The 72,089-nt window shown below is 42.3% G+C and overlaps 1 protein-coding gene across 4 annotated transcripts; it reads right to left on the bottom strand.

The window, feature by feature from the left end:
* Positions 1-15,980: 15,980 nt before the first annotated feature.
* TLE5 (TLE family member 5, transcriptional modulator) lies at positions 15,981-47,458 on the bottom strand. Of its 4 annotated transcripts, none has more exons than XM_075825444.1 (7): positions 47,158-47,458; positions 43,538-43,635; positions 41,284-41,347; positions 27,933-27,977; positions 24,115-24,177; positions 19,722-19,796; positions 15,981-17,988 (listed from the first exon to the last, which is right to left on the bottom strand). In XM_075825444.1, the coding sequence occupies exons 1-7, from the start codon at positions 47,188-47,190 to the stop codon at positions 17,770-17,772; spliced, it is 597 nt and encodes a 198-aa protein (XP_075681559.1). In that variant the 5' UTR covers positions 47,191-47,458; the 3' UTR covers positions 15,981-17,769. The 4 variants fall into 4 exon arrangements, with proteins under 4 accessions (XP_075681559.1, XP_075681560.1, XP_075681557.1 ...); XM_075825445.1 differs by having other exon boundaries at positions 15,981-17,985; positions 47,158-47,456; XM_075825442.1 differs by lacking the exons at positions 43,538-43,635; positions 47,158-47,458 and adding an exon at positions 43,200-43,491.
* Positions 47,459-72,089: the final 24,631 nt, after the last annotated feature.

Genomic DNA, 72,089 nt, shown 5'->3' with positions numbered 1-72,089 from the left:
CAAGTGGGCGTACTTTTACTTTCGACCAAGTGGGCGTTGTACAGAGGAGTGCATGACGCTGACCAATCGGCATCATGCACTCCTCTCCATTCATTTACACTGCACTAGCGATATAGTTATAGCACTATGTGCAGCCTCATACACAAGCCCTAACATTACTACAGTGTCCTGATAATGAATACACATGCCCATCCAGCCTGGACGTCATGTGTACTCAGAATCCTGACACTTCTGACTCTTTTTTGTGAGATTCCGGCAAGTGAAACCAAATCTCGTTTAGCTCCGTAATCTCGCGAGATTTGGTTTCACTTGCCGGAATCTCACAAAAAAGAGTCAGAAGTGTCAGGATTCTGAGTACACATGACGTCCAGGCTGGATGGTCATGTGTATTCATTATCAGGACACTGTAGTAATGTTAGGGCTTGTGTATGTAGCTGCACATAGTGCTATAACTATATCGCTAGTGCAGTGTAAATGAATGGAGAGAAGTGCATGATGCCGATTGGTCAGCGTCATGCACTCCTCTGTACAACGCCCACTTGGTCGAAAGTAAAAGTACGCCCACTTGGGCATTAAGAAAGCTCATTAGCATAAACCAAAATCGCTCCTAACGTTGTGAAAAAAGATCGTTTTTTAACCGGTTAAGGACTAGGCTGTTTTACAGCTAAATGACCAGAGCACATTTCACAATTTTGCTATGCGCTTCTTTAGATGACTATAACTCAGCAGGTGAATAAAGTTCATCTTTGAATTTTACACTCTTTTTAAAGGACAGATAGGGCTTTGTTTTAGTGGCATTTGTCAGTATATATCATTTTTTTTTTTTCACTAAAGTGGGCAAAATTGGAAAAAAATGCAAGAATTTAACAATTGCGTCGGTTTATGCTAGCATTTTTCACACACGGTATGAACCACGGCCAAAATTAATCTCCTTTCACATTCTTCCACTTCTCCCGTGCATGGGGATACCAAATATGTGTGCCTTATTCACTGTGCGGGCATGTGCCAGGGCTTGGCATAAAAGGAGGCTTTTTGGCCTTTTCGGTCCAGGAATTTTGCATTTGATTTTAGAGCCGCATACTGTTTTCTGGGGGGCCTAATGCTGCTGAAACATTAGAAACACCCCATAAATGACTTCATTCACACAAGTAGACCCCACAAGGTTTCCTTCAAGGGGTTTATCATATTTTTAGCAAGTCCAGTTTTCTTCTGAAAGTTTCTTGAATAAGATGGAACAAAATAAAATCAGCACTTTTTTAGCAAATGCGTCAGTTTAGGCTAGTATTTTTCACATACGGCATAGACCACGGACAAAATTCATCTCCTTTCACGTTCTTCCACTTCTCCCGTGCATGGGGATACCAAATATGTGTGCCTTATTCGCTGTGCGGGCATGTGCCAGGGCTTGGCATAAAAGGAGGCTTTTTGGCCTTTTCGGTCCAGGAATTTTGCATTTGATTTTAGAGCCGCATACTGTTTTCTGGGGGGCCTAATGCTGCTGAAACATTAGAAACACCCTATAAATGACTTCATTCACACAAGTAGACCCCACAAGGTTTCCTTCAAGGGGTTTATCATATTTTTAGCAAGTCCAGTTTTCTTCTGAAAGTTTCTTGAATAAGATGGAACAAAATAAAATCAGCACTTTTTTAGCAAATGCGTCAGTTTAGGCTAGTATTTTTCACACACGGTATAGACCACGGCCAAAATTCATCTCCTTTCACGTTCTTCCACTTCTCCCGTGCATGGGGATACCAAATATGTGTGCCTTATTCGCTGTGCGGGCATGTGCCAGGGCTTGGCATAAAAGGAGGCTTTTTGGTCCAGGAATTCTGCATTTGATTTTAGAGCCGCATACTGTTTTCTGGGGAGCCTAATGCTGCTGAAACATTAGAATCACCCCATAAATGACTTAATTCACACAAGTAGACCCCACAAGGTTTCCTTCAAGGGGTTTATCATATTTTTAGACAGTCCAGTTTTCTTCTGAAAGTTTCTTGAATAAGATGGAACAAAATAAAATTACCTTTTTTTTTTAACAAATGCGTCAGTTTATGCTAGCTTTTTCACACACAAAATGGACCACGGACAAAATTCATCGCATTTCACATTCTTCCACTTCTCCCGTGCATGGGGATACCAAATATGTGTGCTTTATTCACGGGCATGTGCCAGGGCTTGGCATAAAGGGAGGCTTTTTGGCCTTTTCGGTCCAGGAATTCTGCACTTGATTTTATAGCAGCATACTGTTTTCTGGGGGGCCTAATGCTGCTGAAACATTAGAAACACCCCATAAATGACTTCATTCACACAAGTAGACCCCACAAGGTTTCCTTCAAGGGGTTTATCATATTTTTAGACAGTCCAGTTTTCTTCTGAAAGTTTCTTGAATAAGATGGATCAAAATAAAATTAGCAATTTTTTAGCAAATGCGTCAGTTTATACCAGCATTTTTCACACACGGCTTAGACCACGGTCAAAATTAATCTCCGTTCACATTCTGCCACTTCTCCCGTGCACGGGGATACCAAATATGTGGCCTTATTTATCACATAGAGATGTAGGAGGGCGGAGGATAGAAGAAGATTATTTCACAAATCGCTTTTTTTCAAAGCTGGTTTTACAAAACTCTAGTTTCTATAACACTTCCAAAATATCTGCTCTTGAAGCAGAAATCCCAAAATATTCATCTAGGGGTATAATGGGAATTTATTTTTTGGGGTTTTCTAAAATAAGAAATTTCAGGTTAATGCAAATGGAGCTCTCCAGCAGATGAACTTTAGAAAACATCAAACATGACATCCACCCCCCCCCCCATTCCCTCCCTCACCCTTGGAGTAAAATCAGGGGAAAAATAAAAACGTAATGCAGGGCAAATATATTTTCAACAAATTAACTAAAATCTAATAATTCAGAACAGTGTGGTATTTTTTAAAACATGGCTCAATGCACAGGCCTGGTTGCGAGGGACATGAGGGACAGAAATATCGGGAATCTTTGCGGTGCCCGTCTTTTCTGCAGACGCGGCACTTTTTCTGGGGGTTGCTTCTGGTTGCTGTTGGGGGAATCCGACTGATGAAGTGTCTTTCAGTCAGTCGCGTGACATCCTCAGACTGGGGGCATTCTCGGGTGTCCTGAACATCAAAAATGAGGCCTTCAATAATTTTTTCCTGGAAATCCAGGTATGTGTCTCTGCCTCTGTTTTTTTTATAGAGCACAAATGAATTGTGGATGGCCACCTGTAACAAATAAATGGCCACCTTTTTGTACCAGGTTTTAGTTTTGCGTTTTACTAAATAGGGCTGTAAAACCTGGTCGCTTAAATCCACCCCCCCCATGTACTTGTTATATTCGGACACGCTCACTGGTTTGTGCTTGTCCGACGTTGCCCCTCTTTCCCTCACTGCCACTGTTCCTGCGGTATGAATCGTGCTTAGCACATACACATCTTTGCGATCCCTGAACTTGACCGCCAGCAATTCTTCAGATGCATAAGCACAGGAGTCCCCCTTTACCATGCGCTTCCCCACTAATTGCTGTGGAAAACCAATTCTGTTTTTGCGCATGGTACCACATGCCCCAGTCCTTGCAGCATGCAAATGCCTAAACAGGGGCACACTGGAATAAAAATTATCACAGTACAGGTGGTACCCTTTGTGAAGCAGAGGCTGCATTATCTCCCACACAATCTTACTGCTGGTGGAAAGATCAGGGGGGCATCCAGGAACATTTATTGTGCGGTCCCGCCCTTCATAAATCCTGGAGGCGGTGGTATATCCTGACCCGCTTTCACACAATTTGTAGAGCTTAACGCCATATCTTGCCCTTTTGGAAGGTAGATATTGGCGAAAGCTAAGTCTGCCATGAAAGTTGAGGAGGGATTCGTCCACACTTACATTCTGCTCAGGGGTGTAGAGTTGCAGAAATAAATTATTCAGGGAATTTATTAGCGGTCTTATTTTGAACAACCGATCCCGGTTTGCATCGGAACTTGGGGGGGCCTGTGCGTTGTCATTGAAGTGGAGGAACCTCATTATTGTCTCATAACGAGACCTGGGCATTACTGCAGAATATACTGGGGTGGCTTGGGCGGGTCTTGTTGACCAGTAAGACCTAATGGAGGGCTTTTTGACAATACCCATATTTAGGGTGAGCCCCAAAAATTTTTTTAATTCCTGCAAATTGGTGGGCGTCCAATCTCTGGCATGGGTGGATGAAGGTTTCTGCCTTATATATTGCGTGGCATATAAATTTGTTTCGTGGACAATCTGATTTAGGATGTCGTCCGTTATAAATAAATGGAAGTAATCCATTTGGACAAAATTTGTATTGTCCACGGTTATGCCAGGAGTGGCCGTAAATCCGTGGATTCTAGGCCCAAAAGATGGGGCAGGTGCCCATACAAGAGCCTGGACTGGAGGGACCAAACTGTCCCGTGCTACAGCGCTACTTGGCCCTGCGCTTTCATGTTCTGCAGTTTCGACTGCATCAGGGACAACGTCCCCTGAAGATGAACCTGAAGTGACGCTGTCATCGTCACTACCTAAAACAGGTTCCATCTCGGACGCCATCTCTGATGCGGTCTCCGACTCAGACCACAGCATGGCGTATGCCTCCTCGGCGCTAAACAACTTCCTCGCCATAACGTAACTAACACTAACACTAACTAAACAAATTTTTTTTTTTTTTTTTTTTTATAAAACACACAAACTAACTGCTATATATATCTACACTACCGCTAACAAAAAAATAAACCGCTATTGCTATATATATTATATATATGTGGATATATATATAATTATATACTCCCTACCTGCCTATTCTAATAGAATAAAAGAAAGAAAGGTAGATAGATAGAAAAAAAGATAGATGGATAGATAGATTGTATAGATAGATAGAAATCTATCTATACAGAGAATGTTTTAGTGTAACTGTATTTTTTTTCACTGTATTCTTCTGGCAGCAATTCTCTCGAGTCTCTTCTTCTCCTCAAACTGAAACAATGTTTGAGGAGAAGAAAAGAGGCAGGAGATTTACTGCCAGAAAAGTCAAAATAAAACAAATGTGGTCGCTGTGATAGGTTTTCACAGCGACCACATGATCAGGGACCATCAGATTGGTCCCTGATACTCTGCCCAGTGCCCAGAGCTGTTGGTAACAGCGAGGGCACAGGGCTGTGTGCACGCGATCGCGTGCACACTGTTTTCTATGCAGAAATGCATGTGATCGCTGTGATTGGTTGTCACAGCGATCACATGTTCAGGGGCCAAAAGATTGACCCCTGACATTCTGCCCAGTGCCCATGGCTGTTAGTAACAGCCAGGGCACAGAGCTGTGTGCACGCGATCGCGCGTGCACAGTCTCTGAAGTGCGGCCGTATATATACTATACGCCGGACTTTAGAGACCCTGACTGCTGGCCGTATATTTACGGCCAGCGGTCGGGAACCTGTTAAAATAAAAAGCATTACTGTCACCTACATTACAGCGCCGATCTCCTTATGTAGGAGATAGGGCACTTATAATGTGGTGACAGAGCCTCTTTAAATTCCCATCAGTTATTTTATGACATGTTCTGTTGACATGTCATAAAATGCTATCATGATAAAATCCCTTAAGGAGGGAGTAAGGCCACTAGCTCAAATAAACACGTGGCAGCGGCACTAGGAATCTGAGGACACAATACCAAAACCATGTGGGTTGTGCAGTGTATTAGAATTGCAATCAGGGCCTCCTGCCCTCAAGTCCCCTAGTGGGACAAAATAAAAAAGTTAAAAAAAAAAGTTGTGTAAAAGTTTAAAAGTAATAAAAGTAAAAATCCCCCTTTTTCCCTTATCAGTCCTTTATTATTAAAAAAAATAAACAAATAAACTATACATAATTGGTATCGCCGTGTCCGTAACGGCCTGAACGCCAATTTTTTTTCGTTATTTATCCCGCGCGGTGAAAGCCATAAAAGAAAATAATAATAAACCATACCAGAATCACAATTTTTTGGTCACTTCACCTCCCAAAAAATGTAATAAAAAGAGATCAAAATGTCGCATGTACCTAAAAGTCCTCACACGGCTTTCTTGATGGAAAAATAAAAAAAGTTATGGCTCTTAAAATAAGGCAACACAAAAAGTAAAAGATTTTTTATAAAAAGTATTTTATTGTGCAAAAACCATAAGACATAAAAAAACTATAAACACATGGTATTGCCGTAATTGTATCGCCCGGCAGAATAAAGTGAATGTCATTTATAGCGCACGGTGTAAAAAAAATAAATAAAAAAATAGAATAAAAAAACAATAGTAGAATTGCTGTTTTTTAGTCACCGCGCCTTTAAAAAAAAATAGAATAAAAACTGATCAAAAAGTCGCATGCACCCCATGAAAACTACAATGAATTCCTCAAGGGGTCTAGTTTCCATAATGGGGTCACTTTTAAGGGGTTCCCCTCTACTGGTACCTCAGAAGCTCTGCAAATGCGACATGGCGTCCAGAAACCAATCCAGCAAAATCTACATGCCAAATCGCGCTCCTGCCGTTCTGATCCTTGCCGTTTGTCCAACCAGCAGTTTATGACCACATATGGGGTATTTACGTAATCAGGAGAAATTGCTTTTCAAATGTTGGGGCACTTTTTCTCCTTTATTCCTTGTCAAAATTTAAACTGTGTACCTTTTATCGGAAAAAAATGATTTTCAATTGCACAGCCTAATTCCACAAAATGCAGCAAAAAAACCTGTGGGGTCTAAATGCCCACTATACCCCTCGATAAGTTCCTTGAGGGGTGTAGTTTGCCAAATAGGGTCACTTTTGGGGGATTTCCATTGTTTTGGCACCACAAGGCCTCTTCAAACCAGACATGGAGCCTAATAAAAAGGAGGCCTCAAAATTCTCTAGGTGCTCCTTTGCTTCTGAGGCCTGTGCTTCAGTCCATTACCCCACTAGGGCCACATGTGGGATATTTCTAAAAACTGCAGAATCTGGGCAATAAATATTGACAAAGCGCTTGTAGCGTGAAGCGGTCGTTGGCATCCTCCACATCATTACAGACCGAGATAAAAGTCAATAAATCCTTCTATTGCCACTGGTGAGTGCCTCGTTTTTTCTACCTTTTATACTCAAGCTATACATGTGCTGTTTTCTACCAATGAGCACCCCGCGGGCAACAAATTGACAGCTGTATTTCCACGGGTTCAAGACACTTATTTTTCACACGCAGAGACTGTGTTTTTCCTGCATTGGGGCAGTGGCAGCCGTCTTTCTCTCAATCCCATTAAATATTGAGTTGCGTTGCGCTGGTAAAACCTTCTGTTTTACATAAAAAAAATGGAATAAAAGGGATTTTCTGACAAAAAAAAGAAATTTGTGAATTTCACCTCTACTTTGCTTTAGATTCCTGTGAAACACCTTAAGGGGTAATAAACTTTCTAAATGCTGTTTTGAATACTTTGAGGGGTCTAGTTTCTAAAATGGGGCGTTTTATGGGGATTTCTAATATATAGGCCCCTCAAAGCCACTTCAGAACTGAACTGGTACCTTAAAAAAAAAAAAAAGAGGCTTTTGAAATTTTATTCAAAAAATGAGAAATTGTTGCTTATAAGCCTTGTAACGTCCTAGAAAAATAAAAGAATGTTCAAAAAATGATGCTAACATAAAGTAGAGATTTTGGAAATGTGAACTAGTAACTATTTTGGGTGGTATAACCCTCTGTCTTACAAGCAGAAACATTTACATTCAGAAAAATGCAATTTTTCTAAATGTTCTCAAAATTTTGCTATTTTTCACAAATAAACACTGAGTATAATCAACAAAATTTACCACTAACATAAAGCCTAACGTTTCACAAGAAAATAATCTCAGAATCGCTTGGATAGGTATAAGCATTCCGAAGTTATTACCACATAAAGTGAAATATGTCAGATTTGAAAAATGGGCGCTGAGCCTTAAAGAGGCTCTGTCACCAGATTATAAGTGCCCTATCTCCTACATAATCTGATCGGCGCAGTACAGTGTGATTGTGCAGTGAAAGAAGCTGGGCTGGAACAATGAGAAGTGTATGACACTGATTGGTCAGCGTCATACACTTCTTTACAACACCCACTTGGTCAAAAGTAAAAACACGCCCAGTTGGTCTTTAAGAAACTAATTCGCATAAATCTAAAATTGCTCATAACTTGCTCAAAAATGATCGTTTTTCAAAATAAAAACCACTGCTGTTATCTACATTATAAGTGCCCTATCTCCTACATAATCTGATCGGCGCTGTAATCTGGTGACAGAGCCTCTTTAAAGGGAACCTGTCACCAGCATTTCCCCTATTGAACTTTACTTATCCCTCACTGACCGCTGCTATAAAAAGTTAATTGCCGTTATCCCCTCTCGTAAACTCCTCCTCCGACTGTAAATAACGGTCTGCAAACATTTCACGCCTTTTATCGTAAGGGCGGGTTCACACATGGTGGAATTTCACTTAAATTCCGCTGCGGACACTCCGCAGCGTTAATCCGCAGCGGAGCCGTTTCTCCATTGACTTTCACTTTAATTTAGCAGTGTTCGTTTACACGATGCGTACAATTCCGCTGCGGAGCATAGGCTGCGGAGCGGAATTTGGTGTCCGCAGCATGCTCTGTCTGTTGCGGAGCAGTGGCGGACTGGTTGCGGACTCATGGCGGAATTTCTCCATTGACTTCAATGGAGAGTCAAAATTCCGCAATGAAGTCCGCAGATCTTATGTGTGCTGCGGAGCGTATTGTTTTTACTACCATGACATTTCTTCATTCTGGCTGGACCTATGTATTTCTAGGTCTACAGCCAGACTGAGGAAGTCAATGGGGCTCCCGTAATGACGGGAGCGTTGCTAGGAGACGTCTGTAAATAGTCACTGTCCAGGGTGCTGAAAGAGTTACGCGATCAGCAGTAACTGTTTCTGCACCCGGGACAGTGACTACCGATCTCAATATACATGTATCTGTAAAAAAAAATATAAGTTCATACTTACCGAGAACTCCCTGCGTCTGTCTCCAGTCCGGCCTCCCAGGATGACGTTTCAGTGTAAGTGACGGCTGCAGCCAATCACAGGCCAAGCACAGGCTGCAGCGGTCACATGGACTGGAGCGTCATCCAGGGAGGTCGGGCCGGATGCCGAAAGAGGGACGCGTCACCAAGACAACGGGCGGTAAGTATGAATTTCTTTGACTTTCACTAGGGAAAGTGCTGTCCCTTCTCTCTATCCTGCACTGAATAGGGAGAAGAGAAGCACTTTTCCTGCAGTCCGCAGCGGCCAGTCCGCATCAATTTTCTGCACATTTTGTGCAGATCCGCTGCAGAATCTGCAACGCAGATTCTGTGCGGCATTGATGCGGACAGTTGCGGAGGAATTCCGCCATGTGTGGTCATGCCCTAATAATCCGGTGTCCCTTTGTGCGCACACCAGAATAGGACATCAATGCACAAGCGCGGGATTTTGTGTGCTGGGGGAAGGCGAGGAGCTGTCAATCAAAAGTAAGGAGGCGGGGTCAACTCGGAAAGACTTGAGGAATGTAGATATGACTCTTTTCAAACAAAGATATGACTCTTTTATGCTCATTAGCAAATGGTGTGGGAACACTAAAAAACTGAATACTAAAGCTACAAAGCCGACTAAGAAGACAATTATAGGTTATATAGAAATGATTTTTCACCCACTTTCACCAGGTATTGCTGGTTTGATAGGTGAAATGCTGGTGACAGGTTCCCTTTAAGGCCAAAACTAGGCTGCATCCCTAAGGGGTTAAGCAATGCTTTAAGGGAAGAATAGCTCCGTAATACTACATTCGTTGGAACATGCCCCAATTGTTTTTATTTTTTGTCTGTATGTATGAATCTGTGTCCCATAGCAGTCTATGATCGCTGTACTGTGCTTGAGGCTTAAGAGACATATACACAATATAGCCAAAAGTATGTGGACACCTGACTATTATACCTATATGAGTTTGTTGGACATCCCATTACAAAACCATGGGCGTTAATATGAAGTTGGGCTCCTTTTTGTGGCTATAACAGCCCCCACTCTTCTGGAAATGCTTTCCACAAGATTTTGAAGCGTGTTTGTGTGAATTTGTGAGGTTAGGCATAGTCACACCAACGGTGTTAGATTCTGTGCAGGCCCCTCGAGTTCCTTCATACCAAACTACCCCAGCATTGCTTTGTGCACAGTTAGGGTATGTGCACACACACCAATTACGTCCGTAATTTACGGACGTATTTCGGCCGCAAGTACCGGACCGAACACAATGCAGGGAGCCGGGCTCCTAGCATCATACTTATGTACGATGCTAGGAGTCCCTGCCTCGCTGCAGGACAACTGTCCCGTACTGAAAACATGATTACAGTACGGGACAGTTGTCCTGCAGCGAGGCAGGGACTCCTAGCATCGTACATAAGTATGATGCTAGGAGCCCGGCTCCCTGCATTGTGTTCGGTCCGGTACTTGCGGCCGAAATACGTCAGTCAATTACGGACGTAATTAGTGTGTGTGCACATACCCTCATTGTGGAACAGAAAAGGAGCACCATCACTCCACCCATTTGGCCCAGGTATTTTTAAATAGCAGGAGACTCCATAAGGGTTTCTACGTATTTCTTCTCAGTTGACCCCTGAGACTACAAGGAAAGGTGAGCTTTTTCCATCTGTTCACTTTTTTGGGGTTTTGTGTGGTGATTTTTGTTGCTGTGGTGCTGTATCTGTGGGGGGACATGGCCCAGAGCGAAGGTGGCTTAGACTGGCAGCATGGATGCTGTTGGTCTCCTGGGTTGTCCCCTCTGCAGGCGCTGCGTTGCAGCGGCACTGGTTGCAATGAGATACTGCACTTGCAGTCCAGGTTTTCTTCTCTCCCTTCTGGAACAGTAAAGGATCTTCCTGAAATTGTTCCCACAAAGTTGGAAGCACACAATTGTCTAAAATGTCTTGGAATGCGTAAGCATTAACATAACTCAAGCAATGAAAAAGGAGGCCTGGCTCAAACCCAGAAAACCAGCCCCAGACTATGGTCACTCCTCAACCAAACTTTACAGTAGGCACTATTCATTCCGGTAGGTAGCATTCTCCTGGTATCTGCCAAACACAGATTCCTCAATCAGATCGTGAAACCTCATTCGTCACTCAAGTTTCCACTCCTCTAGCGTCCTAGCGATTTTATGCATGTGTCCAGCTGCTCGACCATGGAAACCCATTTCATGAAGCTCCAGCCGCACAGTTCTTGCACTGATGTCACTTCCAGAGGCAGTCTGCAACTTTATAGCAAGTAATACAACAGAGGATAGACGATTTTTAACGCACCACACGCTTCAACACTCAACGACCTCACTGAGTTTGCACGGTCTACCATTTCATGGCTGAGCCGACATTACTCCTAGAAGCTTCCACTACACAATAATAGCACTTACAGTTGACCAGGGCAGATCTAACAGACATACTTATGGTAAAGATGGCATCCCATGACTACAACCCATGCTTCTAGCAACATTTGTCTATGGCCATTACATGGCCGTGCGCTTGCTTTTATGTACCGGTTTGCAGTGGGTGTGGCTGAAACACAATAAGAAGGGTTATCCACATACTTTTGCCCATATAGTGTAGTGTATTGGGTGCCAAAAAAGGGGGATCAGGTCCATCATAGGAAAACCAGTTTTGTTTTAAACATTAGTATCCCTTTCCATTTATTTTTTTTCATGTTTCCCATGGTTTTTCTTTATAAATTTAAATTAGGGCAAAGCCTCTGATACAAAACCGTAGTTTGCCACAGAACTGCTTGTTTAATGCAAGACTGCTGAGTGTTTAGTTTGAGCGTATTCTTTATTCATATTACAACCGTACTTGTATTAGGTCGTCAATGGTGCTTTTCAGTCATATTAAACACACAAGGTTTTATCCATTTTGCAGCAGCAAAACACTACATGGCTAGGACTGTAATCAGATGCAGATTTTCTACACGTAAATTCCGCAGCACTTTCATCCCATGTGAATCCAGCCATAATATAAACACCTAATTTATTTAGAGGCACATGCCACTTAATAAATTAGGCGCATCTCTGGCTGTCTGAACTAAAGTTGTCACGATACCAGAATTTGGACTTCGATACCGATACTTTGTGTAGTATTGGAATTTCGATACCAAAGCGATACTTTGCCAACAGTAATATATATATATATATATATATATATATATATATATATATATATATATATATATATATAAAAAAATAGTTTATTTTCTGATACGAGGGGTGATGAATTTTGAATGTGCCTCCCATTAATAGTAATTAACCCCATCATGTGTCTCAGTCATAATAGATTAATGTGTAAGGTACATGATGGGGTTAATTACTATTAATGTGAGGCGCATGGAGGTTAAATTCCTCACGCCTCGTGCCCCACATTAATAAGTGAAAGAAAGCAGTTTTAATTTTATTTTTTTACAGCGTGCACATGACGCAAAAAAATTGTTGTACACGTTATTACGGCCGTGCAAATACCGAATGTGTATATTTTATGCATTGAGAATTTAAAAAAAATACACATGCAGTTTTTTTTACAACAAACATTAAAATATGACTTTCTTTTTAAACTTTAATGTACTGGCATATATCCATATGCCAGTACATTAGCCTGTGTACAGATCGGTATGTCCTAACAACTGTCTGTATACCAAGTATGCCCTAACAGGAAATATGGTAGACAGCCCTGGGGTTCTTCAATGGACCCTGGGCTGTCTGCCCATATATGGAATGTCCCACAATCGCATCACAGGGATTCCTGTCATGCGATCCAAGTGGCATTTCCCCTTCCCATTTTCCCCTGAATGCTGCAGTCAGCTTTGACCGCAACATTCAGGGGAATAACGGCAGAGATTAGGTTCCTCTGATCTCCACCGTTATAGAGCGGGGCTGCGGCTGTGTAATGCAACCATTGCTTCTGACAATAAGTTCACGTGCGGTCAGCATCTGGTGATGCGGCCGGCGTTGCACTAATGAGCACAGTCACTGAAGACAGAACATGGGTGTTTTGTAGTTCGCCCGCCATGTTCTGTCTCCAGCGCCGCCGCTCATTAGTGCAGCGCTGGACGCATCACATCATTCTGACAGCGCGCACTTGTCAGGACTCAAGAGCTCTCCAACATTCATGTGTTACTCTACTTAGCTGTGCAGCTGCACAGCTTAGTATCGAAATACATGAAATAACGGTATTGAACAGTTTAGGGATGCACGGTATCGACACAGTATCGAAGTTTCAATGCATCCCTATTCTGAACCAAAGGGTATCTACACTAGCTATGAATTTCTCAGGGCATGGGTGGATAACTCCTCTAAGACCCCAGGAGGGCAGACTGGGTAAGGAAGATCTTTTTTTTTTTTTTTGCTTTCCGTAGTGGCGATTTCTGCAGCGTAATCGCTGCAAAAGTCACAACACTTTGCTTCCTGTTGCAGGATTTGTATCCCCATTGAATTCAATGTGGAAAAAACACGCAACAGATAAATCAACCAAAACGCAGCATAAATTGACATGCTGCAGGTCAATTTAACGTTTAAGCTGCATTTTTCTTCTACAGCATGGGCATGAGATTTTCTAAATCTCATCCACTTTGCTGCTACTGTAAAACGCTGCAGAATTTTCGCGCAGAATTCAGTTGCGGAAATTCCGCAGCTTTTACGCTACGTGGGAACCCGCCCTTCAGCTACATGGACATGTTGCTTAATTTGGTGCAGAAAAGCCGCATTAAAAAAACAAAGGCAATTTTGCCAGTAAAATTCGGCATTTTGATGCATTACCTTACATTTTGATGCAGAAACAAGAGACTATTTTATGTTGTGGATTTTGGTGCGTTTTTATAAAATACGTCAGCTACGATTCAGAGACAGACGCAAGATCAATAGACATGCTGGGGATTTTTAAATACGCACCGCCGGTCAATGTAAGTGTGGACAAATTGTGCAAAGTGTAGATGATTACTTGGAATCTCATTTACTTTGCTGGTACTTTATTACACTGCAGATTTGCCAAAGGAAAATCCACGTGCGCGTCCTCTTCGGGTATTCACACTGAGTTTCCTTACGCCAATTGACACGTTTTTCTGTCGGAATCAGCGGTAACAAATATAGAAAATCAATGAGGCACATTTGGGTTAATTTTTTTAAGGATCACTGGCTTTAGTTTCCACAGGACAAATTTTCTATGCTCCCCTTCCTTGGCACTCACGTAGCAGCACATCCTGGTCCCAAAGCTGGTCTCTGTACAGTCTCTTGCGACGTTTCTGCAGAGGTCACATGGCAAAACATTATCACAAGAGGCCAGCTGTACAGAGCCTAGTCAGGAGACTAGGAACAAATTGCGATAGGAGTGCAAGGGGAGGCAATTAGCCTTTTTTTCCCCCCCCTGTTGGCCGTTCTCAACAGTGGAAAATCTGCCCCCAAAATAAGCACAATTGGGTGTGGATTTCCCTGCAGATTCTGGGTTAGACTTGCTGCAATTTTTTTTTTTTTTTAGCAATTCTGATCCGTGTGGCCTTCCCCTTACGGCACATCGGCCGGAATAGATAAAGACATAAGATCCATCAACAGCAGACAGCTTTGTATTGAAACTATTTCTACCTGGAAACTCTCAAGAAACATGTTGTCAATCACACTGCCTGAACCACAATAGTGAGCAGATTGACAGTGTAAACAAAAAGGGGCAACAAAGCAACAGAATGTTTTCTTACTGCTAATGCAAAAGTTGTCCTTTTATTATAGTATGCCAGAATAATTATTTTTTTTTCTTTCACAACAAATTACTGTAATTTCACATAGTTAATACAGCTGATTGGGAAAAAATAAATAAATTGAGTGGCGGTTCCCGTAGGTTGAGTAACATCTCTCTATAGGAGATATATATATATATACACACACACACACACACACACACACACAATCTTCCATAGCAGTGATGGTAAAGTTAGCTTTTGCAGACTTCATTTAGTAATTACAGGGTTAAAGGTGTATTTCTCTCTTCCTGCCAAAGCTTAATCAGGCAGCCTGGGAAGGCACTGCCAGCCCTCTGAGGATTCCTTGGCACAATCTTACAGTTTAATGGTTCTACTCTGCCAGCCAAGGCTGCGAGTTGGGCAGGATCTAAAGCCCTTGCTCCAAGAAAATCGTGAACCTGATGAGAAGAGGAAAAGAGGTAGGGATTGATGTGGGAAGACCTACGACAATAAGCTGGAATCAAATACATACCCCTACCTACAAAGGAAAGTCCATGTACCCATAGTTTGTCAGTGGACAGGCTTACAAATACATTTAATATACATTTTACTTTTTGAGAAGATTTACTTAACAGAATAGGACATGTTATACTAGCTAACGTCTATTCAGTCCGTTTTACACCTGGATACCTGACCAAACAGCAAAGGATTCTCTCAGAAGGAAGGAAGTAGGATACTGGGCTGTGTTAATGTGCTTTTTGACAGCATGTAACCCCCTCCAAAAAAACAAAAATAAATTGTAGGTAGGAAAGAACCCTCACTCCAGCCTGCTGAAGTACCACCTGTTAGCTGAACAGCTACAGTGATTCAGGTTCTGCACATGCATTTTCTTGCACCTTTAAAATTCTTTCAGGAAAAAAAATAAAATAAATATATGTGGAATTGACATTGCAGCAAATCGCATAGTGTTTTCAGGTTTGTCGGTCATCTAGATCGGACATAGATGGATGCTGGGTGACAATCACTGATAGCAGTCAGAAGACTGGCCATAGGTGTGGTCACCCGGCTTTCCAAAAACCCTTAATGGCATATATATCGGTTTTCTGCCATTCAGGAAAGGTGAAAAGCTCGATGACAGTCGCTACATACCACATGAGTAAATATGTATGTAAACGGCAGCTCCTATTTTACCAATAGTAAAATTTCTAAACCATGTTTTACTGCTCTGACTACTCCCTATACATCAACACAGACAATGAGAGGCATACAATCTGAGCAGGCATTGAAACAATTTATTGAAAAAGGCACAGTCACACCCTCCACACAGAATATCAACATGGTCAGTGATCAGACACAAAGAATATATGTATATATAGAAAATAAAAGGGGTAGGGGATACAGAAGATACAAAGAGGCAGTTGAGCATTTCTACAGGACTGTGTACGGAGTACACACCTAGTCTGAATACATGCTGGCTTACAAATATATGGAAGGGTGTCATATCGATCCTTATTTTAATTACTTTTGACCTTCTACAATGCCATGCAATTTCTTGGCAAACCAGGGTTTTTTTTTTTTAAATCGAACTCCTCCTCTCTACGTTGGGATTAAAGATGCAGCGCTGTTTCGCAGAGAGTGCGTTTGTAATCCTCTCCACAGTAAAGAATTGACATAATTCATTCACTAATGGGGGTTACGTGAAAGTTAAAGGGTCTCTCCAGCATTGCTGAATGGCACAAGGGTAGGCCTGCTCAATCTGTGTAATTTACATTACAGTCAATGTTTGGTTGCCCAAGCTGAGATCTTGGCAAACACGGCTGTATGGATATGCGGTTCGTTTCCTCATGCTCCTCAATACTGTATCTGCTATGGATGCTCTGAATATATACTTCAATGTTTGTTGAGGTTTCCATAGCAGCTGCTGTATAGGCATGAGTGGGTATAGAGAATCAATACGTCCATACACCGGTGGTCTTGGGGATCAAATTGTCACACGACCCTAAAGAGGTCTAGTATTCTATTTTAAAATGGACACAGCCTTTATTAAATGTTAAATAGGTGTACAAGTCATGGTCATATCATTGTTTACCTACATAGAACAAGGTCACTGAAAACAAAAATTTCCCATAAAAAATAGATAATCCTTCCTGTCAATTAGAAAAATATCTTCCAAGTAACAGCAGAAGAAGTACTTAGTGAAAGGTGGAGGACTACCTAAAAAGCTCCCTTCACCCAAATGTTAGAAAAAACACAGACAACCAATAGAACTAAACCTACGGATGATCAGCGAGAAGGCATCCGTTGTCAAATATCTTAAGCAAAAACAGCCTTAACCCCAAACACTGGCTGACTTCTTGTATTAAAATGAAATTCGCTTCTTTTATGTAATAATCTAATTTTACAAATTAGTAAAAAGAATTGTGTGTCTGTCCCTAAACCTTGAAAAACATCTAAAAAAAAAAAAAACAAGTGACCACTCCAAGGTGCCAGGGACTGGTGATCGTATTTTCTTCTCATAAATTTAAGCTCAATGCATTTCCAAAAATACAGCACAAAGAACGGCTTCCTCTATAGTTTAAGTGGCCTCCATACTTTTTATATTGGATTACATTCTACTGCCATGCGACAAGGGTGAGGTGGAAAGAAAGCCAATTACACAGTAGTAAATAAAGGGCCAGCTAAACTCTTGTTCACACAATGTATATCGGAACCTCTGTGAGGGAGCCTCACAATAGCCTCCAAATAATCGTGCTCCATAGCTGTATTTAAAATAAGCACTACACCAATATATCAACATGGAAAGGTAAACTCTGTAGAAAAGATGGGGGTTGTGCTTTTAGTAGAAGTAAAATCAGCCGCAGTACATTCCATATATGTACACATACAGTGTCAAGAAATGCATTAACCCCCTTGGCTGCCAGTGTCCTGCTTTCATAAAGCCTTGGACACGAGAAGCTGTTCCAGTGCATGATGGGATAAGGCTCTACAATGTAACTCCACCTGGCAGTGCTAGAGTTACTACTGCACTGCACCTTTATCCATCTCTTTTTCATCCATGTAATTAATCGGATTTGTCACCGTCATCATCAGGCCGAGGATCCCCATCGTGACCATTCTTGTCTTCCTTGGGCAGATGTCCTTGGGAGCCCAGAGCAGACAGAGAGAGAAGCCCACTGCTGGCGCTGACAGGCAGAGAGGGTGCCTGTAGTCCCACAGGCAGTGGCGTGAGCGGGAGGGCAAGCGCCTGTAGTTGAGACAGCTGATGAACTTGAAGCTGCTGCTGTACGAAAGGAAAATGAATTAAAAAAACCATGTCAGCCTGGACAGTCATCACTGCCAGAAAGAGCAACAACATGAATATGGTTAAAATGGACATAAGGAAACTAAACTTTTATTCCACGTTTGGCTGATCTCCTGTGGGAACAAAGGATCAGGCATGTTGAAATCCACATCCGCATACACATTAGATAGTCGGCTGATCCTGCAGAAGTCAGCGAGTAAGCTTGACTCATCGGATGTGTATGGACATCTTTAATATGGATTTGATGCACACCTCACAAGACCTACAGAAATAAGTTCCATCACATGTGACTGAGCTATAGAAGGAAAGAGCCATATTGGGATTGGAAATTAAGCTTTTCATGATCTGTGTGTTACGATGGCTGTACACAAACATTTCAACTTTTGAGAAGATCACGGTTCAGATCGATTTGTACATAGACAGGAAGACATATCAGGTTTCCTCTGAATCCTGTGCTAGGTACAGGCACAAATCATTTCATAGTGTCATATAGACAATGAAGGCCCAGATTGCGATGGCAAGCTGCTTCCATTTAGTTCCTGGTCACTTAGCTAAAATGGGTTGTCAATGTGAGAGCACGATCCAGATGACGGCAGTGCACACAGGAGAGCAATCTGCCCTTAAACTGCGGACATTAATTAACACCCTTAAAGCAGAGAAAGCTCGCCAAGAGATCAATTAACATTTGCCAGTTTAACAGAATCCTATAATATGTCCAATTACGTAAGAAATGTTTGCTTTTAAAGGAATTGCTTCCGATTTTCCAGCGGGCCATTTCTTTTGCGCGGCCGTTTTCAAAAACGTACTTGTAAAAAAAGGGCCGCGAAAAATTGCATGTCACTTCTTCAGCTGTTTTTCAGACTCTATAGAAAAACCGCTCCAAAAATGGCCGTAAAAACGCCACGAAAATAGTGAGTAGCTTAAGAGACTTCTGAAAATCAGGAGCTGTTTTCCCTTGAAAACAGCTCCTGATTTTCAGAAGTTTTTGAGTTTGTGTGTGCACATACCCTTACAGCGCTCCCCCGGCGGTAAAAATGATGTTAACTTTATTCTACAGGTTGATTTAAATTGTGTCTATGCCAAGTGTATATATGTTTTTTTTCATGTTTTACCCCTTTTACAAAAAAAAAAAAAAAAAAAAAAGTAAAAAATTGTTACCACATTCTGAGACCAAGGACTTATATTATTCGGTCGATTAAGTGGTATGAGGGAATATTTTTTGCAGGGCAAGCCATCAGCAGCCCCTCTTTCCAACCGCTTAGATGCCACGGTTGCTAATGATCGTGGCATCTAAGGGGTTAAACAGGCGTAATCAAAAGTGATCTTTGATTCCGGCGGTTGCAGTGAGTTGTTGGCTGTATGCATTAAGCAGACACCTGCTCAGTATGGAGCCAGGCTCAGCCCATAAGCCCGCTCCATACAACCCCCTAACACCTGTCACGTACAGTTCCGATAATGCATTAAGGGGTTAAATATTAAGGGAGCTGAGGGGGCTGCAGGATACCTTTGGTGATGTGTACTTTGAGTGAAACAGTAGAACTAGACAGGCAAAAACTCAACCTGGCAGATCCATCCTGTCCCAGCTTACCGACTTAGTCAAAAGCACCTTAAAATGGATCAAGAACAGTTCCTGATCGGTCAATACTTAAACTCTTCAAATCAAGGGAACATTTAGAAAAACTCATGTCAACCCCAGCATATTTTTCACGTACACGGATGATGGAGTTCAACTCTGGCGCAGTCACTTGCTTTGCCCGCTCAATAGCTCCAAGGACCTGTTGCTGGTGCTACAAGATGAGATTTCAAGATTAGTATATGTGGACCATGGCTGTATTTATCAAGTAGGTAAACCAGGCATGTGAAATACAGCTGATAGAATTCATAATCTCCAATTTCTGTGCTCTTATTACAGTTTTCTGCTACTAATCAATTTCACCCATAGAGAAAAATAAGGCGAGAGAACTGAGGCATGTGCGAAGAAACTGATATTTTAGGAGGTATTCCAGCTGTATCAAATGTATATAGTCCGGATGTGGACTAAATACTTCAAAGAGGTTAACAGCATCATGACTGTGGGGAGAGGACTATGCCACTGAAAATTTCCATCTAGATTACTTCATTGCAAGACAGATTTTCAATGGTAAACTTTAAGGCCATGTTCACTCGTACCATAAACAAATCCGGTCGGAAATTCTGCAACATTTACGCTACGTGTGAACATGGCCTAACCGTAGTAATGGTAACGCACTATGTCTTTAGGGGGGAACTTGCAGGTGTAGGAGCACAGTCCTGGGGGGTACTTTAATGTAATTTCAGTATTCGGTACTTGGTTTAAAAACACGGTAAAAACCCCGTTTTTTTCAATGGTCATATCACATCTGTGCAGTCTGACAGATTATCTGCAGTGGATGTATTCCAGGAAGACCAAGCTTAAAAAGGTTATCCCAGCATAACGCCTCACCTAGCTGCCACTCCATTCATTCTCTACAGGACTGCCTGAGGGAGCCAAGCGCTGTACTCTGATACCTCTGGCAGTCCCATAGAGAATGAATGGAGCGACGATGTGCATGCAGGATCGCCACACAGTTCAGATAGGGGACTCAGGACACTGTTCTCTTGATAGTTGGGACCCCCAGCAATCAGGCACTGATCACCTGTCCCATGGATAGGTGATAAGTTGTTATGGTGGGATAAATTAAGGTTACAGAACTACCACTTTAATCTTTTTGCTGCCAGGACAATTTTCACTAAAGTAGACACCGGGCACGTTATGAAAATGCCACCCAACACTTTACAATCATTGACGCCTTCATGCAATTTAGCATCAAAGTGTAAAGTTTTGGAAACAATGCATAAAAATCCATGTTTGTGGCTAAAAATTTTATTATATGGACTAGAGCTCAGATCTTGGTATCATATTAAACCCAGAGTCAGACGTACAAAATCTCCTAAAAATAAAAGTTCAAGATATGCAAAGTTCATACATGTGATTGATCAGAACCTAAAATAGGACCACAAGTCTCAATCTGCAATCCGGATACTGGTAAAAATCACAAAATTAACGGCCTGATTTTTTGTGGGGGTGGGGTGGGTGTGATAAGATATGTAACTGATCATATTCGCACTCCTGTAGTAGTGAAAAATAGAACCCCCCCCTAGATATGCACATATCCTCAGTTATTTGTAGAAGGGGTGATAAAGAAAGGTTTCTGTATCCCCCCTGGGTCACTGGAGCCTGTACAGGGAAAGATGACAGCAACAGGCCGTGATATTTCTTCCTGCTGTCACTTGCAGCTTTCCCCCTCCCACTCCTCCCTTATCGACACAGAACTAGGAAGTAAGACTCCTCTTGCTGCGCCCAGAATACTGCACCTAGAATATTGAGCCTGGTATTATTTAAAATGCTATTTCTGGGCTTTAATATGATACCAAGATCTGAGCTCTAGTCCTTCTAATCTAGCCACAGCAGGCTTTTAAAGGAGAACCTTTCACCTCCCCATACATGTGCAGCATGTAATGGGAAGGGCTGCACAAACCCTGGGGCACTTTACATTTTTTTTCCCTATCCATCTCCATTATTTAGATATCGGTGTCGTTATATTTGGCACCTGATATTTAAATAACCCCCTGAACTGTCAATGGGGCGTGTAACACCACTGATTGGACAATCAGCTACAGACCGTGCCACAGCAAGCGCTGGAGGAAAGAGTGTGCCCGCGCAGCTCGGAGCTGTGCACGCACATTCACTCTTCAGCTCTTGGCAGACAAGACTGATCTCTCACGAGCGTAAGAGCGAGTTAGGGTATGTTCACACGCAAACTCAAAAACGTCTGAAAATACGGAGCTGTTTTCAAGGGAAAACAGCTCCTGATTTTCAGACGTTTAAGCGACTCGCGACTTTCGCTGCGTTTAACGGCCGTTTTTGGAGCTGTTTTCCATAGAGACTTTTTCCTGGCTTTTTTTCAAAATTGCCACGTATCGGCTCGTCAGAACAGAACGCCGTTTTTCCCATTGAAATCAATGGGCAGATGTTTGGAGGCATTCTGCTTCCGATTTTTCGGGCGTTTATGGCCCGAAAATAGGTCGTGTGAACATACCCTCAGTGTGCGCGCGCAGCTCCCAGCTGCGCGTGCACACGCTCTCCTCTTTCCAGCTCTTGCTGTGGCACTGTCCGTAGCAGATTTGACAGTGTCACAGCAACGTTATATGCCCCCTTGCCAGTACACGCCTCATTGACAGTTCAGGGGGTTATTTAAATATCAGGTGCCAAATATAACGGCACAGATATCTAAATAACGGAGAAAGATAGGGAAAAAAATGTAAAGTGCCCCAGGGTTTGGGCAAGTGAAAGGTTCTCTTCACAGCAAAGGACGTGTGTAATATGTCATGACTTTAAAAAGGTTAAAGGGGGTAGTCAGTCTGGAAATGCCAATTCTATACACCCTATTAAGGAATTCTGAGTTAATAGAGGGGATTCTCATCTCTTGGCCAGAGTGGAGAGCTGTTAGGACCCTAGAACTTGTCCTGCATTACAGACCACCTATTTATACGAATGGGCACTGTGTAATGCTTAAAGAGGCTCCGTCACCAGATTATAAGTGCTTTATCTCCAACATAACCAATCAGCGTCATACACTTCTCTCCATTTATTTTTAGCAGTACTCGCTAGATCACTCTGTGCGGTCATTCACAGAAACTTTACGGAAGTGTCAGGAGTGATGAATAGACATCGCATCCTGCCTGGAGGTGGTGTATTTACTCAAGACACTTCGGTAAAGTTAATGTGGGAGTACGGAACAGCACAGTGTGATCTCGCTAGATCACGCTGTGTTGCGAGTACTGCTAAAAATGAATGGAGAGAAGTTTATGACGCCGATTGGTCAGGGTCCTACACTTTTTTTTTAACAACGTGCAGCTGGTAAAAAAAAAAAAAAGTAAAAAACAGCACCAGTTGTCTATTAAACTAATTAGCATAAATCTAAAATTGTGCATAACTTGCTCAAAATTGGAGTTTTTCAAAATAAGAAACACTTATCTACATTACTGCGTCGATCAGATAATGTAGGAGATAGGGCACTTATAATCTGGTGACAGAGACTCTTTAATTTTGCCTGTGGTGGCATTGCAGGGAAATTTAACACCTACTGACAAGTTTCCCCACAGACAGCGGATCATAAAGTGTACCCCTGGTGAAAAAACCAACTTATTGATATTAGTGACCCTTCTAACAAGTGGACAACCCCTTTAAGATAGTTGCCAACAATTACAATGCTTAAGGCCTCATGCACGCAAACGTATTTTTTTCCTTCCATAAATACGGGTCCTTGGTCACACGTATTCGAACCGTATTGCACAAGTATTTATGGGCATGTTTTCAATGCAAAATTGCACTGCAGTAAATCGGCAGCCGTTCTCACTATCAGTGCAGGATAGAGAGAAGGGGCAGCCCTTTCTGCAGTAAAAGAAATTCATACTTACCCGGCCGTTGTCTTGGTGACGCGTCCCTCTTTCGACCTCCAGCCCGACCTCCCTGGATGACGCGGCAGTCCATGTGATGCAGCGGTCACATGGGCTGTAACGTCTTCCCATGAGGCCGGACTGGAGGAAGAAGCAGGGAGTTCCGGGTAAGTATGAACATCTTTTTTTTTACACGTTGATCTATATTGCGATCATTTAACTCTTTCAGCACCCTGGACAGTGACTATCCACTGACGTCGCCTAGCAACGCTCCCGTAATTACGGGTGCACACACGTAGTCACCCGTAATTACGGGAGCCCCATAGACTTCTATGGGCCTGCCCGTGCCGTAATTACGGCCTGAAATAGGACATGTTCTATATTTTTCAACAGCCCAGGCACCTTCTCGTAAGCATACGGGGAGGTACCCGTGGCCAATAGAAGTCTATGGGCCCGTAATTACGGCCGTTTTTACGTTAGTGTGCATGGGGCTTTAGTCTTATAGACAATATCATGCATCTCCGATATAAAAGTACTTACACATACAAGGTATCTGTGATAGCATTAACTCCAATAAAAAGCTTTACACAACATTGGAAGGGGTTATATATGTAGAATCACTACTGGGGAAAAAAAACAAAAACCTACCTCCTGAGAGAGATAAGGCAACACCTGTGCACAAATGCCATTCAACCTCTTGACTATTTCAGCCTGGTAAACAAGAAAAAAACAAAAAAGGAGCAAGAATGATCAGTTTCACCGAGAGATCTCATTAATGCACACACATCAAGCCCTGGCATTACTGTCCTATCATCTAAGTGAGGGAAAATTGACAAATGACATGGAACGGAACCTTTTCTTTATTTAATGGTGGATTAAAATACTAATAATGTTAGTGTTGGATATATAGGTTATACGAACAAGTCAATAATAGATTTGTAGTTATACTTCTTACACAAAACCCTGTGTTTTACGTCTATTATAGCACTGCCAAAATATAGGTTTTTCATAAAGACCAAGTAGGTGGCTGGACTATCAGGACCAGCTTGAAAACAGTTTGGCTCCGATTACTACTTCTTCAGTAGGACTTTAACAGAGCTTTTCAGTGTAGTTCAGCCTATACTGCATGGAATCTAAATTCAGACAGCAAGCAGGATTTCTGCCAAATCCTATCCTAAATGAAGGAGTGTGAATGTCATTATTTTAATACATTGCTTTACTTAGAGCAAATGGTCTTAAGACAGCAGCTTATTGCAGATCTTAACGGCCAAGTGACTGATGGGAACGGCGCAGAAATGCTAGAATATGGCACACAGTTAAAATCAGAAGCGTAGGTTCTGATCATGCAGTTAGTGGGAAAGCGTGCATGTGCTTCAGAAATGGTAGACATTGTATTACTAAATGCAGGGTGGAATTCAAACCTTAGGGCGAGTTCACACGTAGAGTAAATGCTGCGGAATTTCGGCAACGGATTTTGTTGCAGAAAATTTGCAGCATAATACAGAAGAAGCAGAGTGGATTTGAACAAATCTCATCCACACGCTGCGTAAATAAGCGGAAAAAACTTTTCATAAATGGACCTGCGGTGCAGTTTATTAATCCGCAGCATGTCAATTTTATTTATGTAATCTATGCTTTTTTGTTGTGGGTTTTCCCCATTAAAGTTCAATGGGGAGGTAAAAACTGCAACAAATAGATGTTGCGTTTTTTTGCGGTAGAAATACTGCGATTCCGCAGCAAAAATTGCATCTTGGAACAGGAAAAAAAAATTAAAAATATATATCTTATACTTATCCAGAATTCTGCGTTCTTCGTCCAGGCTGGCCTCCGGGGATGACGTTTCATCCCATGTGATAGCAGCAGCGGTTACATTGGATGAAACGTCATCCCAGGAGGCTGGTCTGTAGGACGACAGAGGGTAAGTAAGCGCGTCCCCCACCCCCTTCTTCTCGTTCTCCACAGCAGACATTCTGCCCGAAAACCTGCACCACAATTTGGTACATATTTTTGGCCGGAACACTCTGCGGCTGCCAGGGTGGGCGGGCGTGCATATATATATAAAAAATACCCCAAAATGATACTAATGAAAACGACAGCTCATCCCATGAAAATTAAGTACTCAGACAGCTAGTCAACGGAAAAACAAAAATTATGACTCTTGGAACCCAATAATGCAACAACGGCCCAGACTAAGTTATATGTGCAGCAATTCTTCACCTAAAACCCCACATTTGCAGCCCCCACTGGTAGACCCTGTAAATGCAGTGGAAACTGGCATTTTGGGGTCTGTGCTACATATGGGGCTAGTGAAGAAGTCAAAGATTAGGCAATGCGGGAGTGCGGATATTTTGTACAATACCACGGACACCCTTTAGAGGTGCAACTCCTGCACCCAAAAATCTGGCCCAGCTTACATATACCCCAATGCACTCCACACAGCTTACATATACCCGCACATTATGAACTGAAACACCAGTAAAACACTAAACAAAAACTATCACCAAGCTAAATTTGCACTCCATAAGCCAAATGGCGCTCCTTCTGGGCCTGGCAGTGTGACCAACAGCAGTTTATGATCACATATGGGGTATTACTGTACTCTGGAGAACCCGCTTAACAATTTATGGGGTGTATGTCTAAAGTGGCACAATCTGAGACCAACAAATCTGAAAATTGTCATTTTCCACAATCTGCAACATCTACAGTGTACTAATTTCTGCAAAACCTTTGAGGTCAAAATGCTCACTACACTTAATGAATTCTTCGAGGGGTGTAGTTTCCTAAACGGGGGGGGGGGGGTCACTTCTCGGGGATTTTCACTGTACTGGTACCTCAGTGCAATGCAACATGGCGCCAAAGCCAATTTAGTAAAATTTCCACTCCAAAAACGAAATTGCGCTTTTTCTTTTTAGACCCTTGCCGTGTGTCCAAATAGCAGTTTACAACCACATATGGGGTATTTCCCTACTCAGGCGAAATTGTGCAACAAATTTTGGGGCGTCTTCTCTTGTATTCCTTGTGGAAATGAAAAATTACAAGCAAAATCTACAGATTGGGAATTTTTTTTCTTAATTTTCACGTCCCAATTCTAGTAAAATCCATAAAACATCTGAGGGTTCAAAATGTTCACTACACCTATAATTTAATTCTTTGAGGGGTATAGTCTCCAAAATGGGATTACACCTGGGGATTTTCTACTGTACTGGTACTTCAGGGGCTCTGCAAATCACATGGCCCACAGAAACTATTTCAGCAAAATCTGAGCTGCAAAATCCAAGTGCCGCTCCTTCCATTCTGAGCCCTGCCGTGGATCCAAACAGCAGTTTATTACCACATATGGGGTATTGTTGTAATCAGGAGAAATTGCTTTACAGATGTTGGGGTGCTTTTTCTCCTTTATTCCTTGCAAAAATTCTAAGTAGATTTTCATTTTCAGACGAATTCAAATAAATTTAGCAAAAAACCTGTGGGGTCAAAATGCTAACTATAGCCATAGATAAATTCCCTATAGGGGTGTAGTTTAAAAAAAGTTTCCTCTGTTTTGGCACAAGACCTCTTCAAACCTGACATGGTGCTTAAAATTTATTCTAATAAAAAAAAAAAAAAAAAAAAAAAAAAAAAAAGCCACAAAATCCACTAGGTGCTCCTTTGCTTCAGTCCATTACCACACTAGGGCCACATGTCTGAAATGTCTAAAAACGGCAGAATCTGGGCAATAAATATGGAGATTAATTTCTCTGGTAAAACCGGCGTTACAGGGAAAAAAAATTAGAAATTAATTTGGCAAAAAAAACAAAAACAAACACATTTGTAAGTTTTACATTTGCTTCAATTCCTGTGAAACGCCTAAAGAGTTCAAACAATACTTTGAGGGGTGCAGTTTTCAAAATGGGGGTTTCTAATATATGGGCCCCTCAAAACCACTTCAGAACTAAACTCATCCCTGAAAATATAGCATTTTGAAATTATTAAAACCGTGAGAAATTGCTGCTAAAGTTCTAAGCCTTGTAACTTCCTAGAAAAATAAAAGGACATTCAAAAAACGATGCAAACAAAGTAGACATATGAGAAGCGTTAATTAGTAACTATTTTGTGTGGTATTACTATCTGTTTTACAAGTAGATACATTTAAAATTAGAAAAATTATAAATTTCTTCAAATTTTCTCTAAATTGTGGTTTTTCCCAAATAAGCAATCAATTTATCGAGCACATTTTTCCACTAACAAAGTACAATATGTCACGAGAAAATCTTTGAATTGCTTGGATAGGTAAAAGCATTCCAAAGTTATTACCACATAAAGTGGCACGTCAGTTTTGAAAAAAAAATGGGGCTGGTCCTGAAGGCCAAAATGAGCTTGGTCCTGAAGGGGTTAAAGGTTCAGCTTAGCAATGCTTGCCTTCCTCAGAAAAATCTAAAAAAAAAAGTGTTCCTATGAATTCTAGAGTCCTCAAAACAAGCACTCACCTGTTTGTGCATTTCAATGTTCAGTCCATAGGACATTTCGTAATACTGAGAAGAGAAATCAAATAAACATAAGATAAATGTATGCATGAATATAAAGAGTACGTGTCACAAGTACAGCAGATGTTCGTATTGGGTAGGTTGGGATCCCAAATGTTATACCAATTTACACTCAAGCAGTAACTTTATTAACTCGCATATAAATAGGGACTTCATATGGAGTCTGGATTGAGAGGTGCCGTTTTCCTTTTGATTCATGTTTTTACTTGTATATAAATTGTACCTACCACTTTTACTCCACTAATGATTGAAGAGCAATGTTTTATTTGGCTTTTATGAAATTGCTGTTGTAGTTTGTCATGATTTTACCAATTTAAAGCAGGTCTATAAATTATCAGAATGATGGTCTGCTTAGGGGCATCAACTGTAGATCAACTGACCCTCGAATGAATTTGTATATAAAAAGGTTAGGGTGGATTTACACGCTTCTATAATGCGTACGATTTAGTTATTTAACCACTTGTACTATAGTTCCTGTTCATAAAGGAAGTGCACGGCACATCTTTGCAATATCGAATCATTTCCTAATGTAAAGAAGTTGAAATTAGTCAAAAAAAAACAAAAAAAAACCTAAGGTTTTATTTGCAAGACCTCTGAGCGAATGCATTTACGATCAGAATTTTTAACTCCTAAAATTTTGCGCAATCTAAAGTAGTCGCCTATAAGTCTTTACAGATTGAGATATTCATAAAGAACTAAAAAAAATAAATTAGTTGAGAACTGTCCAATTGTATCAAAATGTGTAAAGCCACTCATTGGCTAAAAATTTAGACAATATTTATATGCTTCTAAGGCCTCATGCACACAACAGCAAAAAACAACAATTTTTGCGGTCCGCAAAAACGGAGCCAATCACTTTCATTGAACACTGACACCTTTCCGTAGCACTACGGAAGGGTGTCAGTGCCGTGGAAATGTTCCGGGAATTATGGAACATGTCCGTTCTTTCGCATTCCCGCAAAAATGCGGCTGTCAGTCCGCGGCCGGCCGTGTCCGCAATCGCGGGCCGTGATTGCGGGCACGGTCGTGTGCATGGGGCCTAAGTGTTTCAAAGCCAGATAGAAGGTTATTGGTTTGTTGGACTACTAGGTGTCAAAATAAATAAATAATTTTTTTTTAAAATGGAATAGCAAAATTGTAGGTTCATATAGATGGACTGTGCTAGTTTTGCTACAGCTAATATAATTTGAAATAAAATATCAGTTTAATTGCACGACTAGAAGTTACTACGAGGGGGAGGACATTACAAAGATCTACATATGGCAGCAGCTATTTTATAGTTTACAAACAACCACATAAGCAGTCGGAAACAGTTAAACAAAAAAAATCTCCGTCTGGGAAGTGGCCCCTCCACCTCCTCCCCAAAGTCTGACCTCTTTGTCTTACAAGTCCCAGGAAGATTTTTAGGCAGATTTACACTGTGCCCTGGCCTTCTCCCCTCCCCATCCTGTAACAAGCAGCTGTCTGCAATAGTGAATGAATGGCATAACCCACAAGAGAGGGATAAGCCAAGAGACCTGCTGAGAGGGGAAGAGTAGTGGGGGTCAGAAGGGAGGTGGATTTACTTTTTGGCAGCCAGCTCTAAACTACTCAAACTCTGGTTTCTCCTGCTTCCAAGTCTTGGCTATCCAATATAACCCCTTCTTTCCCAGCAGAAGGCCAGAGATAAACACACACAACTTGTGCTTGTTGAAAACGCAGCCCAATTTAATCAGTAACGGCAACCAGAAATACAACAATGCCTAAACACAAGCTCTGTTTGTTTACACTTACAGGCATTCTGGTCCCTGGAGGTGGATTTTAGGAGGCAAGGATCATTACCCCATATAAAAACAGGAAGGTTTCTGTAATTGCCCTCAGGGGTTAATGCCGAGCAGGAACACTGCTGGCTGCCTAAACATCTGCAGCTACATCTTGGCAGACCTAATTAAAGACCTAATTGCCCTGAACTGAGAGAGTAAAGAGCTTCTCTGAGGGGATAAAATAAGGGAGGCCTCCTAAATTGGTCACAAAAAACTTGGCGTCAGCAAGGACCCTTGAATGAGAAGCTGGCCTCTTGAGTGGGAATAAAATTATGCAAACTGTGTCAAATCCATTTGTAAAAATTGAAATAAATGTATTGCCTGCCGGCAACAGAAGCCCTGTTTTCCAACTAACAATTAGAAAATAACAAGTATTTATTAAATTTATGCAAAGAAGGACAGACTACATATAATTTAAAATTTAGAGTCCGTTGCTGACTACAATCAGCTTAGTGCAAGGTATAGAAAGCCTGGAGCTGACGGCTGCAGCACGCAGCACCAGACCAACCGTTCAATTCTCAGAGTCAGCAGGACACGTGTTAAAATTAGATTAGAAGCCCCCCCGACATGTTTCGCTACGAAGTAGCGTCTTCAGGGGTATCGGGGCTAATGACAGCGCGCGGCGAGATGGCCCTGTTTAAATATGTAATGGAGTTGCTCCACATGTTCTATTGATTGGCGTAGGGCCAATCACAGAGTGAGCAGAGAACGAGCCCCCCGTTCCGTGACGGGCATGCCACACCACCAATAAGCAGCCACCCTATGTACCCAATGAGAGCATAGCAAAACGCGCATGCGTATGAGGGCAAAAACAGGTGATAGAGTAATTTGCCGTGGAGCTATTAAGCTCAATGGACATGCGTATTGGGAAAAGATAGAGTGATAGACAAATTCCCAAATGTCAGGGGCTGACATAGTGGCAATAAAAATATTTATGTGGTGGGGAATGAGTGGAGCTAACTCGTGATGATGACACAGTAGGTCGTCTAGGCAAAAGAGGCCGGCAGTCAGCGAAGCCGAGATACCAAGCCCATAATGCCCGCACGGTACAGGTATTGTTAGACAGTTTAAAGAGCTAACACAGTTCAAGTAGCCATCTATAGTGTACAATATGTCCGACGAAGTGACGGACAAGCCGATGTGTCAATTAACAATGTAGTCTAGACTAGGCTAAGCAATAAGTATATCTTATCTATAGCCAGTAGGTCAATTGGTAAAGACTGCATGTCAAACGACATACAAGTAAGGTTCAATAACAGAGGATCAATGTAATGAGACATATAAAGGACATATTGGTCAGAAACATTAGTGACCAAATAGTAGAATATAGTGTCCTTGATCTTAATCTTAATAATAGTAGTATGTAGTGGCCACGTATGAGGTTCATAGAAATGCTGTATAGGTAAATCCCTCATTTAAGCCCCCTGGGCTGAGGGATCCCAGACGATGGATCCAGCGTGCTTCCTCTTGTAACAGTTTACGGTCCAGGTTACCAGCTCTAGGACCGAGTTTGACCTTAGTGATACCCCAAAATTGTAACGAGCGAGTATCTCCTCCGTGAACGTTGTGTATATGCCTAGATAGGGATGTTTCTTCCTTATTATTTATAGTACTTAGATGTTTTGATATTCTTCTCCTCAGTTCCTGTATGGTCTTACCCACATAGAACTTAGGACAGGGACATTTAGCAATGTAAACAACCCCCTTGCTCTGACAATTGATGAATTGTCTAACCTGGTATGTTCTATTATCGACTGGATTGGTAAATTGTTTAATGGTAGGCATTAAATGACAAAAGGAACAACGGCCACAAGAGTGGGAACCAATGACGGACGTCCTTAGCCAATTCTTAGATGCAGTGGTAGGTCCAGTGTGATGACTATGCACTAGATAGTCGCGTAAGTTCCTACCTCTACGATATGTAATACAAGGGATAGATGGTATGACTCCCTGAAGATCAGGGTCGGACAAAAGAATTGGCCAATGGCGATCTAGGATCTCACGGACCTGTTGTGAGCCAGTGTCAAAAGTGCCTATACATCTAATACTGGTTGTGCCACTAGATTGGGCAGCGATGGTTGGATGATGCCTGGTTGTGGGTTTATGTTCATATAGTAGTTCTTTTCTTTCAGTGGCTCTAGCCCTGGCATAGGCTTTATGTAGCCATTTTCTGGGGTAGCCACGAGCCAGGAATTTGATAAATAGACCATTGCATTCCAGTTCAAAAGCCTCATCGTCGGAACAGTTCCGTTTGGCACGGAGATATTGTCCAATAGGGATTCCCTTTTTGAGGGCAGGTGGATGATAACTATCCCAGTGTAAGAGGCTGTTAGTCGCAGTGGACTTACGTGAAATGTCAGTATGGACACCACCAACAGGGTCCAGGGAGATTTTAAGATCCAAGAAGATAATTTCTTTTTGATGAATGACATAGGTAAACTTCATACCAATATGATTGGCATTAAGTTCGTGCATGAAATCATAAAAGGTGTTAATGTCACCATCCCACAGGAGGAGAATGTCATCAATATATCTCCCCCAGAATAGGATGTGGCATGTGTATATTGCCAGTGTATCAGTGAAAACCATCGTGTCCTCCCACCACCCCAAAAATAAATTTGCATATGTGGGTGCACAGATGGTGCCCATTGCCGTTCCTTTAATTTGCTGATAGAATTTGTGATCAAATAAAAAATAATTGTGTGTCAGAAGGAAACGTAATAGTGATAAAAGAAATTGGTTATGAGTATGGAATTGAATTCCCTTAGTACCCAAAAAATGTGCAACTGCTGTGAGTCCAAATTGGTGCTGGATGTTGGTGTAGAGTGATTCAACGTCGATGCTGGCTATGAAAGTGGAGGGAGTGACATGTATCTCCTGGATCCTGTTGATGGTGTCCTTAGTATCCCTTAGGTAAGAGGGAAGAGAGGTGACAAATGGCGAGAGAATTTCATTAAGGTACATACTTATGCCCTGGGTAAGACTATCATTGCCAGATACTATTGGTCTACCTGGTATTGGATGTGACATCTTGTGAATCTTAGGCAGAGCATAGAATGTTGCTAGCGTAGGGGTGGGATTGTATATACGTTTAAATTCCTCGGTACTGATCATATTTTGTGTCTTAGCTGTGTCGAGTAATAGATGTAATTCAGTTAAGAATAGATCGGTAGGGTTTTTTTCTAAGATAAGGTACGTAGTGGTGTCATCCAACAATCTATGGACCATGGCCACGTATTCATCCTGGTTCATAATCACAATATTACCCCCTTTGTCAGAGGGTTTGATGGTAATATATTGGTTATTACGTAATTCGTCCAATGCTGTTATTTCCATTCTGCTAAGATTAGAGAGTGCTTTCTTTTTATTTGGTCTAATTTTTTTCAAGTCAGCACATACCAACTTCACAAAAATGTCTAAGTGAGCGTATTGTGCAAAGGGAGGAGTGAGTTTGGATTTCGGACGTAGTGACGAGAAAGGGCCCACTGCAGTAATGGGTCCAAACTCGTTCTCATATAGGAGACTTTCAAGGTCCGCAAGTGTGTTACGTTCAGTTCTATCACTGTCTCCCATGTTCATGGTGTTATTTTTGAAATATTTATGTAGCGCTATTTTTCTAGCGAATAAGTTGACGTCCTTAGTCCAAATGAACTCATCAAAAAGTGGAGTAGGAGTGAAGGACAGACCTCTACGTAAAAGTGTAAGTTGAGAGTTACTTAGATGGATCGAGGAGATATTGAACACTTGCATTTGGTCACTGGTAGTTTGTATTGGAGACATAGATGGTACTGTTACTAGCCCAGATTCCATCGAGGGTTCGTACTTCCTAAAAAAGGAAACGTATTTGATGGACCCAACGGGTTTGTCGTGGTGATTGTGGGGCATTTGGTCGCTATAGGTGTTTGACTGGAGACATTCCCAGTTATACGAGAGATTTGAGGTGCACTCAGTGGAGCAGACACTGAGAAGGTTGATGAGGTGGAAGGATAGGAGGAAGTAGTAGCATTCGGATATAACTGACATTTTGTATTGGATCTAGTTTGTACTGTACTACGTTTGGAGGAATTAAATCTGTTGTTGGTGTTTTTACGTTTAGTACCCAGTTTAAAACTGGGAGATCGTATGGTGTCGTCAGTACCAGAAACCTCAGAATCGGAAAAGTCTGTGAAGACTTGTACCCGTTTACGAACAAACTGTGGTTGTATCTTGTATGTATACACTTGACCAATATCAAAATCTCTGCGATCCCTGATATATTTACGGTGCTTTCTCTCCTTTATCTCAGTTTGTAATTTCTCGATATTTTTTTGTAGTTGAATTTCACAATTGTTGAATTCACTTAGGGAATTGAATCCCTGAATATCACCAATTTCCTTCTCAAGTTGCTGTGCAGTTTTATTGTACTCTCGTTTTTCAAAATCTAGGATATATTGTAATAATTTTAGGGAACTTTCAGTCAAAAGCTCTTCCCAGCCTTTAATAAATTCTGGGTCACTACGATAGGAGTTTGGGGTGATGTTTATACGTAAGCCCCTATATACAATTTTTTGCTGTATATATGTCTCCAGGCTCACGATTTCCCAGCAGGATCTAATATACCTCTGATACGTTTTTTGTAAGTCCCTAAATGCGGTATGTATATCAAATTGGTGCAGCGGCACGTTGTCTGTGGAGAACACGTAAGCGGCCTCTGCAGAAAGCGTCTCTGAATTGAACCTTTTGTTTAGGAAACCTGCCATAGTAGGGGTATAGTAAATAGGTATACCTCCAGTGTGTGGAGAGAGTCCTAGGAATGGGTGATTAACCCTGCAATTATTCGATACACACAAGGGGGAGGACCCCTATAGTTGGTGGGCGTATTGGTTAAATTGAAATAAATGTATTGCCTGCCGGCAACAGAAGCCCTGTTTTCCAACTAACAATTAGAAAATAACAAGTATTTATTAAATTTATGCAAAGAAGGACAGACTACATATAATTTAAAATTTAGAGTCCGTTGCTGACTACAATCAGCTTAGTGCAAGGTATAGAAAGCCTGGAGCTGACGGCTGCAGCACGCAGCACCAGACCAACCGTTCAATTCTCAGAGTCAGCAGGACACGTGTTAAAATTAGATTAGAAGCCCCCCCGACATGTTTCGCTACGAAGTAGCGTCTTCAGGGGTATCGGGGCTAATGACAGCGCGCGGCGAGATGGCCCTGTTTAAATATGTAATGGAGTTGCTCCACATGTTCTATTGATTGGCGTAGGGCCAATCACAGAGTGAGCAGAGAACGAGCCCCCCGTTCCGTGACGGGCATGCCACACCACCAATAAGCAGCCACCCTATGTACCCAATGAGAGCATAGCAAAACGCGCATGCGTATGAGGGCAAAAACAGGTGATAGAGTAATTTGCCGTGGAGCTATTAAGCTCAATGGACATGCGTATTGGGAAAAGATAGAGTGATAGACAAATTCCCAAATGTCAGGGGCTGACATAGTGGCAATAAAAATATTTATGTGGTGGGGAATGAGTGGAGCTAACTCGTGATGATGACACAGTAGGTCGTCTAGGCAAAAGAGGCCGGCAGTCAGCGAAGCCGAGATACCAAGCCCATAATGCCCGCACGGTACAGGTATTGTTAGACAGTTTAAAGAGCTAACACAGTTCAAGTAGCCATCTATAGTGTACAATATGTCCGACGAAGTGACGGACAAGCCGATGTGTCAATTAACAATGTAGTCTAGACTAGGCTAAGCAATAAGTATATCTTATCTATAGTCAGTAGGTCAATTGGTAAAGACTGCATGTCAAACGACATACAAGTAAGGTTCAATAACAGAGGATCAATGTAATGAGACATATAAAGGACATATTGGTCAGAAACATTAGTGACCAAATAGTAGAATATAGTGTCCTTGATCTTAATCTTAATAATAGTAGTATGTAGTGGCCACGTATGAGGTTCATAGAAATGCTGTATAGGTAAATCCCTCATTTAAGCCCCCTGGGCTGAGGGATCCCAGACGATGGATCCAGCGTGCTTCCTCTTGTAACAGTTTACGGTCCAGGTTACCAGCTCTAGGACCGAGTTTGACCTTAGTGATACCCCAAAATTGTAACGAGCGAGTATCTCCTCCGTGAACGTTGTGTCTGCTCCACTGAGTGCACCTCAAATCTCTCGTATAACTGGGAATGTCTCCAGTCAAACACCTATAGCGACCAAATGCCCCACAATCACCACGACAAACCCGTTGGGTCCATCAAATACGTTTCCTTTTTTAGGAAGTACGAACCCTCGATGGAATCTGGGCTAGTAACAGTACCATCTATGTCTCCAATACAAACTACCAGTGACCAAATGCAAGTGTTCAATATCTCCTCGATCCATCTAAGTAACTCTCAACTTACACTTTTACGTAGAGGTCTGTCCTTCACTCCTACTCCACTTTTTGATGAGTTCATTTGGACTAAGGACGTCAACTTATTCGCTAGAAAAATAGCGCTACATAAATATTTCAAAAATAACACCATGAACATGGGAGACAGTGATAGAACTGAACGTAACACACTTGCGGACCTTGAAAGTCTCCTATATGAGAACGAGTTTGGACCCATTACTGCAGTGGGCCCTTTCTCGTCACTACGTCCGAAATCCAAACTCACTCCTCCCTTTGCACAATACGCTCACTTAGACATTTTTGTGAAGTTGGTATGTGCTGACTTGAAAAAAATTAGACCAAATAAAAAGAAAGCACTCTCTAATCTTAGCAGAATGGAAATAACAGCATTGGACGAATTACGTAATAACCAATATATTACCATCAAACCCTCTGACAAAGGGGGTAATATTGTGATTATGAACCAGGATGAATACGTGGCCATGGTCCATAGATTGTTGGATGACACCACTACGTACCTTATCTTAGAAAAAAACCCTACCGATCTATTCTTAACTGAATTACATCTATTACTCGACACAGCTAAGACACAAAATATGATCAGTACCGAGGAATTTAAACGTATATACAATCCCACCCCTACGCTAGCAACATTCTATGCTCTGCCTAAGATTCACAAGATGTCACATCCAATACCAGGTAGACCAATAGTATCTGGCAATGATAGTCTTACCCAGGGCATAAGTATGTACCTTAATGAAATTCTCTCGCCATTTGTCACCTCTCTTCCCTCTTACCTAAGGGATACTAAGGACACCATCAACAGGATCCAGGAGATACATGTCACTCCCTCCACTTTCATAGCCAGCATCGACGTTGAATCACTCTACACCAACATCCAGCACCAATTTGGACTCACAGCAGTTGCACATTTTTTGGGTACTAAGGGAATTCAATTCCATACTCATAACCAATTTCTTTTATCACTATTACGTTTCCTTCTGACACACAATTATTTTTTATTTGATCACAAATTCTATCAGCAAATTAAAGGAACGGCAATGGGCACCATCTGTGCACCCACATATGCAAATTTATTTTTGGGGTGGTGGGAGGACACGATGGTTTTCACTGATACACTGGCAATATACACATGCCACATCCTATTCTGGGGGAGATATATTGATGACATTCTCCTCCTGTGGGATGGTGACATTAACACCTTTTATGATTTCATGCACGAACTTAATGCCAATCATATTGGTATGAAGTTTACCTATGTCATTCATCAAAAAGAAATTATCTTCTTGGATCTTAAAATCTCCCTGGACCCTGTTGGTGGTGTCCATACTGACATTTCACGTAAGTCCACTGCGACTAACAGCCTCTTACACTGGGATAGTTATCATCCACCTGCCCTCAAAAAGGGAATCCCTATTGGACAATATCTCCGTGCCAAACGGAACTGTTCCGACGATGAGGCTTTTGAACTGGAATGCAATGGTCTATTTATCAAATTCCTGGCTCGTGGCTACCCCAGAAAATGGCTACATAAAGCCTATGCCAGGGCTAGAGCCACTGAAAGAAAAGAACTACTATATGAACATAAACCCACAACCAGGCATCATCCAACCATCGCTGCCCAATCTAGTGGCACAACCAGTATTAGATGTATAGGCACTTTTGACACTGGCTCACAACAGGTCCGTGAGATCCTAGATCGCCATTGGCCAATTCTTTTGTCCGACCCTGATCTTCAGGGAGTCATACCATCTATCCCTTGTATTACATATCGTAGAGGTAGGAACTTACGCGACTATCTAGTGCATAGTCATCACACTGGACCTACCACTGCATCTAAGAATTGGCTAAGGACGTCCGTCATTGGTTCCCACTCTTGTGGCCGTTGTTCCTTTTGTCATTTAATGCCTACCATTAAACAATTTACCAATCCAGTCGATAATAGAACATACCAGGTTAGACAATTCATCAATTGTCAGAGCAAGGGGGTTGTTTACATTGCTAAATGTCCCTGTCCTAAGTTCTATGTGGGTAAGACCATACAGGAACTGAGGAGAAGAATATCAAAACATCTAAGTACTATAAATAATAAGGAAGAAACATCCCTATCTAGGCATATACACAACGTTCACGGAGGAGATACTCGCTCGTTACAATTTTGGGGTATCACTAAGGTCAAACTCGGTCCTAGAGCTGGTAACCTGGACCGTAAACTGTTACAAGAGGAAGCACGCTGGATCCATCGTCTGGGATCCCTCAGCCCAGGGGGCTTAAATGAGGGATTTACCTATACAGCATTTCTATGAACCTCATACGTGGCCACTACATACTACTATTATTAAGATTAAGATCAAGGACACTATATTCTACTATTTGGTCACTAATGTTTCTGACCAATATGTCCTTTATATGTCTCATTACATTGATCCTCTGTTATTGAACCTTACTTGTATGTCGTTTGACATGCAGTCTTTACCAATTGACCTACTGACTATAGATAAGATATACTTATTGCTTAGCCTAGTCTAGACTACATTGTTAATTGACACATCGGCTTGTCCGTCACTTCGTCGGACATATTGTACACTATAGATGGCTACTTGAACTGTGTTAGCTCTTTAAACTGTCTAACAATACCTGTACCGTGCGGGCATTATGGGCTTGGTATCTCGGCTTCGCTGACTGCCGGCCTCTTTTGCCTAGACGACCTACTGTGTCATCATCACGAGTTAGCTCCACTCATTCCCCACCACATAAATATTTTTATTGCCACTATGTCAGCCCCTGACATTTGGGAATTTGTCTATCACTCTATCTTTTCCCAATACGCATGTCCATTGAGCTTAATAGCTCCACGGCAAATTACTCTATCACCTGTTTTTGCCCTCATACGCATGCGCGTTTTGCTATGCTCTCATTGGGTACATAGGGTGGCTGCTTATTGGTGGTGTGGCATGCCCGTCACGGAACGGGGGGCTCGTTCTCTGCTCACTCTGTGATTGGCCCTACGCCAATCAATAGAACATGTGGAGCAACTCCATTACATATTTAAACAGGGCCATCTCGCCGCGCGCTGTCATTAGCCCCGATACCCCTGAAGACGCTACTTCGTAGCGAAACATGTCGGGGGGGCTTCTAATCTAATTTTAACACGTGTCCTGCTGACTCTGAGAATTGAACGGTTGGTCTGGTGCTGCGTGCTGCAGCCGTCAGCTCCAGGCTTTCTATACCTTGCACTAAGCTGATTGTAGTCAGCAACGGACTCTAAATTTTAAATTATATGTAGTCTGTCCTTCTTTGCATAAATTTAATAAATACTTGTTATTTTCTAATTGTTAGTTGGAAAACAGGGCTTCTGTTGCCGGCAGGCAATACATTTATTTCAATTTAACCAATACGCCCACCAACTATAGGGGTCCTCCCCCTTGTGTGTATCGAAATCCATTTGTAAAACACAGAGGCTGAGCTCTACAGGAAACTAGGAGCCCCCCCCCCCATAGTCTAAAGCAGGGGGCTGTTGTCTGCTGAAATGACCACTCAATCGCATCTGTCATAAGCTAGTTTTCTAAATACTTGACATCAAATGAAAAGTTTTAGATGTCTATTAAATACAGGTCCATTTAATGTGCATCTTCTGACAGCTCGCCTCCTAAATTCCCTCCAAGTTAAAAAGCTTATAGTTCGGAAAAGCCCCATTCTGAAATGAGCACCCAGGCTTATAACCAGGGGAAGTGGACGGCACCTGGGCACTTACATATGGTCGCACTGAGGTCTCCAGAGTGGCTCTTTGTAGGGGGTATCCCAAGCAAGGGAAACGTCTTCTATTCATAAAAGGGCAAATGGACAGAGGATGCGCAGAACAGACCAAGTTCACACTACTGTTAATACAAGTTTTCCTCTCTTCCGTCAGAGGAAGAGAGGATCGAAAGATTAAACGGAGAGCAACGGTTCTGTTAGAAATACCATGGATTTCAATGGTAATTCTTTTGTTTGTTGGTTTCAGTTAGTCTCCATTCAATAGGTTTCTGGGTTTGGCAAACGTGCAGTCTGCAGAACTTGTTTCTGTGAAAAAATACGGAAACCTAGCGAACGGAAAGCAACTGAAACAAAAGAATTACCGTTGAAATAAATGGTAATTCTAACGGAACCGTTGCTTTCTGTTTAATCTTTCGATCCTCTTCCTGACAGGAGAGGTAAACGTATACTAACGCTAGTGTGAAAGTAGCCCAAGTTATTTCTATCTACACCATTGACGGTTAAGATTTACATTAGGTCCCATGCACATGGCCGTGCCCAGTCACTTGCATTTTCAGCCCATGCTCCCATTCAAAGTATGGGAGTACAGCCCGTAAAAAGCCAAAGAACGGACATGTTCCATAATTGGTGGTACACTTCTACGGCCCGGACACCTTCCCGCAAATATACAGGAAGACGTCTGGTCAATAGAAGTGAATGGGTCCGTAATTGCGGACGATTTTTACGGTCCTGTGCATGGGGCCTTAGACATTAGTTATGCAATCCTATGAAAATACAACTAGATAATGGTTGTCAGGTTTAGATCACCGTGTGTACATAAAAGGCGTCCAATCACACCAAAGATCTAGCAGTTTGAAGCCAAAGTCGCGATATTTAAGCTGGTTTGCTACATACATATTAGATAGGTGGACAGCTAGTTGTATTTTAAAACATTTGTACGGACAACAATCCCAAAAGCAGGTCCGAATCATTTATCCATCATAGTAGGACCATATGTTGTCGTTAACAATACATGTACTCATATAGCCAGGAACAGCAGTGTGCCCTTGTGGGGTGGGGAGCGATCACTTCACTTACACACAGGCTACAATCGTATAAAGATTACTTACTGTGCACGGTCATTGTATAAAAGTTAAAGGCTACACTATTAGGATCCAATAAGAGCTAGCAAGGTATTCCAATGTTCGCAAGCTATCGGGAAATATATTTCTCTTAGGTGACGACCTTTTTAAAAGGTGGCCGCTTGCTGCATTGCTTTATATTCTGAGTTTGAGAGGCACGTGGGTGCACACAATAGAAATATGTCCAATGCTCTTCCCTCTAACTACTTACCATGACATAGTGTCGCTGCATCTCAGATTTCTCACTGGCCAGCTTGTCACATTCCAGTTTAAGACTGAAATACATAAATAATCTGTTAGGAGAGGATCATAGGTCTGGTATGTCACATTGAGTGTGATGGGTGCTGCATGTTGACATTTATCTAAAATAACGAACGGTTAGATCACTAGGTGCTACACATATTCCACAAAGACGAAAAGGTACAGATATACTTTCTATGTCTGTATCTATAACGTAGACCGAGAGGTCAGCACTCCATGTAGTCATAATAACTTTAGTCATTTTTATCCATAACTAATAGTACACCACTGTGTAAATAAAGTAGCTGTTGCAACATATCAGGCCTGCCTGATGAAGGGGTAAAACCCGAAACACTGCTACAGCTACTTTATTTACACAGAGGTGTACTATTAGATATGGATAAAAATGACAAATTATTATGACTACATGGAGTGCTGACCTCTCGGTCTACAATTCACATGTGGTAAGGGGGTTTACCACGAGGTCTGGCACCCTTCCTAGACAAGCTTGAGAGTGCTGCCTGACACTGGTTACGAAGTGGATCTATAAGTACTGACTATAGCTCTGATGTGACTTATCCCTTCTATCTGACGTTAAGCACTACGTATAAAAGGACAGAATGATTGCACCTATCAGACGCGATTATCTCACCTGCATACCATTTTATTTTTCTAATCTGATCTCGAGTATCACTGATCATGATGTGTAAACCATAATCATAAGGAATTAGAGATTTTAATTGTGCAACAATGGGAAGGTCAAGGCTTCCAGCACATGAGCATATTAAAGCTCTATACATTCTCCACACTGTACGGAGCTGTAATGTACCACCTACAGAATTCTCTGAAGCCCTACTGTTCCACAGTATGCCTTCAATTTCACACTTTTTTTCTGCCATACTTCATATGAATCTGACCATATTATGTGGCATGCCCCATCGGATGCCATATTATGGGGAGTAACTCCACAACACTGCGTGTACAGAGCATCATACGATGGCACACAGAGTCTCTGCAACTCGGTAGTATGGAGCTGTAGGGCTCCTACGTGCCTCCATACTGCACTACACCACTGTGCTCCATTAGGCCAGACATAGGAATAGAGACTGCAGCTTAGATGTAGTCTGAAATCCACATTGTTCCTCATTAGAGTCTCAGACTGCACTTTGTCCATCCCCAATACTTTAATACTGGAGCTTTGCTTGTTCACACCGGCTACTGTCTACAACCACAATCCCACCACAAGCTCAACAGGAAGCCAGTGCATGGAGAGCTGATCTCTACTGCAACGTGAATAGAATGATTATAAACTAAAAGAAACTAAAACCACCAGCAAGGGGAAAAAAACAAGACCACCACATTACAGAGTACCCTCTGTACACGTATCGAGGTAAAAGTATCACTAAGGGGAAAGCCTGGATATATACATTAAAGCGTAAATATAGCGCCAGCATAGTATAATAAATAGCAATGCAACTTTAATATTTGCACTTCTATCCCTCAGGATTTTCTGCTGTAAGTGAAGGAGAACATTCTTGTTTACATCTCAAAACGCAATCTGCGCAGACCACCTACTTCTCACAAAGGAGTTTGCTATGCAATGGTCTGTGAGCTAAACAACCTGGACCCTGCTTTTAGCGCACCAAGATTTGCCTAGACTGTCAGTGCAACAGACCCTTAGCTGTATTAGGTCAGTATGAGTCTTCCATTCAGTGACAGCAAGCAGAAACCATGAAAACAGTGAGCAATTAAAACAAAAGCATGAAAAAAAATATATAAATAATTATACAACAAATACTATTTGCACAAGACAGGACAACCTCTACTTTTATTAATCAAAGCCTACAATTTCTTTTTAAGAGTCAAAATAGACGTGATCATCCTCACCTGAGAAATAAACATATCCACATCACAGCCCTGTGTAAGATCGATACAGAAGTAGCGGAGGGAGCTGCAGTGACAGTTGCATAGCATAGTTCATTACAGTAGCAGAGCCTTGGCTGCAGGCCAGGATTTAGGTGAAGAGACAACTGTGTCTGTGGGAAGTGCAGTGTAGGAATATACAAGCTGGCTGCCAAGCAGGATTGTGGAGACGGGTGAGCATGCGGGCAGAATGGCACACTCATTAAACTGGATGAGAAACGGCACAGGAGGTTGCAGCACACTGAAGGGAGCAAGCTAGAAAAGAAAAACGTCACACCGGCTAGAAATGTGCCTTTTCCTACCTGTGATATTGTGCCTGCAGCAACTGGAACTCATCTTTAATGCGATCACAGGAATCAGAGGTGGTGAACTTGAGCTGCTGGGGCAGGTGAGAGGAGCTCTGGCAAAGAGATAGAAGACTTCAATGATTCATATAGTTGTACAGCACTACTACCGTCCTAGTCCTGTCACTTCACACCATGATGTAATGCAAGACACTTAAGGGCAGAGACAATTTCTGCCCTCAAGGGCAAACAATTTTTTTTTTCGTTTTTGCCTCTCCAATCTCAGCCGGGCAGCTGTCAATCACAGATGCCCTCCTGCTTCTGTGCCCACGCTATGCCAATGATGTACACGTATGTCAAGACACAAGACTTACCTCCCACATGTATGTCAATACGCGGTAAGGGGGTTCTTAAAGGCTCATGTACACAACGTGATCAAGGGCATGAAGACCAGTTTATACTGCGATGATCAACTAGTCCACGCATGGAGGATTGCGGAAGTTTTACGGAAGGACAGACATTCACGGCATATCTAGTTGATCTGCTTGATATATTTGTAGTGGTAAACCTCTTCGGGCTTGTCTACACGTAACAGAATTGCTGCAGAAAATTTCTGTAGCAATTCTGTTGGAAGTAGCAGACTTTCCCCTGCGGCAAAAACGCACCATTTTCTGTGTTTTTTACTGCAGAAAATGGTGCGTATTTTGCGGCATTTTACTCAATGCTGGGAGATGGCGATATCTCCTGAAAAATGCAGCAATTCTGTCCTCTTTGCGCAGCAGGAATTGACATTCTGCGGTCCGAAAAACATGCACCGCAGGTGAATTTCTGCTCAGAATATTTACGCATCGTTAAGATTAGTTAAATCTCACCCACTTTGCTGCTATTGTTTTCTGCTGCGTATTTCCCATCCCCAATTCCGGACGGAAAATACGCAGCAATTCTGCTACGTGTGGACGAGCCCTTAACAGAGCTTCACTTTCACAATTATAAAAGGAAACTGCATAAATAACAGTTCCCTAATGTTATCGAGATCACTACGTTTACTGATAGTATCTGCAGGGAATTGGTAATGCCCAGTATGATTTCTGAACGCTCCTGCTCGAGTAATTGTGATAACTACATTATATTTAGTATTATTATGCCATTACCTAATAGGATTAATAAAGTGGCTCCAGACTACAATACAATTTCCTACTGCAATGCACAAAGAATCTGGTGGACAATATGAACCCCAAAACCTTAAAGAGGCTCTGTCACCAGATTATAGGTGTCCTGTCTCCTACATAATATGATCAGCGCTGTAATGTAGATAACAGTGGTTTTTATTTAGAAAAACTATCTATTTTCACCAAGTTATGACCTATTTCAGCTTTATGCTAATTAGTTTCTTAATACCCAACTGGGCGTGTTTACTTTTTGACCAAGTGGGCGTTGTACAGGAGTGTATGACGCTGACCAATCAGCGTCATACACTTCTCTCCATTCATTTAGTCAGCGTATAGTGACTGCGTGGTTCGCTATGTGCGGTCTTATACTGACACATTAACTTTATTGAAGTGTCTTGACAGTGAATAGACATTCCCTCCAGCCAGGACGCAAAGTTTATTCACAATCCTGACACTTCGGTAATGTGTGTGTGGGATTTACAGCAGAGCAAAGCGTAATCTCGCGAGATCATGCTGTAAATGACAGTTTACACCGAGATTACGCTTGCTGTGCTGTAAATCCTACACAAACGTTACCGTAGTGTCGGGATTGTGAATAGACATCCCGTCCTGGCTGGAGGGAATGTCTATTCACAGTCAAGACACTTCAGTAACGTTAATATGTCAGTATAAGACCGCACATAGTGATTCTGCGTTGTTCACTATGTGCCGACTACATGAATGGAGGGAAGTGTATGACGCTGATCCGTCAGCGTCATACACTTCTCTACAGCGCCCACTTGGTCAAAAGTAAAAACACGCCCACTTGGGCATTAAGAAAGTCATTAGCAGAAAGCTAAAATAGGTCAACTTGGTGAAAATAGATGGTTTTTCTAAATAAAAACCACTGCGGTCACCTACATTACAGCGCCGATCTCCTTATGTAGGAGATACAGCACTTATAATGTGGTGACAGAGCCTCTTTAAAGGCTATGTACACCTTCGACATAGTTTTTTTCTGTGGGACTGACAAGTTCAGTGACAGCGGGTCCTGCGTATCTCTGACACGCAGGATCCACCTGTTATCCATCACATCTAAGTTCATAGCTCAAGATGTGATTGATTACAGGTGGATGCGGCTTGTCAGACGCAGGACCCGCTGTCACTGAACCCGTCATTCTCGCGTACTGGACAGATTCAGGCCTTAAACTAAACAGCTGCTCTGTATAGCGAATACAGAGCAGCTTTATCTCAAAATAGTACAAAAAATTTTTAGGAACAAATTGATTTAGGAAGTTGCACACTGATGCACAATTTTTATTTAAAAAATAAAATAAAATGTCAAAAGGCGTACATAACCTTTAAGGAGCGTAATCCGACATAACTGTACATATAAAAAGGTACGGAAATATACCAGTCTAATGAAGAAATGCTGTGTATGGGTGAAAGGAGTCCTGCACTATATTGAGGGCTCATAATGGAAGACATTTTGACGTCCATAAGAACCGCTACAATGACTCCCTTATCCACGTAGTATCTTCTGTGAGGAATCCGCCACATGTGACCCCGGCCTGCTAGTTAAAGTGAAACCTGGTAGGTAAATTAACAGTTGATTCTATGGTAATAAAACGATCGGCTCCAACTAAGGCCTAATTCACACGAATGTATTTCTCATACGTCTGCGGTCCGTTTTTTTTCACGGGGCTTGTGTTCGTTGAGTAACCCTTCGCATGCCCTATTCAGGTCTGTTTTTGCGAAGCAGACTGAAGTCTCTGGTTACATGAAAAAAAAAAAAAACGGACCGCACAAAGACATCCATGTGCTGTCCGTTTTTCACAGATCAAAATTGATAAACAAAAGCAGGAGGAAAAAAAAATAGACGACACACAGAAACCACACGGACGCAACACATTCATACGAATGAAAAAGTCCGGTTTTTTTTGCGGACTCAAGTTGGATACGCTCGTGTGTACGAGGCCTTAGGCCTCGTACACACGGCAGAGCCTGTACACAAGCACATGGCGTCCCTAAGGGTCCACATTAGACTCAGACGATCCATGTGGGGCCTCTCAGAGACACCATACTCTACCCCAATAGAAATTTCTACTGGTCGCAACATTTATGCGTCAGCGTCTTCGAACGCGAACAAAATAACATTTATAGAACAGAACTTCAATGCAAAGAAATCAATTTTTAGGAAAAACTGCCCCCCTAGCAGAATATCATTACATATACATGTCCCCTTAGACATCCCAATAATCGAGAAATACAAATCATGAGGTAAATACAATCTAATAGAGCAGATCAGCGCCTACAAGTCATACAATAAGAACATGAACTATGGAGATGAGGTGTTAAATGTAAGAACTTGTGAGCATTACACACAAACACGCTTGGTCCCTGTTGGCACGGACGTGCTACATACATATCCACATACGTACACACATACAAAGGCACACACAACTAGGACTGTGCCGGGCCTGTCCTCACCGAGTGGCGGCTGCCGCTTTGAGGAAACATCATATCCCACTCCAGCCCCGGTCTGTGTTGATCTTGTACCCACTGTCAGTGCTTCCAACACCAGCCTCTCCTGCTGGTCTGCCGAGGATCAATACCCTCGGCCCGGAAAGGCTTAGTTACCCTTTATACCTCCGACCGTGCAACGTATTGCTATCCCCGACGCTTTGCCCCGCTCTTTCACCCGGTTCACCCCCTCCCCTCAGGCCCCGGCCTGTCCCAGCTCTGCGCCTCGATCCCAGCTCTCAATCTAATCAGGAGCCTTTTGTTTAATGGCGGCTGCAGCTGAATGGTTCTCGGGCGCCCTCTGCAGGTCAGCAGCTCTTTATGCAGCGGAACTGCGATGTGAATCAGTCCTGTGCTTCCTTCACTTGTATAAACTTTCAGAAATAGTAATTTATGTTGTTTGTGACAATACGGCAAAATGTATATGCACCTTGGGCTCTCCTGTCATGTAACCCAGCTAACCTTGCATATGCCAACACTGGCACAGGGATCCTACATTCACAAAATCGATCCCCCATACATAGGTCCTTGTGACAGGAGCAAATGAGCGCCGATCAACAAGCTGTCTCGTTGATCGGCGCTCGTTCACACGGGCGTGTAATACTACCATAAATGTCCATTCAGATGTTACAGTTAAGGTGCGGTAGAACTACATTAAAAAAACTGCGTTCGAAAACCGCATGCTTTTTTGGGCTGTGATTTTCAAATGCGGTTGCGGTAAAAAAAACTCAGTTCTAATTGCACCTCAACCGCAACATCATAGTCCAGCATAGAATAGAGTCCCTACAGTTCTGTGTTATGGAGCCTGTATACATTCCGGGGCAGATTTACTAAGGCTGGTTTCACACACGGTTTCCGCGCAAAAAAACTCGGCACAAAACTCTATATGAACCCAGCCCAAGACTGGCGTTTCATACTGGAATAAAATGCCACAGATTTAGTAAGAGGTGCATGCCTCTCAATAAATATGTTGCATCTTTCCGCTGGCCATGTGCCAAAATTGTGGCTTAATATCCCTGGACCTGCGTCAGCCATTCCTCCCCTTCCCTTTGGACATAAAACGAAAAATTGGATGCTCACTTCTCCCCTCCGGGTCCCCTCAGCATACCGCGGCTTATACAAGGTCCTGACGCTGAGCAGTGAACGTTATACTTCAAAAAATTTTATTTTTTTTGCAAATATTCAATTTTAATCCTTTTTTTCTGTAACACAGCCGGTGTTGTCAGAGAAACGCAGCTCAATATTTATTACTCAGATACTGCAGGTTTTAGAAATATCCCATATGTGGGCCTGGTGTGCTACTTGACTGAAACACAGGCCTCGGAATTGAAGGAGCACCTCGTGGATTTTGGGGCCTCTATTTTATTAAGATGTTTTCCAGACACAAGGTTCGCAGAAGCCTTGAGGTGCCAAAACATAAGAAATACCCCTAAATAAGACTCAATTTCTGAATCTTCACCCCTTGAGGAATTCATCTAGAACATAGTGAGCATTTTGACCTCACAGGTTTTTTTGCTGAATTTATTAGATCTAGGCCATGAAAATGAAAAATAAAAATGTTTCAATAAGGTGTAATTTTAGCTCAAAATTTGTGAATCAATATCTCCCAAGTACAGCAATATTCCACATGGGCTCAGAAGGGAAGGAGCGCCATTTGGCCTCTGGAGCACAGATTTTTGCTAGATTGTTTTCTAGACGCAATGTCGCATTTGCAGAGCCCCTAAGATACCACTACAGTGGAAACCCCCAAAAGTGACTCTATTTGGGAAACTACACAACTTGAGGAATCTAGGGGTATAGTGGGAATTTTTGCTGAATTTATTATTTTGTAATAAGTTTTAGCTCAAAATTTTTCATTTTCACAAGGAATAAAAGAGAAAAATCCCCTAACATACCCCATATGTGGTCATAAACTGCTATTTGGGCACACGGCAGGGCTCAGAAGGGAGAAGCGTAAGTTGGCTTTTGGAGAGCAGACTTTGGTGGATTGGTTTCTGGGTGCCATGTTACATTTGCAGAGCCCCTAAGGTTGCATTACAGTGAAAATTTTCTTAATTTCAAATTCAGACCCAGTATCAACAGGAGCAGAAACAGATGTGACAGACAACTTTCTAGAATACTTGTTTAGCACCACGGGTTTAAATAGTGATACATGAAAAGAATTGGGAATCCCGAGGGAAGGAGGTAGATGGAGATTGTAACTCACCGGATTGATTTCCCTTTAGGACTTCAAATGGAGACAGGTAGTGAAGATCGATTTTGTAGAAGGGTACCTTCAGACGGATGTTCTTAGAAGACAGCCATACCTTGTCATCAGGAGCATATTGTGGAAGAGGTCTCCCCTTCTTATCTGTACATTTCTTCATGCGAGCAACAGCCTTGATGATGGCAGCTTTGTTTTGTTGCCAGATCTGCGATAAATTCCCAATCGTGGAGTTGGCAGCAGTAACCTCAGAAGAGACAGACACAGAAAGAGGGATCCGAGGATGCTGTCAGTAGACAATGAAAAATGGAGAGGAGTTTGTGGACTCTCTGGAGTGATTGGTGTATGAGAATTCGGCCCAGGGAAGAAGATTCACCCAGTTGCCACATTGGGCAGACACAAAATGGCGAAGAAAGCTCCCTAGAATCTGGTTGACCCTCTCCACTTAGCCATTGGACTGTAGATGGTAGGCAGCGGAAAGATCTAACTGGACTTCCATCAAGCCACACAGAGGTCTCCAAAATCTTGAGGTGAACTGTACACCGCGGTCCGAAACAATATGACGGGGCAGGCCATGCAGACTAAATATATGCTGTATAAAGAGACCGACAAGACGGGGAGCAGAAGGCAGACCAGACAGAGGAACGAGTGTGTCATTTTGGAGAAGTGATCTACCACCACCCAGATGGTATTGCAGAAGGGGCTGTCACGATGCGGGGTCTGGACCCACTGGGCCGTACCGCATAGCGGATAGGCAGCTGGCCAAGCAGGTACAATACAATGTCTATAGTCCAGAAAGGGTACCTGTGGCAATGTAGACAATAGCGGTGATTCAGGCTTAAGATAAGGCTCCGGCCGCAGGCAGACATCCGGTGGGTGTAACACAGTAGATGTAGCGGAAGACACAGCTCGTCTTCAACTCTAGACAGCACAGAGGCACGGTAGCACAGGATACAGGGTACAGGCAGCAGGAGCGGGTAACACTGGGAACTGGAAAACACTAGGAGACTATTTGCAAGACAAACTTTAGGTATACAACGCTCAGGCAATGATCAAGAGGACAGAGCCCTTTTTATAGTCGAGCAGCATTCTGGACTGATTGCAGATCTCCTGAAATTGTGCGCACACTGGCCCTTTAAGGAGGGAGATACCGCCGAGAACTCACATGGCCGCGGCCGTGAGAGCGACGGGCCACAGCGATAGACGTTACAGGGGAAAGTTCGTCACTGTTATGGCTGCAGTCGCGGAATGCTGCCGCTCACCCACGGCGAACAGTGAGGCCGGCTGCCGACGTCCTCCTCCCGGGAGACGCTGACTGTCGCGGCCTTCCCTTCCTGGACTGTGCGATGGGGTGCCCTTAAAGCGCACTCCCTAAATGTTCCCTATCCTATCCCCAGTGCACCCTGGACTATAAAAAGGGCTCCGCCCTCCCACACCTTGCCTGAGCATTGTTTGTACTTTTCCCATGTTCGTATTGCAAATGGTCCCTTAGGGTATGTGCAAACGATATCGACAATTATGGCTGAAATTACGGAGCTGTTTTCAGGAGAAAACAGCTCCTGCATTTCAGACGTAATTGCTCGTACTCGCGTTTTGCTAGGCGTCAATTACGGCCGTAATTTGGAGCTGTTCTTCATTGAAGTCAATGAAAAATGGCTCAAATTACATCCCAAGAAGTGTCCTGCACTTCTTTGACGACACTGTTATTTTACGTGCAGTCTTTTGACAGCGACGCATAAAATTACAGGTCGTCGGCACAATACGTCAGCAAACCCATTGAAATGAATGGGCAGATGTTTGCCGACGTATTTGAGCCGTGTTTTCAGGCGTAATTCGAGGCGTAAATCGCCTCGTTTACGCCTGAAAATAGGTCGTTTGAACCCAGCCTAAGTGTTTTCCTGCTCCCAGTGTTCCCGATCCCTGCATCCTATCTCCTGTATCCCGTGCTGTGTTTCATTCCTGAGCCTTCCTTGTATCAGAGTTGTGCCGCCTGCTGGATACACCACGTCTGGTGTTATCTGCCACCCCTGGTGCCACCTGCCACGTCTAGCGCAACCTGCCACACCTAGTCCCATCTGTGCCGGAGCCCTGCCGTTGTCTGGACTATCTCATGTACCTTTGTGCTACGCACCTCTTCCACAAGACTGTGCTAGACTGTGCTTAGACTGTGAGTTGGCCAGCTGCCTCTTCGCTACGGCAGAGCGGCCTAGTGGGTCCACATACCCTAGATCTTGACAGTCTCAAAGTCCATCCCAATATGTTGCCACAGAGAAGAGGAAGAGGTAGAAGAAGGCAAGCTGGTCTGGACTTGGAGGTCTTGTTTCGGGAGCAGAAGCAACAGGAAGCGACATATTCCTGAAGATCCTTGACCAAGGATGGCCACCAGATTTGACGAGAAAATAGCTGTTTGGTTTTACGCACTCCTGCGTGACCGACCATTTTAGGGTTATGTCCCCAGGAAAGCACTGTCCTTCTTCTGGCAGAGGGAACAAAGGTTTTACCAGGAGGGATATCCTTCAGCAGGACTGTAGCCATCGGAATGATGCAAGAAGAATCGATAATATGTTTTGGATTTTCCACTTAATCAGAGGCATTAAAGAGGCTCTGTCACCACATTATAAGTGGCCTATCTTGTACATGATGTGATCAGCGCTGTAATGTAGATTACAGCAGTGTTATTCATTTAGAAAAACGATAATTTTTTACGGAGTTATGACCCATATTAGCTTTATGCTAATGAGTTTCTCAATGGACAACTGGGCGTGTTTTACTATATGACCAAGTGGGCATTGTACAGAGGAGTGTATGACGCTGACCTATCAGTGACCAATCAATGTCATACACTCCTCTCCATTCATTTACACTGCAGATAGCGATATAGCTATATCGCTATGTGCAGTCACATAAACACACTATAATGCTACTCATGTGTCATGACAATGAATATACATTACCTCCAGCCAGGACGTGATGTGTATTCATTCTCCTGACCACTTCTGTAGCGTCTCTGTGAGTTACAGCATAGCAGGCGTAGTCTCGCGAGATTACGCTGTAAGCTGTCATTCACAGCGAGATCTCGCTGTGCTGTGCTGTAAATCACAATGGTGTAATGGTCTGTGAAGATAATTACACGATTCACGGCCCGTTCTAGCAGATGTATCCACTTTTCCAACACCAATTTAATAGCCAGAAGCTTTCGATCTCCAATAGAGTAAATGTTCTCAGCAGGAGAAAATAACTTGGAGAAGAAGCTGCAGTGACAGTCTTACCAGTAGGACCTATTTTGCATCAGGATTGCCTGATGCAAATAGAGGCATCCACCAAGGAAGAATTGAGGTGGACATCCATGGAAGATAACAGTGGTGGATGATCGCAGAATCCTTTCCATGGTCAAGAAAAACCCCTTCACAACATCTACCGAAGTGAGAAACACTCTCCTGGAAGTAGGTGTATCAGTATCTAAGTCTACCATAAACAGAAGACTTCATGAGAGCAAATACAGAGGGTTCACCACAAGGTGCAAACCATTAATCAGCCTCAAAAATAGAAAGGCCAGATTAGACTTTGCCAAACAACATCTAAACAAGCCAGCCCAGTTCTGGAACAACATTCTTTGGACAGATGAAACTAAGATCAACCTGTACCAGAATGATGGGAGGAAAAAAGTATGGAGAAGGCTTGGAACAGCTCATGATCCAAAGCACACCACATCCTCTGTAAAACATGGTGGAGGCAGTGTGATGGCATGGGCATGCATGGCTGCCAAAGGCACTGGGTCACTAGTGTTTATTGATGATGTGACTGAAGGAAGAAGCAGCCGGATGAATTCTGAAGTGTTCAAGGATATACTTTCTGCTCAGATTCAACCAAATGCAGCAAGGTTGATTGGACGTCGCTTCACAGTCAGATGGACAATGACCCAAAACATACTGCGAAAGCAACCCAGGAGTTTTTTAACCACTTAGCACACCCAGAAGTGTCATTATGTCCGGGTGCGGGGGGTGATATTTAGAGCGCGCTCCATATGCTGCGGGTGTCGGCTGTATTTTACAGCAAACACCTGGGACTAACAGCCGGGAGCAGCGATCACGCTGTTCCTGGCTGTTTAACCCCTCAAATGCTGTCATCAATCGCGACTGGAGCATCTGAGGCGTTGAAAAGAGGGGGGCGGCCCCCTCCGACAGGTCATCACCCCCCCTGCAGTGAGATCGGGGGGTGACGACTGTTGTTATGGCAGCCCAGGGGCTTAATAAAAGCCCCCAGAACTGCCTTCACTCTGCCTCTGTTAAGCTCTGCCACAGCCTTAACAGAAGCCTGTAAAAATTACGATATACTGCTAATAAAGTTTGTAAAAAAAGTGAAAAAAAGTTTTTAGTAGTGGAAAAAAAATATAAAAAATTAAAAGTAAAAAAAAAACCCTTTTCCCATTTTCCCCCTAAAGATATGTAAAAAATAAAAAAGTTAACAAAATTTGTATCGCTGCATCCGTAAAAGTATGAACTATTATAATATAGCGCACGGTGAATGGCGTAAAAAAAAAAAAAATTGCTGATTTTTGTTCAACTTACATAGTTACATAGTTACATAGTTAGTACGGCTGAAAAAAGACACATGTCCATCAAGTTCAACCAAGGGAAGGGAAAAGGGAAGGAAAAATTTCTACACATAGGAGCTAATATTTTTTTGTTCTAGGAAATTATCTAACCCTTTTTTAAAGCCATCTACTGTCCCTGCTGTGACCAGCTCCTGCGGTAGACTATTCCATAAATTCACCGTTCTTACTGTAAAGAAGCCTTGTCGCCTCTGCAGCTTGAACCTTTTTTTCTCCAGACGGAGGGAGTGCCCCCTTGTTTTTTGAGCGGGTTTTACAAGGAACAGGATATCACCATATTTTTTGTATGTGCCATTAATATATTTATATAAGTTAATCATGTCCCCCCTTAGTCGTCTTTTTTCAAGGCTAAATAGGTTTAATTCTTTCAATCTTTCCTCATAACTTAAATTCTCCATGCCCCTTATTAGCTTCGTTGCTCTTCTTTGTATTTTTTCCAACTCCAGGGCATCCTTTCTATGAACTGGAGCCCAGAACTGAACTGCATATTCTAGATGAGGCCTCACTAATGCTTTGTAAAGTGGCATTATTACATCCCTGTCCCGCGAGTCCATGCCTCTTTTAATACACGACAATATCCTGCTGGCCTTTGAAGCAGCTGATTGACACTGCATGCTGTTATTGAGTTTATGATTTACAAGTACACCCAGATCCTTCTCAACAAGTGAATCCGCCAGTGTAGCGCCCCCTAGGACATATGATGCATGCAGGTTGTTGGTACCCAGATGCATAACTTTACATTTATCTACATTAAACTTCATTTGCCAAGTGGACGCCCAAACACTTAGTTTGTTTAAATCTGCCTGTAATTCATGAACATCTTCCATAGTCTGAACTATATTACATAGCTTGGTGTCATCTGCAAAAATAGAAATAGTGCTATTAATCCCTTCCTCTATATCATTAATAAATAAGTTGAATAATAGTGGTCCCAGCACTGAACCCTGGGGTACACCACTTATAACCGGTGACCATTCAGAGAAGGAATCATTGACCACAACTCTCTGGATACGGTCCTTGAGCCAATTCTCAATCCAATTACAAACTATATTTTCTAAACCTATAGTCCTTAATTTACCCATTAGGCGTCTATGGGGGACAGTGTCAAATGCCTTTGCAAAGTCCAAAAACACTAAATCCACAGCGGCCCCTCTGTCTAGACTTCTGCTCACCTCTTCATAAAAACAGATTAGGTTAGTTTGACAACTTCTGTCCTTAGTAAAACCGTGCTGGCTGTCACTTATAATGCTATTTATTGTCACATAATCCTGTATATAGTCCCTCAATAGCCCCTCAAACATTTTCCCCACGATGGATGTTAAGCTTACTGGTCTATAATTACCCGGGGAAGACCTAGAGCCCTTTTTGAAAATAGGCACCACATTTGCCCTGCGCCAGTCCCTTGGCACTATACCAGTCACTAGAGATTCTCTGAATATTATGAAAAGGGGGACAGAAATAACTGAACTAAGCTCTTTAAGAATTCTAGGGTGTAACCCATCTGGTCCTGGGGCCTTGTGCACATTTATTTTATTTAATTTAGCTTGGACCATCTCTACATTCATCCAATTCAGTATATCAACTGATATATTAACAGCACTGGCACCGGCTACATCAGCTGCTCCTTCTTCTGTTGTATATACAGAGCTAAAGAACCCATTTAGTAACTCTGCCTTCTCTTGATCCCATGTGATCAACTCCCCATTACCATTATCTAGGGGTCCTACATGTTCAGACCTTGGCTTTTTTGCATTTATATGCTTGAAGAATTTTTTAGGATTTGTTTTACTATCCTTGGCCACCTGCCTTTCATTTTGTATTTTTGCTAATTTTATTACATTTTTACAGATTTTATTAAGCTCTTTATATTTTACAAAGGCTACAGCTGTACCCTCAGATTTGTATTTTTTAAATGCCCTTTTTTTGTCATGTATTGCCCCTTTCACAGAAGGTGTAAGCCATGTGGGGTTTAATTTGAGTCGTTTATACTTATTACCTGTAGGAATAAATTTTGCACTATAATAACTCAAAGTAGATTTGAAAATCTCCCATTTATCATTTGTTCCATTATTTGACATTAGTTCTTCCCAGTCTATATCCTGAATTGCAGCCCTCATCCTGGGGAAATTGGCTTTCTTAAAATTAAATGTTTTTGCCCTCCCAGCCTGCGTTTGTTTTTTTACAGTATAGGTAAAATGTAACTATATTGTGATCACTGTTACCGAGGTTTCACTTAGCTCTAAAAAAATGTAATAAAAAGTGATCAAAAAATCTACGTACCAAAAAATGGTACCAATAAAAACTACAGCTCATCCCGCAGAAACTAAGCCCTGATAACGCTCAATCGGTGAAAAAATTAAAAAGTTGTCTCTCAGAATGTGGCGACACAAAACATTTTTTTTTAACAAAAAGTTTATTATCAGTAAAAGTAGTAAAATATAAGCCTTTATAAATTTGGTATCACCGTATTTGCATTGAGCCACAGAATAAAGATAAGTTGTCGTTTTTACCGCACGATGAAAGCCGTAAGAACGAAACAAAAAACAATTGAGGGATCACAGTTTTTTCCAACTTCAGCCCGCAAAAAATAGTTTTTTCAGTTTCCCAGTACATTATATGGAACTATAAATGGTACCAAAAGAAACTGCAACTCCTTCCGCAAAAAATAAGCCCTCACACCGCTCTATTGACAGGAAAATAAAAAAGTTATGGCTCTTGGAATGCGGGGAGTGAAAACCTAAAATGAAAAATCAAAAAATGGCTTCGTCCCTAAGGGTATGTGCATACGCAAGCTTCCTTTTACGTCTGAAAAGACAGACTGCGACGTTTCAGACATAAAAGCTCCTCCTCGCATTATGCGAGGCGTCTTTGACGCCCGTAATCTTGAGCTGTTCTTCATTGACTTCAATGAAAAACGGCTCAAATTACGAGGCAGTCATTTTACGCGTCGTCATTTGACAGCTGTCAAACGACGACGCGTAAATGACAGGTCGTCGGCACAGTACGTCGGCAAACCCATTCAAATGAATGGGCAGATGTTTGCCGACGTATTGTAGCCGTATTTTCAGGCGTAAATCGAGGCATAATACGCCTCGTTTACGCCTGAAAATAGGTCGTGTGAACCCAGCCTTAGGGACGAAGAAGTGGAATATTCTGCAATGGCCAAGTCCATCACCAGATCTCAACCCGATCGAGCTGCATTTCACTTGCTTAACCCCTTAATGACCAGGCATGTTTGTACCTTAATGACCAAGCCAGATTTGTCAAATCTGGTATGTCTGACTTTATCAGAGAATAACTCTGTGAAAGTTTTGAATATCCAAGTAATTCTGACATTGTTTTTTCGTCACATGTTGTACTTTATTTTAGTGGTAAAAGTAGACTGATACGATTTGCGGAAATTAATTAAAAAATAGAAAAATGGAAGAAATTTTGTAAAAATTACCATTTTCCCCTATTTTTAACTGCAATATGTCACATATGTACACACATACTGTACAATTTTTTTAATTAAATATATATTTCTATCTCTTTACTCCATTTTGGCAGCACTTTTGAAAAAATAAAATACATTTTCAGCAATTTAGAGGACTTACAAATTGAATAATAATTTTATAAATTTTGAAGTACATTTTGTTTTCCTGCACCAAGCCAGGTTTTCAGAGGCTCATAGGTCTCAGAGTGATGGAAACCCCCACAAATGACCCCATTTAGAAAACTAGACCCCTTAAGGTATTTACCTAAGGGTATAGTAAGTATTTTGACCCCACAGTTTTTTGCTAAATTTAATACATAGCAGGTGAAAAAAAAAAAATTTCACTTTTTTTCATAAAAGTATCAGTTTGAAGACCAATTTCTTTGTAAAGCGACCATGAGAATGAAGAAACACACCGTAAAATCTATCACCCTGTTTCTCCTGTTTTCAAAAATACCAACATTGTGGCCCTAATGCGCTGCCTGGACACACGGCAGGACCCAAAAGGAAGGGAGCACCCGGAGGCTTTCAGGACTCATATTTTGCTTGAAAATGTTTTAGGCCCCACTGCACATTTGGAGAGGCTTTGAGCTGCCAGAACGATAGAAACTCCCCATAAACGACCCCATTTAGAAAACTAGACCCCATAAGGTATTTATTTAGGGGTATAGTAATTATTTTGACCCCACAGTTCTTTGCTAAATTTAATGCATATCAGGTGAAAAAAATAATAATTTCACTTTTTTCATAAAAGTATTTGTTTGAAGACCGATTTCTTTGTAAAGCGACCATGAAAATGAAGAAACACACCCCAAAATCTATCACCCTCTTTCTCCTGTTTTCAAAAATACCCACATTGTGGCCCTAATGCGTTGTTTGGACACACGGCAGGGCCCCAAAGGAAGGGAGCACCCGGAGGCTTTCAGGACTCATATTTTGCTTGAAAATGTTTTAGGCCCCAATGTACATTTGGAGAAGCTTTGAGCTGCCAGAATGATAGAAACTCCCCATAAACGACCCCATTTCGAAAACTAGACCCCTTAAAGGCATGGTGTCGCCCCAAAAACATGTATTTATCTAGGGGTATAGTTAGCATTTTGACCACACAGGTTTTTCGCTAAATATATTGAAATTAGTCTGTAAGAATTAAAATGTACTTTTTTTCTGAAACAACATAGAAATTTTTATTATTTACAAGGAATAACGAAGAAAATGCACCCCAACATTTGTAAAGCAATGTCTCCCGATTACGACAATACCCCATATGTGGTAATAAACTGCTGTTTGGACCCACAGCAGGGCTCAGAAGGGAAGGAGCGCCATTTGGATTTATGATTTTGCTGGAATGGTTTTCGGTGCCATGTCGCATTTGCAATGCACTGGAGGGACCAAAACAGTGGAAACCCACCAAAAGTGACCCCATTTTGGAAAAACCTTCAAGGAATTTTTCTAGGGGTATAGTGAGCATTTAGACCCCACGGGTCTTTTGCAGAGTTTATTAGAATTAGGGCGCGAAAATTAATATCAACATTTTTCCCACTAAAATGTTGCATTTTCTCATTTTCACAAGGGATAAAGGAGGAAAAAAACAACCATTTTTTTATAAAGCAATTTCTCCCGAGTACGGAAATACCCCACATGGGGTCATACATTTTTTCATTAGAAATGAATTAACCCTTTCAGGACTGATCCATTTTTTGCTTTCATATTTTAGATTTTCACTCCCCGCTTTCCAAGAGCCATAACTTTTTTATTTTTCCATCAATAGAGCGGTGTGAGGGCTTATTTGTTGCGGGACAATCTATAGTTTTCATTGGTACCATTTTGGGGTACATGCGATTTTTGTTTTTATCACTTTTTATTAAATTTTTTTGCAATCCTGAGCAAAAAACAGGAATTCTGACAACGTTTTTTAGTTTTTTTTTTTGCGGCGCTCACCGTACGCTATAAATGACATTTTTACTTTATTCTGCGGGTTGGTACGATTACGGCGATACCATATGTATATAGGTTTGGTCCTTTTTTTAGCGTTTGCGCAATAAAATGACTTATTTATAAAAATAATAATTTCTGTGTCACCATATTCTGAGAGCCATAATTTTTTAATTTTTTAGTCAAAAAAGCTGTGTAAGGGCTTGTTTTTTGCGGGACGGATAGAGGTTTTTATTGGTACTATTTTCGGGTACATGCGACTTTTTGATCACTTTTTATTCTTTATTTAGGGAGCGGTGGTGACCCCAAAAATTGCGATTCTGTCGTAGTTTTTTATTGATTTTTTTTGGGGTGTTCATCGTGCGGGAAAAATAACATTATAGTTTTATAGTTGGGTTCGTTACGAACGCGGTGATACCAGATATGTGTACTTTTTTTAACGTGTTCATTTTTTTTCTATAATAAAAGTCTTATTATAGGAAAAAAAGCATTTAGTGTTTATAGAACTTATAACTTTTATTTTTACACTTTTTTTAAAACATTTTTATTACTTTTTTTTACTTTTTTAACTTGTCCCACTAGGGGACACTTAGTCTTGCAGCTTTGATCGCTGCTAGAGTACATTACACTACACACGTAGTGTAATGTACTCTAACTGTCATTGTGACGTGACTGTCACACTGACAGGAAGCAGAGGAGGAACGGCCGGAGGCTGTTCCTCCGAGGCTTCCGTGCATGGCAACCCGGAGGTCATTATCTGACCTCCGATTGCTGTGAGAAGCATCGGTAGCCCCCACGATCACTTCGTGGGGGCTGCTGATGTGCTTCAAACCACTTAAATGCGGCGACGGCAATCCGTCGCCGCACTTAAGGGGTTAACTGCCGAAATCAGCGGCGATGGTCCGCTGTCCGGCAAGACTGATGTCTCAGCTGTCGGGGACAACTGTCAGCGCGGGTCTGTCACTCTGTGTTTACACAGAGTGACAGTTTGAAATGCGGACGAAAATGAACGTCATGGTGCGGGAACTAGCAGCTGACCATGACGTTCATTTTCGTCCTTGGTCGTTAAGGGGTTAAGACCAAACTTAAGGCAGAAAGACCCACAAACAAGCAACAACTGAAGACAGCTGCAGTAAAGGTTTAGCAAACATCACAAAGGAGGGAACCCAGCGTTTGGTGATGTCCATGGGTTCCAGACTTCTAACAGTCATTGCCTGCAAAGGATTCTCTACAAAGTATTAACCCGTTAGTGACCGGCCCATCGTGTTTCTACGTCGGTCACTAACGGGCCTTATTCCGATGCCATAGACTTTTTACGTCGCGGCATCGAAATAAGTAAACAGAGCAGGGAGCTGTCAAATCTCCCTGCTCTCAGCTGCTAGAGGCAGCTGAGGGCTGGGAGCGTCCCTGCTCTGCCGGGTAAGATCGATATTAGTATCGATCTCACCCGTTTAACCCCTCAGATGCGGTGCTCAATAGCGAGCACCGCATCTGAGTGGTTTTGGAGAAAGGGAGGGAGCTCCCTCTCTCTCCCACCGACACCCGGCGATACGATCGCCGAGTGTCAGTGTCTCCAATGGCAGCGGGGGCCTAATAAAGGCCCCCAGGTCTGCCTGTAATGAATGCCTGCTAGATCATGCCGGAGGCATGACCTAGCAGATGCCTGTCCGTTTTAAACGAACAGGCATAATACACTGCAATACAGAAGTATTGCAGTGTATTATAATAGCGATCGCAGAATCGCATATTAAAGTCCCCTAGTGGGACTAGTAAAAAAGTACAAAAAAAAGTTTAACAAAGTTAATAAAAAAAAAATTTGGAAAAATGAAAAACCCACTTTTTCCCCTTACAAACTGCATTACTATTAAAAAACCAAAATAAAGTAAAAAAGTTACACATATTTAGTATTGCCGCGTCCGTAACGACCCCGACTATAAAGCTATTACATTACTTAACCCGCACGGTGAACGCCGTAAAAAATTAAATAAAAAACGACAGAAAAATTGCTGTTTTCTGTGAATCCTGACGTTAAAAAAATGTGATTAACCCCTTAAGGACGCAGCCTAGTTTGGGCCTTAAGGCTCAGAGCCCATTTTTCAAATCTGACATATTTCACTTTATGTGGTAATAACGTCGGGATGCTTAAACCTATCCAAGCGATTCTGAGATTGTTTTGTCGTGATACATTGGGCTTCATGTTCGTGGTAAAATTTGGTCGATATATTCAGTGTTTATTGGTGAAAAATTGCAAAATTTAGAGAAAATTTTTAAAAAATAGAATTATTCAGAATTTAAATGCATCTGCTTGTAAAACAGACGGTTATACCACCCAAAATAATTACTATTTCACATTTCCCATATGTCTACTTTGGATTGGCGTAGGTTTTTGAACATTCTTTTATTTTTGTTGGACGTTACAAGACTTAGAACATAAACAGCAATTTCTCATATTTTTAAGAAAATTTCAAAACCCTTTTTTTTAAGGTACCTCTTGAGTTCTGAAGTGGCTTTGAGGGGCCTATGTATTAGAAACCCTGATAAAACACCCCATTTTAAAAACTAGACCCCTCAAAGTATTCAAAACAGCATTTAGAAAGTTTTTTAACCCTTCAGGCATTTCACAGGAATTAAAGCAAAGTGGAGGTGAAATTTGCAAATTTCATTTTTCTTGCTGAATTTCAATTTTATTCATTTTTTTTTTTCTGTAACACAGAAGGTTTTACCAGAGAAATACTACTAAATATGTATTGTCCAGATTCTGCAGTTTTTAGAAATGTCCCACATGTGGCTCTACTGCGCTCGTGGAATAAAACACAAGCCCTAGAAGCAAAGAAGCACCTAGTGCATTTTGAGTCCTCTTTTTTATTAGAATATATTTTAGGCAGCATGCCAGGTTTGAAGAGGTGTTGAGGTGCCAAAACAGTAGGAATCCCCCAATAGTGACCCTATTTTGGAAACTACACCCCTCAAGGAATTCATTTATGGTTGTTGTTAGCATTTTGACCACACAGTTTTTTCACAGCACCTATTTCAATTGGGCTGTGACATTAAAAAAAATGACATTTTTTCCAATAAGATGTAATTTTTTATAAAAATTTCTTATTTTCACAGGGAACAAAATACCCCATTTTGTTGCCCAATTTCTCCTGAGTGCAGCAATACCCCATTTGTGGTGATAAACTGCAGTTTGGGCTCATGGGAGGCCTCAGAAGGGAAGGAGCGCTGTGTGTTCTTTGGAGTGCAGATTTTGCTGGTTTGGTTGAAAATTTCTTATTTTCACTAAAAACAAAATACCCCATTTTGTTGCGCAATTTGTTCTGAGTGTCGCAATACCCCATTTGTGGTGATAAACTGCCGTTTAGGCCCATGGGGGGGGCTCAGAAGGAAAGGACCACCATTTGGCCTACTGGGGATTTTCTAGTGCGAAGTCATGTATGCAGAAGCCCCTGAGGTACCAGTACAGTTGAAACTCGCAAGAAGTTACCCCGTATTAAAAACTACACCCTTAATGCATTCATCTAGAGGTGTAGTGAGCATTTTGACCGGAGACCTAAAAACCCATAAACTGTAATGTGGGTTCTCCCGGGTATGGCAATACCCTACATGTGGCTGTTATCAGCTGCCTGGGCACACAGCAGGGCTCAGAGGGGAAAGACGAGGGGGGATAAGCTGTGCGGAGTGCATCAGGGTAAGTAAAATTGGGGTAAATTATAAACCAAGGGATGTATGATCAATTTTAAAACACTCTTTCATACAGAGCTCTGGTTATTCGGGACACGCGTCACATTGATATATTGTGTCCTCCCTTATCCCCCTCTTATAGCAGACTTTGCACCTCTTTTGACTTTTTCCCTTCTTGCCAGTTTGGGGAACTTCTCCTGGAAAGTGTTGCCGCCCTGGTACGATGCGTGTGGCCCCGCTTCCAGAAGTACTGGGTGCCCCCTTCTTGGTCACTAAAGATTAGGTTCTTGATAATCACCTCTTGAAATTCCAGGAAAGTTCCGGTCTGGCCTGCACATCGACGTAGCACGTACGCATTGTACAAAGCCATCTGTATGATGTGCCCGGCCAGCTTCTTATACCACACCGCATGGCGCTGTAGGGCTTCAGGATTTGATCTGACAAGGCCAACCCTCCCATGTACCTTTTGTAGTCCAGGATGCAGTCTGGTTTGGGGGTGGCCTTTCCTTCATATATCCTAAACCTGTAGGTATACCCTGATGCACTCTCGCACAGCTTAGACATCTTCACGCCATACCTTGCCCTCTTACCCGGCAGGTACTCGTGGAATTGAACCCTCCCTTTAAAATGTACCAGGGACTCATCAATAGAAATACACTTCTTGGGGGTGAATGCTTTGGAAAACCGGGCACTGAAACGGTCTAATAGGGGTCTCCGTTTATACAAACGGTCAAAACTGGGGTCATCTCGGGGGGGGGGGGGGGCACGGCTCACTATCAGTATAATGCAAGAAGCGAAGTATTGCCTCATTTATTTATTTTTTTAGGTTACAGTTCAGTTCTGAAGTTGCTTTGAGGGGCCCATATATTAGAAACCCCTATCAAACACCACATTTTAGAAACTAGACCCCTCAAAGTATTCACAACAGCATTTAGAAAGTTTATGATCCCTTTAGGTGTTTCACAGAAATTTAGAGCAAAGTAGAGGTGAAATTTACATTTTTTTTTTGTCAGAAAATCCTCTTTATTCCATTTTTTTTACAACACAATTGGATTTATCAGAGAAACGCAACTTAATACGTATTTCCCAGATTCTGCAGTTTTGAGAAATATCCCACATGTGGCCCTAGTGCGGTAATGGACTGAAGCACCGGCCTCCGAAGCAAAGGAGCACCTGGTGGATTTTGAGGCCTCTTTTTTATTAGGCACCATGTCCGGTTTGAAGAGGTCTTGTGGTGCCAAAACATTGGAAACCCCCCAAAAGTGACCCCAATTTGGAAACTAGACCCCTTGAGGAATCCATTGTAGTTTTCTTGGGGTGCATGCAGCTTTTTGATCAGTTTTTATTCTATTTTTAGGTGGCGTGGTGACTAAAAAACAGCAATTCTACTATTGTTTTTTTATTCCATTTTTTTTATAGCGTGCACCGTGCGCTATAAATGACATATTCACTTTATTCTGCGGGGCGATACGATTACGTCGATACCAGATGTTTATAGTTTTTTTTTATGTCTTATGGCGTTTGCACAATAAAATACGTTTGGTAAAAAATCATTCACTTTTTGTGTTACCTTATTCTAAGAGCCATAACGTTTGAATTTTTCAATCAATAAAGCCGTGCGAGGACTTATTTTTTGCGTAACGAACTGTAGTTTCAATCAGTACCATTTTTCGGTACATGCGACTTTTTGATCTCTTTTTATTCCATTTTTTGGGAGGTGAAGTGACCAAACAATTGTGATTGTGGTACGGTTTATTATTATTTTATTTTACGGCGTTCACCGTGCGGGATAAATAACGAAATAATTTTGTAGTTCAGGCCGTTACGGACACAGCGATACCAATTATGTATAGTTTATTTGTTTGTTTATATATTTTTATTAATAATAAATGACTGATAAGGGAAAAAGGGGGATTTTTACTTTTAATACTTTTAAAACTTTTATTTTCTTATTTTTACACATCTTTTTTTTACTTTTTTTTTACTTTATTACTTTGTCCCACTAGGGGACTTGAGGGCAGGAGGCCCTGATCGCTATTCTAATACACTGCACTACATGCGTAGTGCAGTGTATTAGAACTGTCAGCTACTCACTGACAGCAAGCATAGTGGGTCCTGACGTTGTCAGGACCCACTAGGCTTCCGTCTATGGCATAGCCGGACGCCATTGTTTGGTGTCCGGTTGCCATAGTCACCATCGCCGGCCGCTATCGTGTAGCAGGCCGGCGATGGCAGCTTAACCCCTAAAAAGCCGCGATCTCTATAGAACCTGGCTTTTAAGGGGTTAATCAGCAGGGACACAGCAATCGGTCCCCGCTGTAGGAGCTGTGACATCTGCTGTACGAGATAGCAGCTGTCACAGCTCCTGTATGTGTCGGGAGGACGGCCGAAACGGCCGTTACTCCCGAGACGTACTATTAGGTCATGGAGCGCGAACGCTATAGTTACCATGACCTAATAGTACGTCCAGGAGCGGGAAGGGGTTAAAAAGAGATCAAAAAGTCGCATCTAATCCAAAATGGTACCAATAAAAACTACAAGTTTTCCCGCAAAAAAAAAGCCCTCATACAACTGCATCGGCGAAAAAATTAAAACGTTACTGCTCTTCAAATATGGAGACACAAAAACAAATAATTTAGAAAAAAAAGCGTTTTTACTGTGTAAAAGTAGTAAAACATACAAAAACGATACAAATTTGGTATCGTTGCAATTGTAACAACCTGCTGAATAAAGTTATTGTGTTATTTATACAACACGGTAAGCGGCGTAGATTTAGGACGCAAAAAAGAGTGGCGAGATTTCAGATTTTTTTCTATTCCCCCCCCCAAAAAAAGTTAATAAAAGTTAATCAATAAATAATATGTACCTCAAAATGGTGCTATTAAAAAATACAACTTGTCCCGCAAAAAACAAGACCTTATCCAGCTATGTCGACGCAAAAATAAAAAGGTTATAGCTCTTGGAATGCGACGACTGAAAAACGTAAAAAATAGCTTGGTCATTAAGGTCTAAAATAGGCTGGTCATTAAGGGGTTAAAAAAAACATTTTATTTATGGTAATGTTAATTTGTCAATTACTTTTGAGCCCCTGAAATGAGGAGGCTGTGTAGAAAAATGGTTGCAATTCCTCAATGTTTCACAGGATATTTTTGTTCAACCCCTTGAATTAACCCCTTGGCAACATACGACGTACTATTACTGAAATGTCGCCAACTGGAAGTATGAAGCGCGCTCCATACTCGGCGGGTGATGACTGTGTTTAACACCTTAAATGTCACGGTCAATCGTGACCGCAGCATTTAAATTTGTTAGGGTATGTTCACATGGTTACCAAAATAAGGGTATGTGCACATGCTAGCTGTCATTTACGTCTGAAAAGAAAGACTGTTTTCAGGAGAAAACAGCTGCCTCGTTTCAGACGTAAATGCTCCTCCTCACATTTTGCGAGGCTTCTCTGACAGCCGTAAATTTTGAGCTGTGCTTCATTGAGTTCAATGAAGAACGGCTCAAATTACGTCTGAAAGAAGTGTCCTGCACTTCTTTTGACGAGGCTGTATTTTTACGCGTAAATGACAGGTCGTCTGCACAGTACGTCGGCAAACCCATTCAAATGAATGGGCAGATGTTTGCCGACGTATTGTAGCCCTATTTTCAGACGTAAAACTACGCATAATACGCCTCGTTTACGTCTGAAAATAGGTCGTGTGAACCCAGCCTTAGGCTGGGTTCACACGACCTATTTTCAGACGTAAACGAGGCGTATTATGCCTCGTTTTACGTCTGAAAATAAGGCTACAATACGTCGGCAAACATCTGCCCATTCATTTGAATGGGTTTGCCGACGTACTGTGCAGACGACCTGTCATTTACGTGTCGTCGTTTGACAGCTGTCAAACGACGACGCGCAAAAATACAGCCTCGTCTAAAGAAGTGCAGGACACTTCTTTGGACGTTTTTGGAGCTGTTTTCTCATAGACTCCAATGAAAACAGCTCCAAAAACGGACGTAAAAAACGCTGCGAAAACGCCGCGAAAAATGCAGCGAAAAACGCGAGTTGCTCAAAAAACGTCTGAAAAGCAGGGGCTGTTTTCCCTTGAAAACAGCTCTGTATTTTCAGACGTTTTTGTTCACTACGTGTGCACATACCCTTAGGCTTAAAATATGGAGCAGTTTTCAAGCAAAAACAGCTCCTGATTTTCAGCAGTTTTTTAATCAATCTAGCGTTTCAGCCGTTTTTGATCTGACAAGTCCATCCCTCCCATGTACCTATTGTAGTCCAGGATGCAGTCTGGTTTGGGGGTGGCCTTCCCTTCATATATCCTAAATCTGTAGGTATACCCTGATGCACTTTCGCACAGCTTATACATCTTCACGCCATACCTTGCCCTCTTACCCGGCAGGTACTCGCGGAATTGAACCCTCCCTTTAAAATGTACCAGGGACTCATCAATAGAAATACACTTCTCGGGGGTGAATGCTTGGGAAAACCGGGCACTGAAACGGTCTAATAGGGGTCTCCGTTTATACAAACGGTCAAAACTGGGGTCATCTCGGTGTGGGCACGGCTCATTATCAGTATAATGTAAGAAGCGAAGTATTGCCTAATTTATTTATTTTTTTAGGTTACAGTTCAGTTCTGAAGTTGCTTTGAGGGGCCCATATGTTAGAAACCCCTATCAAACACCCCAGTTTAGAAACTAGACCCCTCAAAGTATTTACAACAGCATTTAGAAAGTTTATGAACCCTTTAGGTGTTTCACAGAAATTTAGAGCAAAGTAGAGGTGAAATGTACATTTTTTTTTTGTCAGAAAATCCTCTTTATACCATTTTTTTTATAACACAAAAGGATTTATCAGAGAAACGCAACTTAATACGTATTGCCCAGATTGTGCAGTTTTGAGAAATATCCCACATGTGGCCCTAGCGCGGTAATCGACTGAAGCACCGGCCTCCGAAGCAAAGGAGCACCTAGTGGATTTTGAGCCCTCCTTTTTATTAGGCACCATGTCCGGTTTGAAGAGGTCTTGTGGTGCCAAAACAGTGGAAACCCCCAAAAAGTGACCCCAATTTGGAAACTAGACCCCTTGAGGAATTCATTGTAGTTTTCTTGGGGTGCATGCGGCTTTTTGATCAGTTTTTATTCTATTTTTAGGTGGCGTGGTGACTAAAAAAACAGCAATTCTACTATTGTTTTTTTATTCTATTTTTTTTACAGTGTTCACCGTGCGCTATAAATGACATATTCACTTTATTCTGCGGGGCGATACGATTACGACGATACCCTATGTTTATAGTTTTTTTTTTATGTCTTATGGCGTTTGCACAATAATATACGTTTTGTAAAAAATCATTCACTTTTTGTGTTACCTTGGACTTGAGGGCAGGAGGCCCTGATCGCTATTCTAATACACTGCACTACATGCATAGTGCAGTGTATTAGAGCTGTCAGGACCCACTAGGTTTCCGTCTATGGCATAGCCGGACGCCATTGTTTGGTGTCCGGTTGCCATAGTCACCATTGCCGGCCACTATCGTGTAGCAGGCCGGCGATGGCAGCTTAACCCCTAAAAAGCCGCGATCTCTATAGAACGCGGCTTTTAAGGGGTTAATCAGCGGGGACACAGCGATCGGTCCCCACTGTAGGAGCTGTGACAGCTGCTGTACGAGACAGCAGCTGTCACAGCTCCTGTATGTGTCGGGAGGACGGCCGAAATGGCCGTTACTCCCGAGACGTACTATTAGGTCATGGAGCGCGAACGATACAGCTGCCATGACCTAATAGTACGTCCAGGAGCGGGAAGGGGTTAAGAAATGTTCTGACCTGCACATCGGTATGTATTTTCATCCCCTCCTTACTAGAGTCATAACTTTTTTATTTTCCATTGACGTAGCCGTATGTGGGCTTTATTTTGCAGGATGAGCTGTAGATTACATTGATACCATTTTGAAGTAAATGCGACTTATTTTTGATCCTTTTTTACCAAAAAACAGCGATTCTGGCGTGGTTTTTTTACATTTTATTTATGGTGTTCACCATTTATTGACATGTTAATTTTATTTGGTGGGTTAGTATGACTTCGGGGATACCAAATTTATATAGTTTTTCATGTTTTACTACTTTTATACAATAAAAACACTTTTAAAAAAAAAAAAATCATTTGTTTTTGTGTCGTTTTTATTCTGAAAACCGTAACTTTATTATTTTTCCCTTGATGAAGGATTGTGAGAGGCTTGTACAGGAATTGACTTGTCGTGAACTAATAAGTTAATAAAATTGTTGTACAAAAGTGTAAAAAAGTTAAAGAGGCTCTGTCACCAGATTCTCAAATCCCTATCTCCTATTGCATGTGATCGGCGCTGCAATGTAGATAACAGTAACTTTTTTTTTTTTTTAAAACGTTCATATTTGGCCAAGTTATGAGCTATTTTATATATATGCAAATGAGCTTTGAAATGGACAACTGGGCGTGTTTTTATTCGTATGTCCAACTGGGCGTGTATTGTGTTTTTAACTGGGCGTGTTTACTTGTTTTACTAACTGGGCGTTGTGGAGAGAAGTGTATGATGCTGACGAATCAGTGACCAATTAGCATCATGCACTCCTCTCCATTCATTTACACAGCAGCATCGTTCTTACTAGAACGATGTGCAGCCACATACACAAGTGTCCTGATAATGAATACACATGACCTCCAGCCTGGACGTCATGTGTATTCAGAATCCTGACACTTCTGAATCTTTTCTGTGAGATTTCCAGCAAGCCACGCGTAATCTCGCGAGATTACGAGGTAAACGAGATTTCGTTTCCCTTGTTGGTCATCACAAAGAAGATTACTCGTGGGATAGCGACCTAGGGTTCCCCGGCAGCCATGTCCAGGTCACTGTATAGGGGTTAACGAGTGAAGACCTGGGGTCCCCTTAGACTCCGCACCCCGGTTTAGCCCTACGTCAAATCCCTTGGTGACAAAGTGGGTCCACACCATCCAACTGCAGACCCATGGACGGTCTCACGATCCACGGGCCCTGTGACATAAAGTAAAACACAATACAGGTGAATGGGGTTTGCACATGCAGCTTTACCACACATTTCACCTATAGATGCTTTGTGTTGTAATTTATCTGTTTTCCTTAAAATAAAAATGTCTCTTTAAAGGGTTATTTCCATCTAAGACATTATGACATAGCCACAGAAAATAGAGAATGAATCAAAATATCAGCTGGGGGTACCGCCACATTAATATCTAGACACATGAGCATGTGCGTGGCTCTCCAGGCAGAGAATGAATGGAAAACTGGCTGCATACAGTTGCGTAGCTATAGGGGTCATATTTTGCCCCAGGCATTGGTTTCTTTTTTTCTTTTCTTGCCCACTCCCCCTGCCACACATCTGACTCTGCCAGGGGAGGATCTGCTGCACAAGCAGGCTAAATTACCGGTGGGCTCGAGAACAAGAATTGGACCTGGGGACTGGTGAAAATGGCTTCAAACACTCACCGCTCTCTGGGTGTCTTCTGGCCCTCTGTATCACCCCTCTATATCACATCTGCGTTCAGACTCTGCCTCATCTGTATCAGTGTATAGCTGCTCCCCTTTTCAGCTCCGAGGACCTGTACCACCACTTCTCCATACTACAGCCAGGTACAGCTCATCATAAACGAGGGACAAACAGAGGAGGCTATATGTGGGACACTATCTACAGGGGAGGCTATATATAGGGCACGGTCTACAGGGGGGCTATATGTGGTGCACTATCTACAGGGTGTCAATATGTAGAGCGCCATCTACAGGGGGGCTATATATATAGAGCGCTATCTACAGGGGGGCTTTATGTGGGGCACTATCTACAAGGGGGCTATATGGTGGGCACTATCTACAGGGGACTGTATATTGGTATTATCTACAGGGGGATCTATGGGGGCCCTATCTACAGGGAGCACTGGGTGTGTATGGGACACAGTATATGGTGCAATTATAATCAGGGACACAGTGTATGGTGCTATTATAATCAGGGACACAGTGTTTGGTGCTTTTATAATTAGAGGTGCAGTGTATGGCGCTATTTTATCTAGGGGCGTAGTGTGTGATGTAATGTCCGTGGCTGCGGGCTGTCAGCTCCAACCTCCCCCTGACAGCCACAGCCACGAGTCGGCAAGAGCTGGCCCCAGCCTCCTCCTCAGGAGACACCAGTGCTTGCGTCCACTCGCCTCAGCCGCATCCCGTAGGATGCGCTGCGCACGCTCATGCCTACTCTTAAAGGGGCTACTAGCACCGGACATTCTGATGAACTTTGACCCGTGAGTACCCTGAACTATAAGAGGGGTCCAGCCCCCTGCTTCTATGCCTGAGCGTTGTTGTCAGTGGCGTAACTACCGCGGTAGCAGCAGTAGCGGCTGCTACGGGGCCCGGGGCTTGAGGGGGCCCGGTGGCGCCGCTAGCAGCCGTTATGGCTACTACCACTGGCGTAGCTATAGGGGTCGCAGCGGTCGCAATTGCGACCGGGCCCCGAAGCCAGGGGGGCCCACGGCCCCCCGCACCACATCAATAGAAAGTTACTATAGTAACTCGGGCCGCGGGCCCCTGTTACTATAGTAACATACTTTACTTACCTTCCTGGTTCCGGATCGCAGCGGAGGTCCTGATGTCAAGCGCTGTGCGCAGCGCATGACGTCACAGCGCTATGCCGCCGCGCACAGCATCGAGACTACAGAACTCCCGCCGCGGCCGAAGAGGAAGGTAAGGTAAGCCCTGACTGGCGGGGTCTGACTCCCGGGACCCGCCAATCAGCTGTTTTGAAGGGGCCGCAGCACTCGTACGAGAGCTGCTCCCCTTCATTCCGGTCACTTCATTCCGGTCACACTGTGAATCGGTGTCGGCGATTCACAGTGTGGGCGAGTAGTGAAATGAAGGGGAAGCAGCTCTCGTACGAGTGCTGCGGCCCCTTCAAAACAGCTGATTGGCGGGTCCCGGGCGACACATCAGCTATTGATGGCCTATC

This window comes from Rhinoderma darwinii, chromosome 1, assembly GCF_050947455.1.
Source record: "Rhinoderma darwinii isolate aRhiDar2 chromosome 1, aRhiDar2.hap1, whole genome shotgun sequence".
Taxonomy (NCBI): Eukaryota; Metazoa; Chordata; class Amphibia; order Anura; family Rhinodermatidae; genus Rhinoderma; species Rhinoderma darwinii.
This window is presented reverse-complemented; position numbering and strand designations above follow the sequence as displayed.

What these genes read in the sequence shown, in the direction of transcription:
- TLE5 (XM_075825442.1), bottom strand. Translation starts at nt 43,438, where the DNA reads ATGAGTGTGCCATTCTGCCCGCATGCTCACCCGTCTCCACAATCCTGC. An exon ending in TGCAGCGACACTATGTCATG is followed by an intron (nt 27,978 to 41,283) that starts GTAAGTAGTTAG and finishes TTCTCTTCTCAG; the next exon opens with TATTACGAAATGTCCTATGG. An exon ending in ACATTGAAATGCACAAACAG is followed by an intron (nt 24,178 to 27,932) that starts GTGAGTGCTTGT and finishes CTTGTTTACCAG; the next exon opens with GCTGAAATAGTCAAGAGGTT.